The following is a 71,533-nucleotide window of genomic DNA, read 5'->3' as shown; positions in this document are numbered from 1 at the left end:
CAGACTGGGTGATTGCAGTCAGTGTCAGACACAGAAGCAGGGTGATGGTAGTCAGTGTCAGACACAAAATCAGGGTGATAGCAGTCAGTGTCAAACACAGACAGGGGGTGATGGCAGTCGGTGTCAGACACAGGAGCAGGGTGATGGCAGTCAGTGTCAGACACAGAAGCAGGGTGATGGCAGTCAGTGTCAGACACAGAAGCAGGGTGATGGCAGTGTGAGAGGGCAGTCAGTTTTAGACACAGAAGCAGGGTGATGGCAGTCAGTGTCAGACACAGAAGCAGGGTGATGGCAGTCAGTGTCAGACACAGAAGCAGGGTGATGGCAGTCAGTGTCAGACATAGAAGCAGGCTGAGGGCAGTCAGTGTCAGACACAGAAGCAGGGTGATGGTAGTCAGTGTCAGACATAGAAGCAGGCTGAGGGCAGTCAGTGTCATACACAGAAGCAGGGTGATAGCAGTCAGTGTCATAAACAGACCGGGGGTGATGGCAGTCAGTGTCAGACACGGAAGCAGGGTGATGGCAGTGAGAGAGGGCAGTTAGTGTCAGACACAGAAGCAGGGTGATGTCAGTCAGTGTCAGACACAGAAGCAGGGTGATGGAAGTCAGTGTCAGACACAGAAGCAGGGTGATGGCAGTCAGTGTGAGACACAGAAGCAGGGTGAGGGCAGTCAGTGTCAGACACAGAAGCAGGGTGATGGTAGTCAGTGTCAGACATAGAAGCAGGCTGAGAGCAGTCAGTGTCAGACACAAAATCAGGGTGATAGCAGTCAGTGTCAAACACAGACAGGGGGTGATGGCAGTCGGTGTCAGACACAGGAGCAGGGTGATGGCAGTCAGTGTCAGACACAGGAGCAGGGTGATGGCAGTCAGTGTCAGACACAGAAGCAGGGTGATGGCAGTCAGTGTCAGACACAGAAGCAGGGTGATGGCAGTGTGAGAGGGCAGTCAGTTTTAGACACAGAAGCAGGGTGATGGCAGTCAGTGTCAGACACAGAAGCAGGGTGATGGCAGTCAGTGTCAGACATAGAAGCAGGCTGAGGGCAGTCAGTGTCAGACACAGAAGCAGGGTGATGGTAGTCAGTGTCAGACATAGAAGCAGGCTGAGGGCAGTCAGTGTCATACACAGAAGCAGGGTGATGGTAGTCAGTGTCAGACATAGAAGCAGGCTGAGGGCAGTCAGTGTCAGACACAGAAGCAGGGTGATGGTAGTCAGTGTCAGACACAGAAGCAGGGTGATGGCAGTCAGTGTCAGACATAGAAGCAGGCTGAGGGCAGTCAGTGTCATACACAGAAGCAGGGTGATAGCAGTCAGTGTCATACACAGACCGGGGGTGATGGCAGTCAGTGTCAGACACGGAAGCAGGGTGATGGCAGTGAGAGAGGGCAGTTAGTGTCAGACACAGAAGCAGGGTGATGTCAGTCAGTGTCAGACATAGAAGCAGGGTGATTGCAGTCAGTGTCAGACACAGACTGGGTGATTGCAGTCAGTGTCAGACACAGAAGCAGGGTGATGGTAGTCAGTGTCAGACACAGAAGCAGGGTGATAGCAGTGAGATAGGGCAGTCTGTGTCAGTGTCAGTGTGTTCCATGCTGTATTGTAATCTCCTGTATTTCTCTCTCTTTTCACGCTTTCCTGGGATGCTCTCAGCGGAGCTTAGAAGGCTGGCTCCACGTAAGCATGGCGCTGTGACATGATGCATGCCTAGCTGTAGATGTGTGTGCGCTCTTCCTTCATATAACCACAGAGGACACCCCATAGCCACCAATCAGAGCTTTCATTATCGGGCCGTGTTCTATCATCTCCGGGCGGGGCGGGATATGTGTAAAAGAGCTGCCTGATTTTATTGCTGTCTGTTATTCCCCCTCACGTCTCTCACAGACCCACTCACTGCGACAGGAAGGGAAAGGAATGTGTACTTAGCTCAGTTCCAGCTAGAGGCTTACTTTCATTATTTATTGTGTGTAGATGTGTTACTGTACATACTGGAGGTAGCAGAGATCAGCACACGCTGCAGCTAGTTTACTATCAGTACAGACAGAGAGTAACAGCTTATACTGTACATACTGGAGGTAGCAGAGATCAGCACACGCTGCAGCTAGTTTACTATCAGTACAGACAGAGAGTAACAGCTTATACTGTACATACTGGAGGTAGCAGAGATCAGCACACGCTGCAGCTAGTTTACTATCAGTACAGACAGAGAGTAACAGCTTATACTGTACATACTGGAGGTAGCAGAGATCAGCACACGTTGCAGCTAGTTTACTATCAGTACAAGCACAGAGTAACAGCTTATACTGTACATACTGGAGGTAGCAGAGATCAGCACACACTACAGCTATTTTACCATCACTACAGGTACAGAGTAACAGCTTATACTGTACATACTGGAGGCAGCAAGGATCCGCACACACTGCAGCTAGTTTACCATCACTACAGGTACAGAGTAACAGCTTATACTTTACATACTGTAGGCAGCAGAGATCAGACACAGAGTAACAGCTTATACTGTACATACTGGAGGTAGCAGAGATCAGCACACACTGCAGCTAGTTTACTATCAGTACATGCACAGAGTAACAGCTTATGCTGTACATACTGGAGGTAGCAGAGATCAGCACACACTGCAGCTAGTTTACTATCAGTACATGCACAGAGTAACAGCTTATACTGTACATAATGGAGGTAGCACAGGTCAGCACACACTGCAGCTAGTGTACTATCAGTACAGGCACAGAGTAACCACTTATACTGTACATACTGGGAGTTGCAGAGATAAGCACATGCTGCAGGTATTTTACTATTAGTACAGGCACAACATAACAGCTTATACTGTACATACTGGAGGTAGCAGAGTTATGCATACACTGCAGTTAGTTTACTATCAGTATAGACACAGTTACAGCTTATACTGTACATACTGGAGGTAGCAAAGATATGCACACACTGCAGTTAGTTTACTGCCCGTATAGATAGTTACAGCTTATACTATGCATAAATCGGGTAATTGGGAAAATTACACTGCAGCTAGTTTACAATCAGTACATGCACAGAGTAACAGCTTCTACTGTACATACTGGTGGTAGCAGAGACCAGCACAAACTGCAGCTAGTTTACTACCAGTACAGGCACAGAGTCAGGCCCGTTTCTAGGGCCATGTGGCCCGTTCGGCCGCCCTGAGTGCTGAAGGAGGGGGGCGCCGTGATTGAGGGGGAGCCGCAGCTGTGGTGAGGGCAGCCTCTCCCCTCCTCTCCCGGGCCGCCCTCCGTGCTCTCCCCTTCGCTGCAGAGTGAGCGCACCAGGAAGTGCTGTATACAGCAACTCGCCTCCCTGCGTTCCAATCACCGATCACTTGCCGCTGGTCTCCTCCGCTGCATAGACGCTTATACACACTCTACTTCCTGCTAAACAGGAAGTAGAGTGTGTATAAGCGTCTCAGGAAGTACAGTGTGTATAAGTGTCTATGCAGAGGAGGAGACCAGCGGCAAGTGATCGGTGATTGGAACGCAGGGAGGTGAGTTGCTGTATACAGCATTTCCTGCTGCGCTCACACTACAGCTGAGGGGGGAGCACGGAGGGCGGCCCCAGGGAGAAGTCGGGCTGCCCTCTTTGCGGCTGTCTCCCCCCTCCATTATGGGGGGGGGGGGCACCTACCTACCTCTCTAACATATTGCGGGTACCTAACTATCTAACCTATACTGGGGGCAGCTACCTAACCAACTTGTACTGGGGGCTCCTACCTCCTACCTGTTCTGGAGGCTCCTACCTATCTAGTCTATACTAAGGGCACCTACCTATCCAGTCTATACTAAGGGCACCTACCTATCCAACTTATACTGGGGGCACCTATCTATCTAGCCTATACTGGGGGCACCTATCTATCTAGCCTATACTGGGGGCACCTACCTATCTAGCCTATACTGGGGGCACCTACCTTTTTAGCCTATACTGGGGGCACCTACCTATCTAACCTATACCGGTGGCACCTACTTATCTAAAGTGTACTGGGGGTTCCTACCTATCTAGCCTATACTGGGGGCATCTACCTATCCAACGTATACTTGGGGAACCTTCCTATCTAACCTGTACTGGGGCCACCTACCTATCTATCTTATACTGCGGGCACCTACCTAGCTAACCTATGCGGGGGGCACCTACCTAGCTAGCTGGTGGCAACTATACTGGCTACCTATATTGGAGGCACCTACCTAACTAACCTATTCTGGTGTTTTAGTTCTAAGTAGCATTAACATGACTAACCGGTAAACATTACAATTCAAATCTTCAAAATAATCTTTTAACGTAATAATAATAATTCACAAAACCTGGGTGAACAGGAAGAGGTGACGTGTTGGATTAACCCTTAGTCATTAGAATTTATATTTGTGGTGGCAGCAATCCCTGCATTGTAGATGTGTGTTACTTGCTCCCGGGTGACGCTCTGTTTCCTTTCTGCACGCACAGACGCCGGGAAGGCAGAGCTTCTGGATCACGCCATCTTGCTGCAGGTCATCAAGGAGCAGCAGGTGCAGCAGAAGAGACTGCTGGATCAGCAGGAAAAACTCCTGGCCGTCATCAAAGAGCAGCACCAGGAGCTTCATCAGGAGCAGCAAGGTGAGTGGGGGTGGAGCTGCGGCACCGTCACATGGCCAAGCAAGTGTTCTGTCCAGTCTGTAATTGAGCCGGAGCTGTCACATAACCGCACAGGTGTTCTGTCTAGTCTGTACTTGGGCCAGAGCTGTCACATGACCACACAGGTGTTCTGTCCAGTCTGTACTTGGGCCAGAGCTGTTACATGACCATGCAGGTGTTCTGTCTTTAGCCATTTGTACTTTTCTGAAGGGTGTGGGGGCAGTTTTATGGAAATAATTATTGGCTATATGAGTCCTGGCACTAAATGCACTTGGCAGGTCAGCTTAAAGTGAACCAGAGATGAAGCATCCTCATGTATTTTTACCATATATATCAGTGGGAACATTAAAGAAAACACCTATCCTGCTCTCTGTTTCATTCTTCACTGCTCAGCCTGCTTGTTATCAGCCCTGATAAAATCCCCGACTGAGCATTCAGTCTGGCTTTGCTCAGGAATCATTATAGCGGAGTCTGTCTTCTCTGATGTTTTTTCAAGCCCAAGCCTGCCCACTTCTGGCTCTGCTATAATGACTCGGCTATAATGATTCCTGAGCAGTGCCAGACTGAATGCTCAGTCAGGGATTTTATCAGGGCTGGTAACAGGCAGGCTGAGCAGTGAAGAATGAAACAGAGAGCAGGGTAGGTTTTTTTCTCTAATGTTCCCTTTGATATATCTAGTGAAATACATGAGGGTGCTTTGTCTCTGGTTTACTTTAAGCTGACCTGCCAAGTGCATTTAGTGCCATAGAGTTTCCATAGAGCTAAAGAGGGCACTTGCCCCAGAGCCTGTAGAACCCCTTCTCTCCAGCTATGGTGACCCTATTCATGCCTGCAGGGAATGAGGAACAGATGAAGTCCAGAGCATAGAGCACGGTGCTGCCTCCTGCCTGGATTAGATAAGACTCTGCTAAATGTACACTCTTTGTTTGTAGGGTAAAAGAGAAGGGGCATTATGGGGACCCCAACAATGCTTTTGGGGGACATATGATGGACACCTAATGATATTGTGTGACGGGTTGGTGGGATGGGGCCTGGCCCCAGAGTGGGGCTGTGCTAGGGAGGCCCCCAAGTTATTTTACCCAGAGCCCCATTGTAGCTAGAAGGTCAGACCATATAGCAGTAAGTAATAAGCCCAAGCAACCAGGTTCCAAATTGTAGAAAAACCTTTATTACAATTCCATAAGTAAAAGCTTATGGAGGCGTGGGGGAAGTGTACAGGTCTGGCCTGACAGCCGTTTCACGGAGGATTCCCGCTTCCTCAGAGATTCTTGACCCCTGTGAAACGGCTGTCGGGCCGGACCTTTACGCTTCCCCCACATGTCTGCATAAGCTTTTACTGATGGATTTCGAATAAAGGTTTTTCTACATTTTGGAACCTGATTGCCTGGACAGTTACTGCTGTATCTTTATTTGGCTTGGAGAGCATAATTGGACAAATCTCCAACGCTCTATAACTTGATATGTCAACCGAGATTCCAAGAGGATATTGCAGGGGTTCCCTGGCCTCCCTTCAGTGAGATTGACCTCCGTTGGCGGGCTGAAAAAGTAATTCCTTGGCTAAATTGGGGATCAGTATAGTAAGGAGTGCAGTAATAATAATAAAAAAAAAACAGTATGGTAGTGAGGCAGTATAATAAAGATCCCTATTATAGGGGTGCACTAAAATTGTAGGAACTATAATAGGAAACACTACCACATGTTAATGTAATAGGAAGCGCTATAGAGGAGGAACATGGAATGGAGGCTAAACATTGAGGCTGTTATTATAGGTTATAATGTTTTTAGCCACACCTTCTTTTAAAGACCGTCCCACCTGCAAAATAAATCCCCACTCCCTCCGCTAATGCAGGGGTTACACCGGTATTGTGATGTCCCCGTGTGCTCTTCTCCACCACCATATGGACTCTGTGCTGGATTTATCCCTACGGTGTCACATCACTGTTTTGTGTACCATTGAATGTCCTTGTGTAACATTGTTTTAAGTTGTAATGTCTCCCCATCTATAGTGCAGTGCTGCGTAATATATGTTGGCACTTTTTAAATATTATATATTCAATAAGTTTAACCATAACACTAGCCTGATTTCTTTATCTAACCTCAGTTCTGTTGCCCCTTTGCTATCGTCGTAGGTGACAAGGCTGATGGCGTTGCTGGAGAACATGTCAGGAGTAAAGAAGAGATGAAGGTGGGAAGAGAAGATGAGAAGGACTTGGTCAATAATGAGCCTGCAGCCAATGTACAGAAGGAAGATCAGAGAGAAGATTCAGAGCGGGTCGCCGTGCCAGTGCCCGAGAGGAAAGCGTCAAAGGAAAAAGCTAACTTACAAAGCAAAGAACTGAATGTGGTGGAGAAGTCTCAAGAGAACATCGTGAAAAAGACAGAAGAGCATCCTGAGGCTCGGAGAGTTGAGCCGCCACAGCAAAATGTAGCCTTGGCTTCTAATGAACAGGTCCTCGATGGCAAGGTGCCCCCTGTGCAGATGGTTCATTTACAGAAGCCACCACAAGAAGAGGGTAATGTGTTGAACCAGGATCAGGACAAGGACCTTCTCAAACATCAGCAACAAGACAAAGTCTATAAAGCAGAAGAGAATGAAGCTCTGCCTGGCTCTCCAAGCAAGAAGCTGGAGGAACCCCTAGGAGATACAAATGTGAAAATACAAGGGGTAGTTGTGGAGCAACCAAAAGCTGATGAAGTTCATAAAGAAAAGCATCATGAAGGAGCAGGACATAAAGAAGCGACCGGTCAAAGGGTGGAGCAAGGCCTGCAGAAACCGGGTCAAAACCTCAATGTGCCCAATAATCAACCTGATACAAAGGAAGTGGCGAGGGAAGACAATGTACCAGCAGAAGTTGGGAAGCCTGCTGATGAGAGCCTGAAGGAGGTCATGGAGGGAAAAGTAGAGAAGAACGATGGGGCAGCACCAGATAATGAACAAGGCAAACCAAACCGAGATCTGAAGCTGCAGAATGATTTGGATCTCCGGAGAAGGAAGAGAGATCTTGGAGATGCAGAAGCGATGGAGAGAGATGGAGCTCACATAATCGGCTTTAACCATGCCCCTGATCCAAGAGGCAACGATCTTTATTCTGCGCTAGAGGCTCATCTCAATGCCGAGGCTGGCATGCAGGTGATCCATAGCCGGCAAATCAAACAGGTAGAGGAAAAGAAAAGATGACACATAATCTGACCAAAGGACAGTATCTTCAGTGGTACTGTAGGGACCAACATGGATCATTGTCTTCAGTGGTACTGTGGAGACTAACGTGGATGATGGCGTTATAAATTCCTAACATTCCTGCATGGTTGCACAGCCAATAGAACCAAAATAATGATAATATTGCCGTCACTTCTGTCCTGGTGGGTTCTCAATTACATGACAAACAGCTCATAATGACTGCTTTCTCCTTGTATCAGGTTGTTCCAGGTACAGTCCTTACCAGATCCTCCATGTAAGAAGTATGGAGGTTTGTTCTGAAATTGTTTTTGAAGATAATATTCCCTGGTTTACAGATACGTCCAAAGACAGTGGTCATGGATTATTTATACGGGGAATTTTCCAAAGATGAAGTACACCTCATCATCAGGAATCATTAGGTGAATCCAATGGTCATCCCTTCTTAATCGGACCACCGTATGTCCTGTAATGCTCTATTATAAAGGGGGGCTATTTCTCCATCAGTATGCTGCAATTATCACATCATTTGTGTCAATATGATGATATTTCCCATCACTGAATGTACAACTGCTCAACGGTCACCTATTCACAAAAGGGAAAGTGTTTCTCATTCACTGCTCTGCAGTTATCTCATAATGCCTCAGTGTCTCAGGTATCCCATTACTTCAGCAACTATTATGGTCAAGAGACAAACCCTAAGAAAACATAGCGGCTGACAAGCAGATTAATGGACAGCTGGCGGCCATGATAGACAACGCATCACTTCCTGCATCTGTCTGCGCCTGCTGAAGTCACTTCCTGTGCCTGAGACAAACCCCCTGAAAACATGGCGGCTGAGAAGCAGATTAATGGACAGCTGGCAGCCATGATAGACAACGCATCACTTCCTGAATCTGTCTGCGTCAGCCGCAGTCACTTCCTGTGCCCAAGACTTAACCTCCTTGGTGAAAAGCTAAATGTTTGTCCCCAAGGATGAAATTTAAACTGTTCCTAAGACCAAACTTCATATCTTATTTTAGTATTTGCTTCTGAGTTTTGTAACAGGGTTATTCCTTGCAGACTGTGCCTTTTCCTAAATCTTTCCTGGTGTTTGTGTGAATGTCAGCCTTCCGGGTGTACCTGCTGTTTCCTTGCCAAATCCATCTCCCTTATTACTTTATAACTGTTACAGGGGCCATTCTGTCATTTCTTGTTAATAAACAGGAACACTCTCTCAGATGTCTGCCAAATATAATTTTCTTTAAAGCGAGATTATCAGCCACAAAATCAAACCCCTATTACCCACTGCTCTGTGTTTATTATGCAGTCTACATCCTGACCCTGCATTGCAAGCATCCCAATATAATCATAAATGTTTCTGCTATAATGAACGCCCAGTCAGTTTGCCTCCTTTCTGGTATATTGCCAAGGAAAGGGAAGCATGTTGTCTCCCCTCCCACATAGCTGCTCCACACTTAGTGGCTGAGGGCAGTGTGGCTGAGAAGGTAAATACACCTCAACCCTCTGCAGAAGCTGCTGAAATACATCTATGCTGTGCTCACAGGTTTACAAAATAAGCTAGAAATGACAGTTCAGTTTCTAGGAGAAAAAAAATGAGTAAGGGAGGAAATTACATCAGTCAGAGGCAGTAAAGATGGAAATGTCTGGAACAGTTTTCTCTTTATTCACTATATAAAAATAACTGAAATCAAACATGGACAGTACAGTACATCTTATATATGTGTTTGTTTGGGAAACAATGGCTGGCTCTGCCGCTTTAATGCTGGGCATACACTGCTCGTTTTTGCGCCGGTATCAAGCCAGCGCCTCGATTCCGGCGCTTCACCGCTCGTCCGCGCGTGTGGGAATCGATCCCCCACGTGATCAGACATGTTGGAAATTCTCAATCGAGCCATCAGCGGCTCGATTGATAAGAAGAAAACGAGCAGTGTATGCCCAGCATTACAGGCAGAAAGCTGTTTAGCAGTATCCCACCCCATCATTACTACCAATGTAGTGCCCAGCTGTGGGTGGTAGCATTGGATGGGGCGCAGAAGTATCATCACTGCAGCTTTTCAATTCATAGTCTGCTTATTTCCTACTTGCCTTTATGTCACAACCTCACTAAGTAGCCCTGGGAGATTTGATCTAGGGTTAGCCATAGAAGTGATCCGTATTTTTTGGAATATAAGACACACCCAGGTTTAGAGGGCAAAAGTCAGGGTAAAAAAAGAATACTAAACCTGCTGCGTCTATAGTGCAGGGGCATCTTATGATGTTTGGCCCCCTAAACTGTCTCTAAGTAATACTGACTAGGACCATTGTAGCCCCTCACACACTCCAATGAGTTCTGGGTCACCACGTGCTTGCTGGTTAGTCTGTATCTCTCGGTGTTACAAGCCCTACTCCATAAAGCCAAATTGATCCATGCCATGCACTGATGAGGATCAAACAATTCGAAACAGTCTGTATGCATGTTGGATTATTATGGCTCTGTACAAATTAACAAGCTGACACATCATTGCATTCCAGCGGTTCTGGAGGTGTGTTTAGCTTCTGTGGCCACTAACTGTCCTATTTCTAGAGAAAAATCGTTAGAGCGATCAGAAATTCTGATCGGATGAAAAATCGTTCACTACACCATCAACTAAACAATCTTTGCTTCCTATCTATCACGACCACCAAGAAAATCTGTTACATCTTTTTCACTCATTCATAATCGATTGTGTCCACCAATGGAGATTATTTACAACCAATCCGATCAGAATTTCTGATCGATCGAACGATTTTTCGCTAGAAATTGGACCGTTAGTGGCCAGCTTAAGGGCAACAATGGTTAATTTGCATATATTCAGCAGTGACACCCTGGGAGACCTCTCCAGCTCACTCCAACCTGAATTATCGCAAATTCTTTCTGTTTTAAAATAGCAAACTCTTGTTTTGACTAGCTAAACTACACTAATGCCTGCTGCCCACCAGGGTTGTGGAGTCGGAATCATTTTGGGTTCCGGAGTCGGTGTTTTCATTAACTAAGGAGTCGGATGATTTTTGTACCCACTCCACAGCCCTGCTGCCCACCCAGCTGTACTGTAACACTACACAAAACACTTCCATACTGCACCTGATCCTGCCACGTGCTCCAGTTCTGTGGATGACGACACGCTCCTCTTCTGGTCTCATCCTGGAGGTTGCGATGTATGGTGACACCGTGTCCTCCGCACTTGTGCCATACTTCTTCACTTTAACCCCAGTGGCGCATGTGCACAGCCCAAGAGCATCTTATATTCCAATAAATACAGTACTTTGCCAAAATGACTCGTTACCCAAAAAACATATCTATGAAGAGGGAAGCGTCTGGATTCTCCAGAGCATATGGCTGCAGCACTGGTGCTCGTACACAGAGAGGAGCATGGAAGCCAACGTCAAGAGGATCTGGCAGGGGGTAAACTACTGGATGAAGGACACTGTCAGCCCCTGCAGGATCCACTGGCTTCTCTCTTCCTAGGTAAGTATCTTGTGTTACAATCAGGTTTTATTTCATATAATTTTTTAGCAAAGCTTCAGCTCTTCTAATGCAGGCAAGAAAATACTTCACATACCTGGGTAGGTCACAGGGCTGTGGAGCCGGAGCAATTTTGGGTACCTGGAGTCTGAGGTTTCATAAACTGAGGAGTCCAAGTCAGATGATTTTTGTACCAACTTCACAGCCCTGGTAAGTATTAAAGTAAGGAGTCGGAGTCGAGGAGTCAGACACGTTTTGGGTACCTGGAGTCGGAGGTTTCATCAACTGAGGAGTCGGATGATTTTTGTACCGACTCCACAGCCCTGGTAGGTCACCAATTGCTCTCCAGAACTTCAGACCCTGCCATGCTTTCCATTGTAACACCATGGTCTATATATGAACTAGAGAAGCACATGACTGATCTGATCATGTGATACCGTTTTAAATCTGGACTAGTCGGCATCAAATCCTGTTCTACCTTGCTCAGGAAGTCGGAGTGTCATGTGACTGTAACCAGCCAGTCATGAGCGGAGATTGTCAAAGAGTTGTAAATAATTTTAACGTGCATTCAAACTCTGTAAACTGTATGCAGTGTTGAGTTACACCAAAATGACGTCCTCTCTATTCTGATTGGTCCGATTTCAAACTGCATACAATTTACATGGATTTTTAAAGTCAGAATGATTTTCATTGCACTGACCATCTCTGAAAATTAGCATATATTTCGTTATCTTTCTTTCCATCTATGGAAAAATGTACTATATGATGAACTTTCTTAACATTTTCATTGGTTGATGCTGCAGTTGATGAAGGATTATGCAACAAGTTAGAATGCAGAAACGTGAACAGGCCTATAGAGTTGTATGGGCAGTGAGTTGTTGTGCAGAATTATTCTGCAGCGCATGTGATGCAGGTGAAATCACCCTTCATGTTTCAGCCACCATGTTGAGAGCATGTGCTGAGTAAATGGAGACACCTCTGTTGTTGTGGGAGGAGCTCAGACTTGGAGAAAAGTGTTTATTTGCATACTGCTCACACCCCTCCCAGTAGAGGCGTCACTAAGGTTCCGTAAACACGCTCATCACCATCACTAGGAAAACAAAATTGTTGAAGCACGGTTGAATTAAATAATGCCTGCCAGTCGGATGGTTAGCAGAAGCGTGACTAATGAGGACCCAGAAATGCGTAATTAGTTGCACGTGAGTAGTTTAAAGGACGATTAAAGCAAGAGGGTTGTGGAGGCTGCCATACTTATTTCCTTTTAAGCAATACCAGTTGCCTGGCAGCCCTGCTGATCCTCTGCCTCTAATACTTTTAGCCATAGCCCCTGAACAAGCATGCAGCAGAGCAGCTGTTTGTGACATTGTCAGATCTGACAAGATTAGCTACATGCTTGTTTCTGGAGTGATTCAGACACTACTGCAGCCAAATAGGTCAACAGGGCTGCCAGGCAACTGGTATTGTTTAAAAGGAAATAAATATGGCAGCCTCGATATCCCTCTCTCTACAGTTATCCTTTTAATGGAGTGATTAGACCAGGCTTTCTCAACCAGGGTTCCTTGAGTACTCTTTAGGGGCTCCTTGGCATTTTCCCCCATTGTGGGGGAAGTATAGCGCATTATAATAGGGGGATACTGTAAAAAGAGGCACTAAATTGGAGTATAGAATATTAATGAGCACATTAATAAAAGGCACTAGAAGGAGACAATGTTATAGGGGGTAGTGAAATAAACAGCCACACCTACTTCTGAAGACCACGCCTCCTGCAAAATAAATGTAGGGGTACCTTGAGATCCAAAAATTATTTACAGGGTTTCTCCGGGGTAAAAAGGTTGAGCAAGGCTGGATTAGACTGATACCGATTATCATCATAACCGATCAGCCATGATGGAGCACTGTACAGCAGAGGTCCCCAATCCCCAGCCAAATGCCAGCTGCGGGATGTGTTGCCCCGGGCCGCAGCTACATCCCGTCTCAAGCCGGAAACCCGCCCACCCAATCTTCTCTCCTTCATTAGCTGTAAGACAGTGTTCTGTGCACGCGGCTACATCTCCGGCTATACTCACTGCAGTGCGCTGCCGCGACTAAACCTACAGTCCCGCCCCTTTCATTAGCCGCGAATGCACGGCGTCTGTTGCACGTGGCTAAATGTCCCGCTGCCTCATAGTGCTGTAGTGCTGTCTGTAGCCGCTGCTATAAGGTCATGTCCCCGCCTACCAGGAGTGTGACGAGGAAGCTGAGTGGAGAGCACTGGGGAGAATACGGAACAACTTCACTGATGATATTACAAATCTGTGCAATATTTTACTAGTTTCATATTGGATATTGGAAAACATATTGGAAGCTAAAGTTCCTCCTAGTGTAATAAATGTTAGCATTGTTTTGGATGCAGGGCATGCATTTTTCAGTCTGACAGAGGCGGTGTATGCCTATGCGATTAACCATTCAATTGCAACGTGTTTAGGGATGCGCAGCCTTCCCTCCACTTTTTTGGGCTAGATTACCTATTGAGGAGTGTCTGGCGCTGCTCTGGGTACTTTCTTCAGTGTGCGTACAGAGCAAGATTTATAGCAGAGGACGTTCTCTTCATTTTATCCTTTGCTGTTTCCAGTCGAATGCCAATAAAAGCAGCGCTGCAGATTTCGGCATAGCCAGCTGTAATAGTGATTACGGCTATAGCGGCACTCAGACAGTAATTTGGGTGCTGTCAAAAGACAGAGCCCAAACTGCTGTACTATAAAAACAGTGTAATTTGGCTGCCAGCAATACATGGAAGCCGAAGTATGTATTTCCTGAGTCCATGGCGGCCTGGAGGGGGAATAGTATATTAACGGCTTTTGCAGGAGCAGGGTGAGTCGTTTCGGCTTCACCCTGTGCCCAAATTTCCTGGTGGCTTAGTTATATGTACACCATCCAGTCACTGTTTTGTGGTAGTGTAGTATATAGTCTACAGACAAGCTCAGGTTATGCTCAAATCCATTTAATTACCATTATTTACACAGAAGATTGACACATAGCACATCTGCTTAACAGTGAAATGGGGAAAGAAACCATGACCATAAGGACAGTCATGTGAAAAGCAGCAGTGAAGGTGACAGGGAAGTGATTTTCCAGACATAGTTTTTTGTCACTTTGCCCTCTTCTTTGCCTGTGAACAGAAGAGAAACGGAAATCTGTCAGCTTAAAGTGAACCAGAGACGAAGCACACTCATGTATTTTACCATATATATCAGTGGGGACATTAGAGAAAACACCTACCCTGCTCTCTGTTTCATTCTTAACTGCTCAGCTTGCCTGTTATCAGCCCTGATAAAATCCCTGACTGAGCATTCAGTCTGGCTTTGCTCAGGAATCATTATAGCTGAATCATTATAGCTGAGTCATTATAGCAGAGCCAGAAGGGGGCAGGCTTGGGCTTGAAAAGACATCAAAGAAGACAGACTCAGCTATGATTCCTGAGCAAAGCCAGTCTGAATGTTCAGTCGGGGATTTTATCATGGCTGATAACAAGCAAGCTGAGCAGTTAAGAATGAAACCGAGAGCAGGGTAGGTGTTTTATCTAATGTTGGTGTCTGCCCTGGCACAACATGTTTTCCTGTATGTTTGTTCGTATGCCCGGAGGAGAGCGCATCTGATGGCGGATGTACGTGTGGCCGGCGGGGTGTGCAGCATTGATGTCAGTGCCCTCTTTCATCTACCCGCGTGTCATCTCTAAAGTGCCGCTAAAGGGCGTTCTAGGGATGACACACAGATAAACAGGGCACTGACATCACTGTTGCATGCTACGTACTGCACCCCCGCCGGCCATCTGAACTTCCGCTGTCAAAAGAGCTTTCTTCCGGCCATCTGAACCAACATGCAGGGAAGCATGTTGCGACAGGGAAGGCGCCAGCATCCATTTTACAGCTGCCCCTGTAAGATAAACTCCCGTCCAGCAATCCGATCCACTTCAGGGCAAGAACCAGGAACTGATTTGATCCTCTCTCCCACGCAAACCCGCTCAGCACCAGTGTCAGCCGGCATATCATTACTGCACTTTGTACACATCCAGGGGCACAGAACAGGTCAGTAGATACACTGACACATACAGCAGCCCCTGCAAGATCTGCCCATACCAGTTACAGCTGGGGTCCTGGTGGCTCTTCTCAGCGCATATTTCTGGTAAGGGTCATCCCTCTTGGCACTATGTAGTTTGGGGGTTGTTGGTTTCTTGATCTATATTGGTTTAAACCCCCATGTCATTCTACTTTAATATCACCTTGTGCAAAGTATTTTACATTACATGCAATATTTTTGCTCCTATTGCACAGCATTTGCACTTTATGTATATACCTTACCAATATACTTTGCTTATTATTGCTGCCAGAGACAATAATATAGGAGAATTGCCTGTTTTTTTACTTATGTGTGTGTAATTGGCCTTTTTTTTGTATTATGTATACCCTCCTGATATAGTTAATACACACTAGTCTGGTTTGTAAATGACACTTCATCTTCAATCGGACTGTATTCATACAGTGAACGGGAATGTACTGGAGAGGGGGCCTACATGCGAGTCAAACACTTTTTCCTAGTTTTTAAGGGAGAAGTAGGTACCTCGGCTTATATTTGAGTATATACGGTATCTAGTAAACCAATCACATGGCAGTTGCTTCAATGCATTTAGGGGTGTGGTCCTAGTCAAGACAATCTCCTGAACTCCAAATTGAATGTCAGAATGGGAAAGAAAGGTGATTTAAGAAAATTTGAGCATGGCATGGTTGTTGGTGCCAGATGGGCCGGTCTGAGTATTTCACAATCAGTTACTGGGATTTTCATGCACAACCATTTCTAGGGTTTACAAAGAATGGTGTAAAAAGTGAAAACTATCCAGTATGTGGCAGTCCGGTAGGCGAAAATGCCTTGTTGATGCTAGATGTCAGAGGAGAATGGGCTGACTGATTAAAGCTGATAGAAGAGCAATGTTGACTGAAATAACAACTAGTTACAACCGAGGTATGCAGCAAAGCATTTGTGAAGCCACAACACGCACAACCTTGAGGCGGATGGGCTACAACAGCAAAAGACCCTACTGGGTCCCACTCATCTCCACTACAAATAGGACTGGAAAAATGTTGCCTGGTCTGATGAGTCTTCATAGAGTCAGAATTTGGCGTAAACAGAATGAGAACATGGATCCATCATGCCTTGTTACCACTGTGCAGACTGCTGGTGGTGGTGTAAGGGATGTTTTCTTGGCACACTTTAGGCTCCTTAGTGCCAAGACCCCTTAGTGTATTTGGGCATCGTTTAAATGCCACGGGCTACCACAAAAATTGCTCTGCAAAAGCGCTAGAAAAGTGCTTATAAAGCGTAGGGAAAGACTATTTAAGAAAAAAAATTTCAAAAAATTGCTCAGTGCTTTAAAAAGCACTGGCAATTTATAATGTGAACAGGGCCTCACACTATGGAACTGGTGCAGCTTCTGCTAATTCCAGATTTCCAACATTCCATGCAAATTGCTACTGCCGTGAAACTGCAACGATCAAGCCCTGGAGCTGCTTGCTGATAGATTAGTCGGCTGCTGGTTAACAGACTGGCAGTCAGGAGGTTTACTCATCTCAGGAGTATGGAATGTTGGAATTTGAAGGCATCCCTGCCACCAGCCGCATCATAGAGAACATGGAGATAGGCATCTTGGCCAGGATGTGAACCTGGGATCAGGGCAGTGGAGTAGGAGGTTTCATAAACTGAGGGGTCGGAGTTGGATGATTTTTGTACCGACAGGCCTGCATGGGATACCAGGGCTGCTAGGGGGGAGGGGCATGAGGCATTCACCCAACGTGCTCACGTTTGATCCTCGGTCACTAGCTGATACTAGCAGCCACAATGTAGTATGCATCCCACTAGCTGAAACTCACAGCTTTGCTGACGCACTGTTTCAATTCTTCAAACTCCTTTGCACACGCTCCTTTCCGTAGCTCTGTCTTCCCTGTAGCATCCGCCGACACGCACTTCCCATATGCTGCTGCCTGGAGGAAAAAAAAACAGAGATTTCAGTCCTTTGAAACCTGAGGGCTATGGTGGTCTGGCTGCGGTGCTGGTGTTTGGTTTGTGTGGTCCGAGTCCCACAGAACACATGCAGCCAGTATACAATCACTAGATAAGGTCGCAAACATTCAATGGTTGTTTTGGGCAGGGCTGTGGAGTCTGAGTTGGAGCAATTTTGGGTACCTGGAGTCGGAGGTTTCAATAAACTGAAGAGTCAGATGATTTTTGAACCAAATCCACAGCCTTTGTAAAATTTTGAGGAGTCAGAGCAATTTTTGGGTACTCTGAGTTGGTGTTTTCATAAACTGAGGAGGTTGAGTTGGATGATTTTTGTACTGACTCCACAGTCCTGGTTTTGGGTGATAGTTTGTTGGTTGGAATGATGGTTGTACAGACATGCTGCTCGGATGTCCGCTGCAGCAGAAGCTTTTTCTGTTCTATGGTGGGGGTTGTAGGGTGGACGAGGGGTAGACTGCAGAAATGACAACAGTATTCACTGGAGATTAACTCATTATGCCAGACCCAGGTTAAGTGGAGGCCAACGACTTAACGACAACTATCTCTCAGGTAAAGTGTGCCACCCCAAAAAACCCTTTTGCATATCATAATTTACAGTATAGAAAGACAAACAAGAGAGAAACTAAGCGTAAGCCACTTCCTCAGGTCGAGTAAGTGCCTGAGCAGAGCTTGTGTTTCTCATTTAGGCTTTGCTGTAGTGAACCAGGATCCCTCCTAACGAAAATCTTCTACTTGCTGTTATTCTGGTGTTTCAGGTGTACTTAAGTCAGGGTCACCAGCATGTAACCATTGTAAAGGCAGGTGGGGAGATTGTCCTGACCCACTCAGGATTAAGAAGTCGCTCTCTGTAGACAGGAAAAAAGGGTAGCAACCCTCCACCAAGGGAGGACTCAAAATTGTATATAATGAACAGAGGCACCAAAAGAATAAACTTAGATTAAATGATCTTAAAAACCAACTTAATTGGCAAAAATGAAGGAGGAAGTGGTGGTCTTACCTCCCTCAAGCAGACACGACAACGACTGCGATTCAGACAGTCAAACACATTTATTAGAAACTCCCCAAAAAATTGCAATGCGTTTCGCAGGCTCAATCCTGCTTCATCAGGCAATACAGGGAGGAATATCAAGCGATCTGCAGGATTCAAGTTAAGCGCCCGAGGCGCCACATCCCTGATCATGCCCCCGTCACACATACCATAAAGATTTCGTAGGAAAAATATGTTGTTTTATAACTGAAACCACACTGGTCCTTTCTATCCTGGTTCATTTTCCTTCATATTAACATTTTAAAATTAGTAATATATCAATTTAAAGGATGGGAAAAAAGTTTAGAGTCCATCAAACACATTTTTAGTAGAGCAATACATATATTTACATAGAAAGAGGGACAAATGAAGGGTACAGAGCTCCCAAAGAGGAACTGCCCATCCAAAAGAGACAGTTGGGAGATATGCACATTGGTCTTTCTATCATCTTTAGTTTTTCTTCATTTCAATTTTTGAAAATAAGAAATATCAATTTAATTGATGTGAATAAAGTTTAGAGTCAAAAACATTTTTCAGTAGAAAAGTACATATATTTGCACAGATCCATGCATAAATCCTGACGGGGATAAGGGAGAAAGAGGGACACAGGGATTAAGTTCCCAAAAAGGGACAGATGGGAGCTATAGGACTTGTAGTAACACCCCTGTATGTCGGGCACAGTCTGGCCTCACCTGAGCTCTGCACTCCAGCAGCAGTCCGGGCAGCGCTCCGAGCCTCCCTCCCCCCGGGGTCACCGCTTTCCCGGACATCTCGCTGCTAAGAATCCTTCTCCATGGGCGCCGCCATCTTGCCAACCAGCCGCAGCAGCTCCGCCGCCAGCCTCCTATTGGTCTGTCCCGGGAGCGGCGGCCATTGGTTGAGCTTCAGCGAGAAAGACGCGTGCGCAGTGATTGCCTGGAGGAAGGGCCTCAGTAGGGAGACTAGTGATTGGCTGAGGGGGAGGAGACTGGGGCTGAGAGGTGGGCAGGGTGGTGACCATCTGGTAAGGGAGTGGCCTGTGCTGTGATTGGTGGAGGCGGGTTAGAACTGTCACAGAGGCCCCGGTGGCTGAAGTATGGCTGTGCTGGACAGGCTGGCTTTTTTGCACCAGGTAAGGGGGAGTCATGTGTGACCATGACCAGCCAAGGTCAAGGTTCATGTGACCAGCCAGGGACAGGAGCCCACCTGCTGCCAGCACTCCCTGTATACAGTGATATATGTCTGCCTGGCACTATCACAGCTCAGTCATGGCTACTGTGGGCTTCCCTTCCTCCCCAGCCTGGTGCCCAGTGCTGACCACACATGTCCCAATCATGCTGAGCAATCTATGTACAATCTACAATTCCCACAGACACAAGGCAGCATTCTTCTCTATCTATAGCATGCTATTGTTATTTATCCTGACATTTTCACCCTCAAATTGCTGTATCACTGTCCTTTTCCCCACCAATTAACCCCAATGTTTGTCTTCACTCCTGTATAATAAATCAGGGTCAGAATATTACCCTGCTGAGTGTTTGCCATTGTTTAAAGAGGAACTGTCGCAAAAATCTTACAATTTAAAACATACAAATAAGATGTACATTTCTTCCACAATGAGCCATAAATTACTTTTCTCCTATGTTGCTGTCACTTACAGTAGGTAGTAGAAACCCGACAGGTTTTGGGTTAGTCCATCTCTTCATGAGGCATTCTCAGCATGGCCTTTATTCTTTATAAAAGACGCTCCTTGAAAAAAATTCTACAAGGATGCTGGCCAGTCTCCCTGTTCGCTGCACACTTATTTGGCAGTTGGATGGAGCACCTGCCATTCACTAAGTGCTTTTAAAAATAAAGAAAACCCTGAGAACCCCCCATGAGAAGCTGGGCTAGTCAAAAATCTGTCAGTAATGTCATTTATACTGTAAGTGACAGTAACATAGAAGAAAAGTAATTTATGGCCCATTTTATTCTGTAAGAAATGTACTTCTTATTTGTATATGTTTACATGTATTTTACATTTTAAGATTTTTGTGACAGAGGTCCTTTAAGTAAAGACACCAATTTTTGATGGCTGAAATATGAACACAACCCAGTGTCTGTACAGGCATCCCCAGTCTTTAGCACCCATTATAGTAAGAAAAGGGGTGAGCAAACGGAGCAGTGCTTTTCAGCGCTGCTAGATGTGGGCGCAGCCGGGGCCGCCATAGACTATAAAGGGATTCAGTCTATAGCGGCACTCAGTGAGTAACGTCGATGCCGTCAGAAGACGGAGCCAAAGTTGCATAAAAATCACAATAATTCTGCCTCCAGCAATAGCTGGAAGCCAAATTATTTCATTCCCCCACTATCCATGGCGGCCTGGAGGGGGAATAGTAATTAACACGGCCTTGACTTGTGCAGAAGCAGGAACAGCCATATACCGGCTGTATCCTGCGCCCAAGTCTACCGGCGCCGATTTCAAATGTACTCATGAGCAAACATTTGACCATGACCCCATTCTTAGTATGGGCCTTGCAATATGCTGTTTGGATCATTTGCTATTAGGTAAGCCTGTATTGTTGTTCCCACTGATATTAACAGGAAATGCACTATATGATGCATTTTTGGTATGACTGCAACCATACATTTATTAATAGCGACCCAATAGGGGTGACAATTAAAGAGGCACTACAGCGAAAAACTGTAAAATGTAAAATATGTGCAAACATACAAATAACAAGTGCATTTTTTCCAGAGTAAAATGAGCCACAAATTACTTTTCTCCTATGTTGCTGTCACTTACAGTAGGAAGTTGAAATCTGACAGAAGTGACAGGTTTTGGACTAGTCCATCTCTTTATAGGGGATTCTCAGGGATATATTTATTTTCTTAGTGAATGGCAGTTGCTCTGTCCAACTGCCAAAAAACTGTGTAGGGAGCAGGGAGGCTGGCCAGCATCATTTGTTTAAATCCTTTTTTCGAGAATATCTTTATAAAGAATAAAAGCTTCGTTGAGAATCCCCTTTGAAGAGATGGACTAGTCCAAAACCTGTCTGTTCTGTCAGATTTCTACTGCCTACTGTAAGTGACAGCAACATAGGAGAAAAGTAATTTATGGCTCATTTTACTCTGGAAAAACGTACGTCTTATTTGTCTATGCACATATTTCAAACTTTACAATTTTTTTGCTGTAGTGCCCCTTAAAGTAATATTCATTCTTGTGTGTTGGGAGTGAGGCTGGCAGGCCCAGCATCTCTGCCCCAGAGCTTGGTGAAGCAGGAGGGGTTAGGCAGTGACAGATTCTGTCCTTCCCTAGTGACTGGGTCTCTTTAAAATGTAAACAGTTATGTGTAATGTTTCTTAATTATTGTGTTTTGTTTTCACAAGTGACTAGTAACTGCTTAATGAATGTTTAGCATATATTCTAGGCTAGGAATGCGACCAGGCAGGAAGTGGGAGGGATTTGCTGCACTCCGCCTCGTCACATATTATTATTAGTAATATATATTATATTCAGTGCTGACTTTTTTTTTTGCTGCTGCTCTTCACATAGTACATTGTTTCTAATTCATGTTGTTAACAGAGAAGCTCACAATCTAATCCCTATCATGCATAGTCACAGTCAGATGTCCCTTTTACAGTTTAGAGACAATTACAAAGGGAAGCCAGTTAACCCTATACAGTAGTATGTTTTTTTTGGGATGTAAGAGGAATCCGGAGTGCCTGAAAAAAATCCAAACACAAGGAGAACATGTAAACTACTACAACACTACACATGATAAACACTGCATCTACATAAAGCTCAGCAGCTTTTCTAAACATATTATATGGTGTAACTAGGCCTGACCACTTAAAGGATACCAGAACCGAAAGGTTCTGGTAAAAATGATAGATGCAGTGTGTGGGGGGGTAAAAAGTACATATCGGCCGCTCCTCCTGGCCCCCTCCGTCTGCTGCCATTATTGTGATATCCAAGCGGTGTCCTTGTTTATCCCGCTTTTGCACAAGTTCCCGGCGACGTTTATTTATTTATTTATTGTACTTATAAAGCGCCAACATATTACGCAGCGCTGGACATTAGTTTAGGTTACAGACAATATTTAGGGGTGACATACAGCAATACGACAATACAGGAATACATGCAAACCAGATCACGCAGCACACTATGAGTACAAGGTAATGCTTAGTCAGTCACTGGATGGAGCATGGAGATTAGGCAAGTTAGGTTCACTCAGATGCATAGCATGGGTTCACAGTAATGGAGGTGCATGAAAAGGAGGAGGACCCTGCCCAAAGGCTTACAATCTAGAGTGAGAGGTAGGGACACTAGAGGTAGGGGGACCAGAGTTCAGCTGTGGGATTAGAGCACTTGTGAGGGGTGGTAGGCCAGAGTGAAAAGGTGAGTTTTGAGGGCCTTCTTGAAGATGTTGAAGGAGGGGGCTACCCTAATGGGTGAAGGTAGGGAGTTCCATAGTGTTGGAGCAGCTCTTGAGAAGTCCTGGAGGCGTGCATGGTACTGGGTGATGCGGGGGGCGGTTAGGCTAAGTTCATTGGAAGAGCGGAGTGAGCGGCTAGGTGTGTACCTCTGAGTAAGATTGGAAATGTAGGTTGGACAGGTTTTGTGGACAGATTTGTAGGTCAGACACAGTATCTTGAATCTGATTCTGGACTGGATAAGAAGCCAGTGGAGGGATTCAAGGAGGGGATCCGCCGTGGTGGAGCGATGGGAGGAGTGGATAATTCTGGCTGCCGCATTCATGATGGACTGCAGTGAGGCTGTTCGGGTCATAGGGAGACCAGACAGCAGGGCATTGCAGAAGTCAAGGTGGGAAATTATGAGGGCATGGATGAGGAGTTTGGTGGTGGCAGAGGTCAGGAAAGGGCGAATCTTACAGATGTTACGAAGTTGGAAGTTGAAGGACTTTGTGAGGTTTTGGATGTGGGGAGTGAAGGAGAGTGCGGAGTCCAGGGTGACACCCAGACAGCAGGCTTGAGAGGTAGGGCGAATGGTAGTGGGGTGACATGCACATCTGGGAGGTTCATGGCTGGCCGGGGTGGGAAGATCATGAATTTCCGTTTTGTCTAGATTTAGTTTCAGGGACCTAGCGGACATCCAGGAGGAGATGGCTGATAGGCAGGAGGAGACCTTGTCCATGGTAGTGGTGGATATGTCAGGGGTGTGGAGGTAGATCTGGGTGTCATCTGCATACAGATGATAGTTAAAACCCATGGAGGAGATAACCTTGCCAATGGAGGATGTGTATAGGGTGAACAGTAGGGGGCCAAGGACCGAACCTTGGGGGACTCCCACCGAGAGGTGGTTGGGGGTGGACGAGGACTCATTGAAGGCGGTCGTGAAGGAGCCATTGGAGAGGTAGGATGAAAGCCAGGACAGGGTGAGATCGTGAATGCCCAGGGACTGGAGGAGTAGGGGATGATATACTGTGTCAAAAGCTGCTGAAAGGTCAAGGAGGAGGAGAATGGAGTATTTACCTTCAGCTTTAGCTAAGGCAAGGTCATTGACCACTTTGGGGAGAGCAGTTTCGGTTGAGTGGGCAGGCCGAAATCCAGATTGCAGTGGGTCTAGCAGTGAGTTGGCATTGAGGTACTGGGTCAGGCGTTTGTGAACCAGACGCTCAAGCAGTTTTGAGGCAAAGGGGAGGAGGGAGATAGGACGGTAGTTGGAGGGTAGCGAGGGGTCAAGGGAGGGTTTCTTGTTGAGCAGGGGTAGTACAGTGGCCTGCTTGAAGTCTGAAGGGAAGGTGCCTGTGGATAGGAAGAGGTTGAACAGGGTAGTGAGGACTGGGGCCAATTCCGTGAAGTGAGGCTGGAGTAAATTAGAAGGGATAGGGTCAAGGGGGGGGGGGGGGGAGTAGTGGTATGGGAAGTCTGCAGTAGGTGGTTGACTTCCTCGTGGTAGTAGGAGTGAAGGGGAGGATAGGGTGGAGGAGGAGCTGGACGTTAAATACTATTCCCCCTCCAGGCCGCATGGATGGTGGGGAATGAAATAATATTGGCTTCCAGCAATTGCTGGAGGCCGAATTATAGTGTTTTATAAGTAACTTTAGCTCCGTCTTCTGGCGGCGCTGGAGTTACTCCCTGTGCGCCGCTATAACCGTAATTCCTATTACGGCCTATGGTGGCGCCGGCTGCGCCCAAATCTGCACTGGAAAGAAGTGTTCGCCTTACACACTCCTAGGAGTTCTGGTTCACCATGAGCTTGCTGGGTAGTCTGTAATAATAATTGTGCAATATCCTGGCTAGTGTAAAAGAAAATCTTGACTGTAGCCCCACTTTGGCATGCAATCCTGTGTTGTGATTTGGCCGTAGGCAGCCATATTGTCAGTAGTCCTGCATGTCAGATTGTGCTTCTGTTCTGACAGTAACAACTTCTGTTTCCCCAGCTTCCTGTACTACTGAAGGGGACCTCCGACGATGACACCCCCTGCCCTGGATACCTCTATGAGGAGATAACCAGTATCCTTTCCTGTCTGTGCCTGTTGGGTTTGTAAATTACCCTAATGCCCGGTATACAAGATGCAATTGTCCGTCCGGTTAATGGTCGATTTAATTATTTCCGACAGGTCTGATCTGATATTCGATTGTTTTCCTGATAATTTTGTATATGAGTGATCGGAAAACCGATCAGAAAAATGTTCGGAAATCAGATCGTACCTGTCGGAAACAATCAATTCGACTGTCAAGTTAAAGGCCCATAGAATTAGTTTTCTCCTAAGTGATAATTGCACAACTTGTCTTAAAATGCCCTTTAAACCACCAGCAAGCAAGAAAATACACAAAACAATTTTGATGGTACTTTTTTTCACCTACTTTTTGGTCATTTTAATTGAAAAGTGCTGAAGTTACTTTAAAGAGAACCTGAGGTGGGTTCTTAGAATCCTATTTGCACACAGAGGCTGGGTCTGCATATAATGCCCAGCCTCTGTTGCTTTACTGCTCCCCCCAGGCCCCCCTGCACTCTGCTATGCCCCCCAAACTAAACCACCGTGCTAGCGACACACAGCGTGTAGCCAGCAGGCTGTTTACATGTGCAGCGTCACTCTCGCCGCTCCCCAGCCTCCTCCATAGCGCCGCTCCCCGCCTGCGTCCCTTGCCACCCCGCTGATTGTAGGGAAGGGACGCAGGCGGGGAGCGGCGCAATACGGGAGGCTGGGGAGCGGCGACAGTGACGCTGCACATGTAAACAGCCTGCTGGCAAGACGCTGTGTATCGCTAGCACGGCGGTTTAGTTTGGGGGGCATAGCAGAGTGCAGGGGGGAGACTGGGGGAGACAGTATAGCAACATAGGCTGGGCATTATATGCAGACCCAGCCTCTGTGTGCTAATAGGATTCTAAGAACCCACCTCGGGTTCTCTTTAAGGTGTGTACACACGCACTACATCCGGCAACTATGGGTCCGTCATACCCTCCCGCTGGGCGGACGTTCAGCCGACAGTAGTGTGTGTGTACGCGCTGTCAGCGGACTGATAAGGCTGCTCAGCTGATCGTTCAGAAACAGCCTTATTAGTCTGCCGACAGCGCGTACACATGCACTACTGTCGCCTGAACGTCCGCCCAGCGGGAGGGTCTGACGGACCCGTCGTTGCCGGATGTAGTGCTTGTGTACGCACCTTAAAAGAGAAGATGAAAAATGATCTCCCAGGAGAAAAAGGTGAATTGCATATGGCCCAAAATGTCTTGAATATGACCTGTATGTTACAGTGTAAGTCATCTAATAAAAACCTATCTGACTACAAACCGAGGTACGTATTTTGTAATTAAAATACCTGGGGCTTCTGGCAACCCCCCGCAAGTCGCCTTGTGCCCACGCCGTTACCAAATGATCCTTCAGTTTCACTTTTTGCTTTCTTAAGTCGCTGTCCACTGCGCCTGGGTGGCCCTGGCCGCTCGCGTCTGCAATTGCGCTCCCGCTGCCGGGAGATACCTGCACAGGCCTGGTTTGAGAAAATCTCTACTGCACCTGCGCAAGACGCTGACCGGGAACGTGAATGAGGACGGGCGCAGCCAGGCCCATGCAGGCGCAGCCAGGCCCATGCAGGCGCAGCCAGGCCCATGCAGGCGCAGCCAGGCCCATGCAGGCGCAGCCAGGCCCATGCAGGCGCAGCCAGGCCCATGCTGGCGCAGCCAGGCCCTTGCAGGCGCAGCCAGGCCCTTGCAGGCGCAGCCAGGCCCATGCAGGCGCAGCCAGGCCCATGCAGGCGCAGCCAGGCCCTTGCAGGCGCAGCCAGGCCCATGCAGGCGCAGCCAGGCCCATGCAGGCGCAGCCAGGCCCATGCAGGCGCAGCCAGGCCCTTGCAGGTGCAGCCAGGCCTATGCAGGCGCAGTGGTCAGCGACTGAAGAAAGCCACACTGAGCTGCGGCAGGGGACTGGAGGATTGTATGGTATCTTTGCGGGCACAGGTCGGCTGCAGGGGGCGGCCAGAAGCCCCAGGTACAGTGGCAAGAAAAAGTATGTGAACCTTTTGGAATTATATGGATGTCTGCACAAATTAGTTATAAAATGTGATGTGCTCTTCATCTAAGTCACAACAATAGACAATCAGTCTGCTTAAACCAGTGGTGCCCAAGTTTTTTTTGCCCGAGGGCCACACTTCATATCAAGATAAATCTCACGGGTTGGAAGACATGCATACAAAATGTAAATACGGTACCTGGGTGTATTTGCAGAGGCACTGATTAATGCAGCAATGGCAGTCCAGTGGTACCCGAGTGTATGTGCAAAGGCTTTGTGGGTGATTCCCCCCTACTTAACCAGCACAGGTGATGTATGAGCTGCAGGTAGTTGCGGCCTACCATTCAACAGAAGCCGGGGTCTCAATTAATCTGCGGGTGAAGGTCAGACTCGGAGCAGTGTGATGTCACTGTCCCCTGAGATCAGGAGTGATGTCACTGTCCCCTGAGGTTCTGTGGCCAGAGCCGTGGCAAACTGTGAGGGAGAGGAAATGTGAGGAGCTGGAATCCTGCTGAGGAGGATCAGGGATTATGAGGGCTGCGGTGTCATGAGGAGATGGATCGGGGATTGCGTCATAGCTACAGCTGATATACACTGGTAGAAAGGTCCGCGCTCAAAACATAGACTGACAGTACAGAAAAGTTCTCACGTCCCTTATTCGGGTCTTTCGTAGACAATCCAAAGAAAGGGTTAAACTGTATCAGTTGCTCCAATCCATGCAAGTCAAGTTTCACGTTACATGCAAAAGAAAAACACATACAGGATCTTCTCAAAAAATTAGCATATTGGGATAAAGTTCATTATTTTCTGTAATGGACTCATAAACATTAGACTTTCATATATTTTAGATTCAAATACACACAACTGAAGTAGTTCAAGCCTTTTATTATTTTAATATTGATGATTTTGGCATACAGCTCATGAAAACCCAAATTTCCTATCTCATAAAATTAGCATATTTCATCCGACCAATAATAGAAAAGTGTTTTTAAAACAAAAAAAAGTCAACCTTCAAATAATTATGTTCAGTTATGCACTCAATACTTGGTCGGGAATGCTTTTGCAGAAATGACTACTTCAATGCGGAGTGGCATGGAGGCAATCAGCCTGTGGCACTGCTCAGGTGTTATGGAGGCCCAGGATGCTTCGATAGCGGCCTTAAGCTCATCCAGAGTGTTGGGTCTTTCGTCTCTCAACTTTCTCTTCACGATATCCCACAGATTCTCTATGGGGTTCAGGTCAGGAGAGTTGGCAGGCCAATTGAGCACAGTAATACCATGGTCAGTAAACCATTTACCAGTGGTTTTGGCACTGTGAGCAGGTGCCAGGTCGTGCTGAAAAATAAAATCTTCATCTCCATAAAGCTTTTCAGCAGATGGAAGCATGAACCCACTTTTGAACCAGAAACAGCGGCAGAAGCGCCTGACCTGGGCTACAGAGAAGCAGCACTGGACTGTTGCTCAGTGGTCCAATGTACTTTTTTCGGATAAAAGCAACTTTTACATGTCATTCAGAAATCAAGGTACCAAAGTCTGGAGGAAGACTGGGGAGAGGGAAATGCCAAAATGCCTGAAGCCCAGTGTCAAGTACCCACAGTAAGTGATGGTCTGGGGTGCCATGTCAGCTGCTGGTGTTGGTCCACTGTGTTTTATCAAGGGCAGGGCCAATGCAGCTAGCTATCAGGAGATTTTGGAACACTTCATGCTTCCATCTGCTGAAAAGCTTTATGGAGATGAAGATTTCATTTTTCAGCACGACCTGGCACCTGCTCACAGTGCCAAAACCACTGGTAAACGGTTTACTGACCATGGTATTACTGTGCTCAATTGGCCTGCCAACTCTCCTGACCTGAACCCCATAGAGAATCTGTGGGATATTGTGAAGAGAAAGTTGAGAGACGCAAGACCCAACACTCTGGATGAGCTTATGGCCACTATCGAAGCATCCTGGGCCTCCATAACACCGGAGCAGTGCCACAGGCTGATTGCCTCCATGCCACGCCGCATTGAAGCAGTCATTTCTGCAAAAGGATTCCCGACCAAGTAATGAGGGCATAACTGAACATAATTATTTGAAGGTTGACTTTTTTTTGTTTTAAAAACACTTTTCTCTTATTGGTCGGATGAAATATGCTAATTTTTTGAGATAGGAAATTTGGGTTTTCATGAGCTGTATGCCAAAATCATCAATATTAAAACAATAAAAGGCTTGAACTACTTCAGTTGTGTGTAATTGAATCTAAAATATATGAAAGTTTAATGTTTATCAGTACATTACAGAAAATAATGAACTTTATCACAATATGCTAATTTTTTGAGAAGATCCTGTATATAGTGTATATCTGTGAGACCCAGAACATCCCAACACCTCTCCACAGTGTTTGGTCCGTCACCTCACGTTACACCACCAGTGCTGGGACAGCCCCCCTAAGTGCCCACACTCACCTAAATGCCCTCCACAATATCCGGAGGTTAGAATGAAAGCCTTTGGGGGTTAGCACATTCAAAATCCGTATGATCCACTCCAGGGCACCTTTCTTCCTGAGTAAACACTAGGACTAAAATGGGCCAACATAGTGTAAAAACGTATGATTTAGTAAGTAAAAACAAAGTATTGCACTCACAAGCGAAGACTTTTAAGCCAGCATATCAGTAACAGATGCAGTCCCAGGGTGACTGTCCCAACTGATGCCACCTCTGAGTCTCGCTGCACACCGCCGTGTGCTCTCAGGATTCCCTTGCGTGAGTGCGGGCACTTGGGGGGGGGGGGGGGGTCCCAGCACTGGTGGTGTAACCTGAGGTGACGGACCAAACACTGGGAGTGGTGTTGAGATGCTCTGAGTCTCACAGATATACACTATGGGCCTGATTCACAAAGCGGTGCAAACTTTTCCGCGGACTTTTGCGCGGACTCTCGGGGCACCTCGTTTCCCTTGCCTGTTTCTCTCCATCCTTGGTAAGCTACAGCCTCATTCTTTAACAATTATTTTTGTGCACAGCACTTCTCAGTTTGTTGTTTCCATTTGCACGCTTGTCACATTTTTTCCTCTTGGATGGCTGACATTATCTGTCATCCTCATTCCTGCACCGTGCACTTTATTTGCTTCCTTTTGCACACATCAGGCTGATGTCTTGTCAGAGGGATGTATTGACTGTTTCCTCTTACCTATTACCTGATTGGCATGTTTTTCAACATGTTTAACTATATTTATATATAGTTGAGGAAGTACTTTACAGGCCTTGTGGTTATATATATGAATCATTTTGTGTATTTATTATCATTATCATGTGCCCCAATATCTATTGTTTTTAGTGTTTTTATCCCTTTTGCGTACTGAATAAAGATTGATTATTGTTCATTATTGGATTGAGTGGTGCGGTTTTTAGGGAACTACTTTTTTTTGGTGTAAATCACTGTCTTGAGGTCATGCCACAGCATCTCAATCGGGTTGAGGTCAGGACTCTGACTGGGTCACTCCAGAAGGCGTATTTTCTTCTGTTTAAGCCATTCTGTTGTTGATTTACTTCTATGCTTTGGGTCATTGTCCTGTTGCAACACCCGTATTCTGCTGAGCTCCAGCTGGTGGACAAATGGCCTTAGGTTTTCCTGCAAAATGTCTTGATAAACTTTGGAATTAATTTTTATTATTATTATTTATTGTATTTATAAAGCGCCAACATATTACGCAGCGCTGGACAATAAATATATACAATGATACAAGGATGACATACATAGGGTTATACACATAGAACAAAGTTATACATACAAATTGTACAAAATACATGATCATGGAATATGGGCTGGTTAGGTAGGCCCAGTAATACAAGTACAGGCTGTCATAGGACAGGAGCACATGATCCTGTAGATTACACTAGGGAGTGGAGGACCCTGCCAGAGGCTTACAATCTAAAGGGAGGGGTGGAAACACTAGGGGGGGCTGTTAAATATTCCTTCGAGAGTTACTGTGTGGTAGGAGGTGGGTAGGCCATCCTAAAGAGGTGGGTTTTGAGGGCTTGCTTGAATGAGTTGAAATAGGGAGCAAGTCTGATGGGTGGTGGAAGGGCATTCCAGAGGGTGGGGGCAGCTCTTGAGAAATCCTGCAGGCAGGCATGGGAGTGTGAAATGCGTGGGGTGGTGAGGCGAAGGTCGTTGGAGGAATGAAGGGGGAAACTTTGGTTTCACCTGTCCTCAGAATATTTTGCCAGTACTGCTGCGGAACATCTAGGTGCTCTTTTGCAAACTTTAAACGTGCAGCAATGTTTTTTTCTTTTTTTGGACGGCAGTGGCTTCCCCTTTAGTATCCTCCCATGAACTCCATTCTTCTGTAGTGTTTTGCGTATCGTAGATTCGTTAACAGGGATGTTAGCATATACCGGAGACTTTTGTAAGTCTTTAGCTGACACTCTAGGACTCTTCTGCACCTCATTGAGCATTCTGTGCTGTGCTCTTGCAGTCATCTTTACAGGACGGCCACTCCAAGGGAGAGTAGCAGCAGTGCTAATCTTTCTCCATTTATAGACAAGTTGTCTTACCGTGGACTGATGGACTGCAAGGCTTTTGGAAATATTTTTATAACCTTTTCCAGCAAGGGTCAACCTATGATTAAATCAACAAGTCTTAATCATAGGTCTTCTGAGAGCTCTTTTGTGCGAGGCATCATTCACATCAGGCAATGCTTCTTGGGAAAAGCAAATCCAAAACTGGTGTGTGTTTTATAGGGCAGGATAGCTGTAACCAACACCTCCAATCTCATCTCATTGATTGGACTTCAGCTGGCTGACACCTCATTCCAATTAGCTCTTGGAGATGTCACTAGTCTAGGGGTTCACATACTTTTTCCACCTGCACTGTGAACATTTACATGATGTGTTCAATACAAACATGGAAACATGTAATTATTTGTGTGGTATTAGTTTAAGCAGACTGTGATTGTCTATTGTTGTGACTTAGATGAAGATCAGATCACATAATTACAAAGGGTTCACATACTTTTTCTTGCTACCGTAAGTTAAACTTTTTCTTTTCTTTTTTTTTTTTTAGGTTCCTTAGGTTTCCTTTAAGTTTTGTAATATATTCAATACCTGAAACTTTAAAAACAACTTTCTTAACTCGATGGCCAGAAATCTCCCATGAGTCAGCGGGCAGCAGTCAGTGTTTGCTGGAATACCTCCTGAACCGCTTACAGAACAGCTCCTGCTACGTCAAGCTGAAGGTAAACTCCGCGGACTAATAGACGACTAGCCTGGGTCATATAAGGATCAGCTCGGTGGCTGGAGGTGTGACTTGTTCAGTGTTGCCTGAAAAGGGCCGCTGAGATTTCAGTTCATTTCAGTTTTCCAGCCTTATGTCATGTGTGATGTGTGTCATGTCACAAAATTTTCGATAAATCATCTGTTTCCTGATTTACCGCATGCCGTAATGCTCAGTGAATTGAAGCCGTTATCTCAAGTACCCTTTCCTGTTGAGTTTAACTGGATCCAGACCGGCGCAGTTGAAATCTACATCCTGCTTGTGGCTGTGTGGATCTGACCGGACCTAGATTTGAACAATAGTTGCCGCGCAGTCTTGACGCTCACGCCGATCTGGCCGTTGTCTCTCTGCCACAGATCACTGCTGTGTGAGCCGGTCAGGAGCCAATTTCATTGGCTTCTGACCCTGTCCCATTGGCTTGCGTTGATTGACAGCGTCAGGAACTAATGACAGCGGCTCCTGACCTGCTTGCACAGCTCTGCTGTCATAGGGACGGCAGAGAGAGTGACCTGCGTTAGGGACAGAGTGGCCCGACCGGCTGGATTATAGCGGCAATTCGTCGCTAAGCTCCGTTTTACTGTACCAGCAGTATCTGGTCCTTAAGAGAACCTGAACTGAAAATAAAAAGTCATAATAACCATACACAGGTTATACTTACCTCCTGTGTAGTCCACTACTCAATTTCTTTCTCCTCTCCTGTTTTCTCTTTGTCCACTGTGATGAATGGAATTCTCTGTCCTCCATTTTAAAAATGACCAGTACCCCATAACAGCTTCCTGATGAGCACATTGTTAAACTGTAATATCACCCACGTGAGCCATAGGGAAACATGGACATTACCTTGCACATTCAGTTGTAACTGACAGCTGCTGATATATAACTGACAGCAACTGGTATATTTCAGTTCTGACAAAATATTGTCAGAACTGAAAGGGATCACTGTAAGAAGATAATGGTGAGCTTCTGAGAGGAACTGACGGTGAGGTTAGTATATAATATTCATTTGCAGCTACTTTATGTGTTTATTTTAAATATTTTTTCTTGCTTCAGGTTCCCTTTAAAAAAAACAACAAAAAAAAAAACAGATACTCACCTAAGGAGAGGGGAGGCTATGGATCCTATAGAGCCTAGGTTCTCAACGTGTGGTACGCGTACCCCAGGGGGTACTTCTGATGATTCCAGGGGGTACTCAGGCTTGAAAAGCTTAACCAAGAATAACAAATTTAGAGTTTTAGAAAACGATAAATCCTATTTAAACAACACCAAATTAGTGTTTTAGCTAATTAAAAGCAATTGTAAATGCTTGGAAATTGTTTACAACCAATTATCATGTACTATGATTAAACATATATTTGTCAAGGGGTACTTGGAATAATGTTTACTATGCTAGGGGGTACTTTGCAAGTACAGGGTTTGAAAAGAAGTACATACCAATAAAATGTTGAGAAACACTGCTATAGAGCCTTCAAGCTCCTCTCCTGGTCTACTTGTTACAGCACTGGCTCCCCCGTTTACAATCTCTGACCAATGGGTTGGAGATTCAATGCAAACAATCTCTTGCACTAGTGTAGCTACCAAAAGCCTCCCACTGTCGTCAGGATGTCCCCTTTGTATCTTGTATACATGGATGCCAGTTCCAGTGTCCACAGACCATGTATGGAGACAAAAAGATAAGCAGGTACTCCATTAGTGGCAAGGTAACAGTATATATGCTTTCATCCAAAATATCCAGATAAAACCGCAACAAACACTCACTTCTATGGGCCCTAAACCACTTGGGGCCCACTGGCAGTGACCGCTTCCCACACTTGTGGTACCAAATCACTAATCATCAATTGGTCATCTCGCGGTAATGCTCCGCTCCCGTCCCCGGGGACTGCTCTCTCCCGCTGCGGGAGGCTTCGGAAGTAGCAAGTGCTCCCGTAGACAGTGGCTCCGTAGTGCGCATACGCATGGACCCTCTCTCATGCATGTGCAGTATGGAGTCGCCTGTCATCGGGAGCACTCGGGCTCGCTAAGCCTTCTGCAGCAGGAGATTTGAATGGGGAATCCAGCGCTGCAACGAGGGCACCGGGAGAGGAACAGGAAGACTCTATAAGCAGTGTTCCCCAACCCTGTCCTCAAGGCACGCCAACGGTGCATGTTTTGTGTAGATCCACAGAGGTAGGTAATCAGCTCTGCTGAGAGGCTAATTACCTCACCTGTGTATGTTTGTGGTTTCCTGCAAAACAAGTACTATTGGTGGGCCTTGAGGACAGGGTTGGGGAACTCTGCTCTATAGGATCCAGAGTCTTCCTTCTTCTTATGCTGGGTACACACGATGCGTTTTTTCGGTCGATTTTCCGTCCAATCGATTTCCAATTCAATTCTGCTCTCTTTACTTATCTATTTCCTTTCACTTCTATAAAAATCGATCAGAAAAAACTATCGAAAATAAGATCGAACCATCTATCTGATGAAAAAAAAAGTATGGTGTATTCCCAGCATTAGGTACGTTTTTTTTTGTTTTGTTTTGTTTTTTTAATTTTAGAAACACTTCAGATTTTCTTTAACTACTTCCGTACCAGCAGTCTCTGTCCTGTTAAGGACCAGAGACTGCTGGCACCGTAAAACGGCACTTACCAACGAATCGCCCTCACCGATCACGCCCTTCTGTCCTCACCGTGGGCCGCTCTCTCTGCCGTCCCTATGAAGGCAAAGCTGTGCAAGCAGGTCAGGAGCCGCTTTCATTGGTTCCTGACGCTGTCAATCAATGTAAGCCAATAGGATTGGCTTAAAGTGATGACAGGGTCAGGAACCAATGAAATCGCTTACACAGCTCTGTCATATAGACTGCAGGGCCGAGTGATCTGCGGCAGGGAGACAGTGGCGGGAGCGGCAGAACCACACGGCGACGAGTGTAGAAATCTATGTCCTGTCAGATCCGCACAGCCACATGACGTAGATTTCAACTGCGTCAGTCCGGAACTGTTAAGCACTGACCAGACTACAGTGTATTATTCCTGAATTAATCAGTTATCCATTCGTCTCTGCCCGGCATTAGCATTGATAATGAGATGCTAATACTTATGGCTTGGGTACATAAATGCTTTTGATTGGCCCGGTTCCATGCTGCATATCATTTGCATGAAATTAGCACGCAAGCTGGAATTACCGGCATCTATTCAAAGTTTTGCTATTTATTAGACTCGGACTTGTCTCTGTCACTCAGGTCCTGAAGATCCTCCTGTATCTGTGCAGCCATGGACCCCCGCTTTTTATCCAGGACCTCCGGCGGAATGTGGTCTACCTCCAGGAGGCGGCAGGTATGGGAAATGCTATTCTTTATGTTGACATAACGGTATGCAGAGACGCCATTGGACAGTAGCAGCTGACAATGTATGAACTGTTTCCAAGCTTTTCTACAGCACAGTAGAATAATGCCTGACTGTATTTTCAGAGCCCAGAATACTGCTTACATAGCCTGTGTGCCTGTTTCCAAAACTCCTTCAATCAACCTACTGGGACTCTGGGAGTGTCCTTCATTAACCTCCTGGGCGATAATCCCGAGCTGAGCTCGGGGTATGTCGCGCAGGAGGAGTTCTCAGGCCCTGGTGGGCCGATTTGCATAATTTTTTTTTTTGTTACACGCAGCTAGCACTTTGCTAGCTGCGTGTAACTTCCGATCCGCCGCTACCCGCCGTGCCGTGCAGCCCCCCCCCCTTCCCCGACCCCTTGCGCAGCCTGGCCAATCAGTGCCAGGCAGCGCTGAGGGGTGGATCAGGACTCCCTCTGACGTCACGACGTCCATGACGTCGGTGACGTCATCCCGCCCTGTCGCCATGGCGACCGGGGAAACCCAGCAGGAAATCCCGTTCTGAACGGGATTTCCTGCTTACTCTGATCGCGATCGGAGTGGGGGGATGCCGCTGCTCAGCGGCTATCATGTAGCGAGCACCCCTCCTGGGCGATGCAATTGTATCGCTCAGAGGGTTAACTCCCCCTCAGCCTTGTGTCAATTACCAATTTTGGCCTGTGTATCACACAATACACATGTAATGTCCGGTTTACTGTGAGCAGTGGAATAAAGTATATAGCACCAGCTGCTGACATCACTCTGCCTCCTCATCCAGAGCCGAGCGCTGTGATAACAGCGCAGGAGATTTGGGCCGGCACCACCATAGGCTGTAATAGGAATTACGGCTATAGGAGAGCACAGTGAGTAGCTTCGGCGCTGTCAGAAGACGGAGCTGAAGTTACTTTTGAAACACTGTAATTCGGTCTCCAGCAATAGCTGCAAGCCAAATTACTTCATTCCCCACTATCCACCTGGACCTGGAGGGGGAATAGTATTAATGCCACTGGGACTTGTGCAGCAGCAGGATCAGCCATATACCGGCTGTATCCCCGCCCAAGTCTCCTGGTGGGGAGTTTTCTCGTACGCTCCAGAGGAGCACACCATTGCAGGGGCCACATTCTGGTATTACACCTGACATTTATAGGGTACAGTGTTCTCCCCAGAATTTTTTTCCAGCCGGGTGGCATGAAAAAGTAGCCGGGTGGTGTAAAATGGGCGTGGCCACGACTTGCTGGAAAATGGGTGTGGCAATGACATTTGCGTAGCCAACTGTATTGTAACAGTAACTCAAAAGGGCGCTTTTCCCCCAAAATACAGTTAGGCAAATTGTCCATAAAGGTTTTAAAAATTAAACATTGTTTCCCCCCCACAAAAACAACATATAAGGCAGCATTTCCATTACACCAGATGTCCAATGCGGAAACCATTACTCAGAAATTCAAAAAGGTCAGGCTGGTTGGGTGGGCAGGTAGGTCAGGCTTGTAGCTAGTGAGGTGGATTAGTGTGTTAGATAGGTCAGGCGGCTGGCTAGTGGTATGGGTAGGCAGGTAGGTCAGGCCGGTGGCTAGTGGGGTATGTGGGTGGGTAAGTACGTCTGGCTAGTGGGGTAGGTGGGTGGGTAAGTACGTCTGTCTGGTGGCTAGTGAGGTGGATGGGAGGCAAAGTAGGTCAGGCTGGTGGCTAGTGGGGTGGGTGGGTAAGTAGGTCAGGTTGTTGGCTAGTGGGGTGGGTGGGTAAGTAGGTCAGGTTGGTGGCTAGTGGGGTGGGTGGGTAAGTAGGTCAGGTTGTTGGCTAGTGGGGTGGGTGGGTAAGTAGGTCAGGTTGGTGGCTAGTGGGGTGGGTGGGTAAGTAGGTCAGGCTAGTGGGGTGGGTGGGTAAGTAGGTCAGACTGGTGGCTAGTGGGGTGGGTGGCAAAGTAGGTAAGGCTGGTGGATGGTAGGTCCGTAGGGTGGGTGGGTAATTAGGTCCGTAGGGTGGGTGGGTGGCATGGCAGCAGGTTGCTCCTTACATCGTGTGGTGTGAGAATCCTATCCTCGGCTGCTTCCTGAGCGTGTCCCCCAGCTGCAGCACTCGCTCCTTGCTGTCAGACAGGGCGCAGGCTGCGGCACTCATCCCTGCTGATTCTCCCGGGTGATATCCCACCATCCGTCTCTGCCAGCCAGCGGCGTGCGTCCCACCATCCGTCTCTGCCAGCGGCGTGCGTGCCAACCACATAGGGGCGGGTCCCCAGCAAGGCAGTCTCCTATTGGCCGCTGGGCAGGGCGGATGCGCGTTGATTGGTGGAGGACGCCGATTCATCCCGCCCAGTTCATCGCTGGGAGAGAAGCTTACTCCACTGTGAGGAAACTTCGTCAAAAGTGTCCCTGGCTCGAGGCTGCGCGGCCGCCATTTTCTCGAGGATCGGTGCTCAGCAGAGGGTAAATACTTGGCGCCGGAGGGGTTTTAAAACAGGCGGGCGGGGTTTCAAATCAGCCGGGCGGCCCGCCCACTTAATTAGCCCTGGGGAGAACACTGGGGTACCCAATAGAGACTACCCATTAAATTTTAAATAAACATGGCCTGCAACTAAGACCATGTTTCAGACTGTGGCCCCTCATGTGATTGAGTTAGACGTCCCTGCTCTAAACGTATTGGATTGGAGCCAGACAAATCAGCTTCTTCCGCCTGTGGGTGGGCGGATCCCGATTAGGCCTGAACACATTTGGAATGATCATTCGTAAACCGCTCATCTGACGAAAGAAGTGCAGATCATTCGCCCGCTGCAGGTAGTCTGGGTGTCACCATGGTCCACAATTTAACTTTGACCGGGGATTGAACACCATCCCAATCAGTAGCTGATACCCCCTTTCCCATGAGAAATCTTTACTTTTTCTTGAATAGATCATCAGGGGGGTTCTGTACGGCTGATATTGTGGTGATCACAGTGTGATGTCAGGACCATGGTGCTGACAGTTTGCTGTCTGTGAACCTCGTTCATAGCTGCCAAACAAGCCGTATCTCCCTCTTTGCATAGAACTCTCAGTAACGAATAGAGATGGCCCAGCCTTGGAGAACTCATGGAGAAGCACATGATCAGTTTGATCAGCTGATAGATTTGTATGCCTCTGATTTGCTGAGATGACTTCCTGGTTTAACACATGATCATGACCAGCAAATCAGAGGCTTACAAATCTATCAGCTGATCAAACTGATCATGTGCTTCTCCATGAGTTCTCCAAGGCTGGGCCATCTCTAGTAACGAACATTCTGTACAGATCACCTGCCAGAACTGTCACCGCCAGTGGTAAATTTCAAAATGTAAATCAGGGAGAGGAATTATTTTACAATGGGCAATCATGGACTTAGTAATCTATAAATGAATACAGGAACTACAGTTCCTCTTTAATTGCAGCTATAGGTGTGCCCAGTGTATCATTTTGGTCATGACAATAGCCAAAGCCTGAATTCCATTAAGAAGGCATGGGCAGTGTGAAGTGCGGGGTTTACAATTTGTGTAGGTGCACGTAAAAGCCTTAAAGGAATACTATCGATTCACATATTTTTTTCAATTGACACAGGAATTGTTTGGGAAGTGCTGCTAAGTACTGGTGTATACATTTTAGTAGCAACTTCTTTGTTTACTGTTATCAAAATAATTTCAAACTTTACTGACGCCAAAACTGCTGACTGAGCCATGAGGAGAGGGGGAATTCCCCTCACACTTGATCAGTGAACTCTATGTGTAGCTCTGTGTTTGACAGAGAAGAGAGCTCCCAACAGCTGCAGTTTATGTGTCCTGTGTTTCTGACTGACCTGTCTGAAGAGAGCAGAGGAAATGTAACCAATTGCCACAGCTTTTTCATACTGTTTTTGCTTTCAGAGTTTGATATGTTTGATATTTGCTTTCTGTATGCAACTCTGGCTGTGCATTGAAGCAGACACCCCTTCTGCAATTGATTTGTCCCAATATAGCTAAATCCTACCCTCAATAAGTTACAGCTTTTGCCTCTGATATTTAACATGAAAAGTAGGAAAATGTTTACACCGCTACTCAGACATTATTTGTACATTGTCACTTTAGAACACTTGGGTATCGATAGTATTCCTTTAACCACTTGAGGACCCACGCTTTACCCCCCCCCCCCCCCCCCTTAAGGACCAGCGCTGTATTCTGTGATCTGTGCTGGGTGGGCTGTGCAGCCCCCAGCATAGATCAGGTAGCAGGCAGAGCGACCAGATCGCCCCCCTTTTTTCCCCCCTATGGGGATGATGTGCTGGGGGGGTCTGATCGCTCCTGCCTGCCTGAGGTTTGCGGGGGGGCACCTCAAAGCCCCCCTCCGTGGCGACATTCCCCCCTCCCTCTCCTACCTCCCTTCCCCGGAGATCCGAGGCTGCACAGGAACGGATCTGTCCTGTGCAGCCTCTAACAGGCTCCTGCCTGTCATGTGACAGCGATCCCCAGCCGCTGATTGGCCGGGGATCGCTGATCTGGTACAATGCTGCTACTGTTAGCAGCGTTGTACGAATGTAAACAAAGCGGATTATTTCCGCTTGTGTTTACATTTAGCCTGCGAGCCACGATCGGCGGCCCGCAGGCTATTCACGGAGCCCCCCCGCCGTGAATTGACAGGAAGCAGCCGCTCGCGCGAGCGGCTGCTTCCTGATTAATTAGCCTGCAGCCGGCGACGCAGAACTGCGTCGCTGGTCCTGCAGCTGCCACTTTGCCGACGCGCGTTATGAGTGTGCGGTCGGCAAGTGGTTAAGAAAACCCGAACTTAAAATTAAAGGTCAAAATAACCATACACAAGTCATACTTGCCTCCCGTGTAGTCTACTCCTCAATCTCTTTCTCCTCTCCCGTGTCCTGTTTGTCCACTGTGATCAAGGGAATTCTCTGTCCTCCATTTTGAAAATGGCCATTACCCCATAACAGCTTTCTGGTCAGCACACTGTTAAACTGTAACATCGCCCACTTGAGCCATAGGGAAACATGGACATTACCTGGCACATCAGTTGTCCTCTCAGCTATAACTGACAGCAACTGATCTATAACTGACAGCAACTGATATATTTCAGTTGTCAGAACTGGAAGGGATCATTGTCAGAAGAAAATGGTGAGCTTCTGAGAGGAACTGACGGCGAGGTAACTATGTAATGTTCATTTGAAGTTACATCATGTGTTTATTTTAAATAATTGTGCTCAGTTCAGGTTCTCTTTAGTACTGCTGATTTAGAGATGGTCAATGAGATGCAAATAATTCCGACTTAAAGCAACTTTTCCTGACATACACCTGCAGATATCATGAGGCTAGAGTTCTATTATTAGCTTTTACCTAACTGCCAGTTCCTCTCTTCTTGTCTTTGTAGCGGTCAGCGGACCCCCGGACCCCCTGCATGGTGTCAGCCTGTATCAGAAAGTGCGATCCTTGGCTCAGGTAAATCTCCATCAACCAGGGGTGGGGCAAAAAAGGGTGGGGAAGTCATGCGCAGCGTGCTGCGCCTTAAAATATGGGGGAGGGGGGGAGAGTTGTACGTGCCGAAAAATAAGTGTGACCATGGACCAGGATGTGGGTGTGGTCATGGGTGGAGTCAAATTTACATGAATTTAGCAATGGTGGGACATTAGACTAGGACTATGGCAGGGATTAGATAGTGAGTGCCTCAGACACAGGTGCCCCCCAGTTTAGGTAGTGACAGGTGCCCCCCAGTGTAGGTAGAGACAGGTGCCCCCCAGTGTAGGTAGAGACAGGTGCCCCCCAGTGTAGGTAGAGGCAGGTGCCCCCCATGTTTAGTGACGGGGACTCCCTCTAGCTTAGGTGATGACAGGTGCCCCTAGTTTTAGGTAGTGACAGGTGCCCCCCAGTGTAGGTAGTGACAGGTGCCCCCCAGTGTAGGTAGGGACAGGTGCCCCCCAGTGTAGGTAGTGACAGGTGCGCCCCCCCCCCCCCCTTCTTTTTAGTGACTAGGACACCACTTACCGTCAATCGTCCCAGCAGCCAGCATCAGACCTCAGAATCAGCCGGCGACCAGTGACAGCGGGCGCACGGTACCCCCGTGGACACCGCGCTGCATATCCGGAAGTGATGTCACTTCCGCATATCTGTGCAGTGTCCGCGAGGTCCTAGCTCCCGCACTCACTGGTCAATGGCTGATTCTGAGGTCTGACGCTGGCTGCGGGGACAGCCAGAAGAGGGCGGCTGACAACCGGGGGGTGCAGCCGCCCCATTTTGCCCTTATGTGTGGTCGCCCATGATCTGGCCTGTAGGCACTTGGTGAAATGATGCGAGCCAGTCTATGCACAGCAGACTCCAGCAAAATTCAGGTGAAATCAGAGCAGAAAACGCTGAACTTATGCAATTCCCTTAGAATTGGTCCATGTCTCTGGAGGTCCCTTCACAATGGGAATGGAGATCTTTCGGCCTGTAGAAAGGGGGAGAGGGCGAGAGCTCAATAGTGCAGTATCGCCGGTTAATTAATTGGTGGGGGATTGTGGGTAATTTATACTCACAAAGATGGGTTGCAGTCCTACAACCACCATATAGGCGTGCAGAAAGAAACAGTTCCCGCTCGGTATCCCGGAACCTTCTGGAACAGGGTGGTCGTTCTCCTCCTGTCGGCCTTTCCTCTGGTAGGACAGGTGTAAGAGTGGGAGGTGCAAAGCACCCCTTTAATTTAGGGGGTGTGGGTAACAACTGTTTAGGAGGTTTGGGGAGGTGCCCAATTTTTCTGCTGATAGGTCTAAAGGGGCCCATACACCTAACGATTTTCCCGCCGATATACGGCCGATTCGATCACAGTGATCGAATCGGCTGTGAAATCACCGCGAACACAGCTGACAGAACAATCGATTTCTGTCCGAAATTGATCATTCCCGTCGATCCGTCCGTGCGGAAGAATTTTCTCGATTGCCAGCGGGTCGGGAGTGCGTCGATAGCAGCGCTCGAATGCCTGACGACCGACGCAATACAGCGGGTATACATTACCTGTTCCGGCCGGCGCGAGTCCCCTGGTCCTCGCTGTCTTCTTTCCGCGCTGGGTTCCGGACCGGCTGCAGCTACACAGAGCTTCCTGTCACGACAGGAAGTTTAAACAGTAGAGCGCCCTCTACTGTTTAAACTTCCCCTGGACAGGAAGTTCAGTAGCTGCAGGAATGGTCTGGAGCCCGGAGCGGAGAAGAAGACAGCGAGGACCAGGGGACTCGCGCTGGCCGGAACAGGTAATGTATGCGGGGGGGGGGGGGGGGGGGGGCTTAGCTCCACAGATTGTGATCGGTTTCAGGCTGAAATCGATTCACAATCTGTTTGCAGTAAAGGTGGCCATACGATCCCTCTGTGATCAGATTCGATCAGCGAGGGATCTATCTGTTAGTCGAATCTGATGGCAAATCGACCAGTGTATGGCCACCTTTTAGTATGACAACTATACTCTACCTCTTTGGAGGGAAGATACCTCTTTCTATATTTCTGTACAGTTATCATACTTAGACCTTTCAGAAGTAAAATTGGGCGCCTCCCCAAACCTCCTAAACAGTTGTTATGCAATTGCTGCTGGATTTGGTACTGCAGACACAGGTGCATACCATTGCACTTGATTGGCTGACAGGCTGTTTGTGGACCATATAAAATGTCAGGTTGTTGGCTGGGAGTGGGCATTTGCTTCTTGTGTGTATCACATTTATATAGAGGCAGTGTGTGTGGATCTCCTGGTGGTGACAGCACCAGGGCCCACCTGCACTCTCCCTCTTCGTGTTGCATGCAGGTGTGGGGGTCCCAGGCAGTGGTAGAACTTGGGGCCCCCACCTGCCATGTGCACCAGTGTTTATGTTCTTGAATGCAGTAAGGTGACCAGACAGTTTTTATTTCAGATGCAATGATGGCAGCGTAGCGGTGTACAGTATGTTCTGACGCAGTGCTCTGACAGTTGTGTATTCTCTCCAGGAACTAGTGGGCAGTCTGTACACAGAGGCTCCGCCCCACTCCACCAATGGTCCGCCCGCTAAGGAGAAGACCCAGACAGGTAACAGAGAGAAGTGCATGGAGCACTGAAGAGGGCCTGTCTCCTCCAGGCCGTGTCGCTTTCAATTGATGTCATCACTGAACATATTCTCATTTTAGGGATGGGCTCCCAGGTCTTTCGCCCCCAAACATTGCAGGGATTTGGATACTCTCAGGACAAGCCCAGTTCAGGTACGGCCGCCTCCACTTTATGAATTGTTTTTATGTGAAGACAGTGTGTAGATCTGCATCTGCAGACAGAGGAGCCATCTTTCCTGTTCTCTATCTGGTGATCTCATTCTGGAGTTGGGCTTCCATGATCGTTACAAAAACTATTTGTCACTTTCAGATTTGGAAAGGATGGAAAAGGTATTATCTTGGTCAGGTTTTTAACAGGGACTTTACAGGGGAGCAGCCACTGCAACTACAGGGGGGCCCGGAGTTGTATGGGGGGCCACAACTACTACTTTACTCACTACCATAAATGGGTCCATCCTTCAGATCGGGTGTTTTTGTGGTTACACTTATTGTGTGAAGATCACAATGGCCACGCCTGTTTTATGAGCCTTGTAAGATGGGCCTCCAGGCTGTGAGGGTCACCAGGGGAGGGCAAGGGTGTGGACATTGGGGGCCCCCAGTTTTACTTGGGGGAGGGGGGGCATCATTTTTATTGCTTTGTGCCTTCTCCTCTGTGTAGATCTGTAGACAGATACTGTGTTTTGTTTGGGTGGGATAAGAATAAGGGTGGCCATACAGGATACAATCAAAAGGATTTTCAATAAAGATGTTTAATTGTATTTTTGCCAATTTGAGAAAAATTATCAATTTTTTTTTTCCATTTTAAAATGTTATTGCATGTTTTGGAAAAATCAGATAGAAACATAAAAAATAATTTGAAAGTTTTTTATTTGATTGCTTAAAATTTTCGGAAAAATTGATCATAATGTATGTATGGTAGATTGGTTCCATCTTTCTGCTTATTCGATCAAGTGGAAAAATCAATCAGATTTCTCTGGTTGGAAAAAGAGAACAAAAACCTATAATTGAATTGTTTATGGCCACCTTGAGAATTTTGACCAGATCTTTACTTGGGGAGAGATTCCTTGATTTCCTTTCCCGACATTATTTCTTGTAATTGACATTGGAATCCCCATTCTGCAAGGGATTGTATTTCACATGTGTGTTACATTATTCCTCTCTGCTATGTGGGTGGGTAGAGCTGTGCTTAGTATAGGACCTGTTCCCATTAGAACGGATTGTGTGCCAGATAATGGAAGGATCTCTTGCTTCTCCTACAACTTATCCAACAGTTCCTCCAGCTCCTTTTATCTTCCTCCTCCTCCTCACTTCTCAACTCTCTTTATATTCTTCCTCACATTTTTGCTCTTCTGCCTGTTTTTGTTTCCCTTCCTCTTCTTTCTCCACATCCTCCACTTTCTATCCTCTTCTTCCCTTGTGTCCACCTCTTCTTGCATTGCACCCTTGCCTTCCTCTTCTTTCTCCTCCTCCTCTTCATGCTTGCCTTCTTCCTCCCTCACTCATTCTTCACATCTTTTCCTTGCTCTATTTCTTTTCCTTGTCTTTTTTCTCTTGATGTTTTCCTCTTTTTTGTTTTCTTCCTACTTTTACTCATCCTGATTTTCTCCACCTCTTCCTTATTTTCCTTCCTCATCTTCCTACTTGTCTTTGTCCTTTCCCTTCTTCCTCCTCCTCCCTCCGCCTTCCCCCCTTATTCCTCCCTCCTCTTCCTTTCTCCTCCTCTTCCTTTCTCCTCCTCTTCCTTTCTCCTCCCTCCTTCCCTCCTCCTCTTCTTCCTCCTTTATTTCTTCCTCCTTCTTTTCCCTCCTCCTCCTCTTCCTTTCTCCTCCTCTTCTTTCTGTTCTTCATCTTCTTCCTCCTCCTCCTGCTTCATCCTTCTTCTTCCTCCTCCTGCTTCGTCCTCCTTCTTCCTTCCTCCTATTATGAAAGCATAATAGAAGCATTCCCTAGTTTTTTTCTGACCTCTCCTTTTCTGTATTTTTAAAGAGGCCCTGTAGTAACAAACGAGCAGGATGCAGTAAATTATTCAGGATACACACTTTTATGTTCATTATCCTGGTTTCAGCGTCAGAAACACTTGCTATAGCTTATATTGCTGTATGTTAGTATGTAGCCCCGCCCTCCCAGTGATGCTTAGCCTAGGCTGTTCAGCTATGCGGAATTCCCCCCCACCCCCATAGCATTCTAGGAGACCAAACCTTCCGCAAAAATCATCTGCCAGGAGTAGAGATGTCACCACCTGTGATACATTTCAGAATGTAAATCATGGAGAGGAAAGCTCTCACAATAGGCAAACACTGACTAAAGCGTTTATAAATGAATGATCTAAAAAAAACTAAAAAACAAACAAACATTTTATTCATTACATAATTTTCACTACAGGTCCTCTTTAACATTCTTCTGAGCCTGACGCCCATCTAGGTATACTTTAGCACTTTTCTAAGACACAGCACATATAGAAACTGATGCCCCCTTCTCTGTGTGACCATGTAAGTGTGATAGTGGATACTGGACAGACATAACACCGCTCCTCTCTCTGCAGCAAGCACAGGCGAGGCTCTGCTCAGCGGTATACAGCGGGCGGCAGTGGCCGTAACGCAGGCAGTGCTGGTCAGTGCTGGTTCTCAGTCTCCTTGCCCCGGTGACCAGGCGGACAATGCTTATAAGCCAGTGGCAGTACCGCTAGGGAGCGGCCATTCCTGTACAGAGAGTGCTGTTCCTCCAGGCGTGCGCAGCAATAGAGGTGAGTCGCCATGTGTTTTATCTGATTGTCTGATACTTTATTTATTATTATTTAGTATTTATATAGCGCTGACATCTTCCGCAGCGCTGTACAGAGTATATTTTCTTGTCACTTAACTGTTCCTCAGAGGAGCTCACAATCTAATCCCTGCCATACTCACGTCTATGTATGTATCATTAGGGTTAGGCACGCATACTTATGACTAACCATAACCAATTTCCCCTAGGTAATATTTAACCCTAACAAATATCATGCACCATACACTTTTTTTATGTTAACAGCCGTAATTAGCAGCTATAAGTCATAATTTGGGGTGCTTACTATTTGTAGCCGCAGTTTGCCTATTTGAAGGTCCCGGTGGCTGCCATTTTATCAGACATCTCTGATATCAGACAGCCTGTTAACATAGGAGCCTATGGCGGTGCTCCCGTGTAGGATTTAATTCTCTGATCTTTCAAGAATAAGTGAGTCTAGTATGTTTGATCAGCTTGTTAATTTGTCATGCTTCTTCCTTATTCACCTGTTTCTGCATATTATATCTATTATGTATGCATTTCTGGCTGTCACCGCTCTGGAGTTCCTGGTGGTGGCTGGGGTGACAGTGGTCATACAGTTTCTGTATATTATGTATGTATTTCAGGCTGCCGTCGCTCGTCTTTCAGGCTGTCACCTCTCTGGAGTTCCTGGTGGTGGCTGGGGTGACAGTGGTCATAGGGTTCCTGTATATTTTGTCTTTCAGACTGTCACCTCTCTGCAGATCCTGGTGGTGGCTGGGGTGACAGTGGTCATACAGTTTCTGTATGTTATGTCTGTTATGTATGTATTTCAGGGTGTCACTATCCTGCAGTTCCTGGTGGTGGCTGGGGTGACAGTGGTCATAAAGTTTCTGTATATTATGTCTTTCAGGCTGTCATCGCTCTGCAGTTCCTGGTGGTGGCTGGGGTGACAGTGACAGTGGTCATACAATTTCTTTATATTATGTATTTAGGCTGTCACCGCTCTGGAGTTCTGGTGGTGGCTGGGGTGACAGTGACAGTGGTCATACAATTTCTGTATATTATGTATTTCAGGCTGTCACCGCTCTGGAGTTCTGGTGGTGGCTGGGGTGATGGTGACAGTGGTCATACAATTTCTATATATTATGTATATTATGTATTTCAGGCTGTCACTACTCTGGAGTCCCTGGTGGTGGCTGGGGTGACAGTAGTCATACAGTTCCTATATATTGTGTTTGCCTTTAGGCTGTCACTGCTCTGGAGATCCTTGTGGTGCCTGGGGTGACAGTGTTCATACAGTTCCTGTATATTATGTATGTCTTTCAGGCTGCCACCGCACTGAGGTTCCTGGTGGTGGCTGGGGTGACAGTGGTCATACAGTTTCTGTGTATTATGTCTTTCAGGCTGTCACACTTCTGGAGATCCTGGTGGTGGCTGGGGTGACAGTGGTCATACAGTTCCTGTATATTGTGTTTGCCTTTAGGCTGTCACTGCTCTGGAGATCCTTGTGGTGCCTGGGGTGACAGTGTTCATACAGTTCCTGTATATTATGTATGTCTTTCAGGCTGCCACCGCACTGAGGTTCCTGGTGGTGGCTGGGGTGACAGTGGTCATACAGTTTCTGTGTATTCTGTCTTTCAGGCTGTCACTGCTCTGGAGTTCCTGGTGGTGGCTGGGATGACAGTGACAGTGGTCATACAGTTTCTGTATATTGTGTATTTCAGCCTGTCACTGCTCTGGAGTTCCTGGTGGTGGCTGGGGTGATGGTGACAGGGGTCATACAGTTTCTGTATAATATGTATATTATGTATTTCACGCTGTCACCGCTCAGGAGTCCCTGGTGGTGGCTGGGGTGACAGTGGTCATACAATTTCTGTATATGATGTATGTCTTTCAGGCTGTCACAGTTCTGGAGTCCTTGGTGGAGGCTGGGGTGACAGTGGTCATACAGTTTCTATATATTATGTATTTCAGGCTGTCACCGCTCTGGAGTTCCTGGTGGTGGTTGGGGTGACAGTGGTCATACAGTCTCTGTATATTCTGTATTTCAGGCTGTCACAGTTCTGGAGTTCCTGGTGGTGGCTGGGGTGACAGTGGTCATACAGTTTCTGTATATTATGTATTTCAGGCTGTCACCGCTCTGGAGTTCCTGGTGGTGGCTGGGATGACAGTGACAGTGGGCACAGCTCCCAGGACTCTGTACAGGATAAGTCTTCTCGTAGTCTGTCCTCTGACGCTGGAAGCAAGACTGGCAGTGACGGCCAATCGCGGAGCAGCAATAGGGAGAGCACAGAGGGGACAGAAAGGTAATGTGACCTGCGTATTACAAGGATGTGTAAACACAAGGTGTTTGAGATAATTCAGCTTTAAGTGAGCAACTTTGGTTTCCCATAATGCATCAATGTAATATTCAAAGCATCCCTTATGCCCCTGAAAGCCAGGCACACATCCAGGACCCTGATATAGATTGTATCTATCTTCCCTCTCCTAAAAATGACTTTTTAAGATATTCCACAGGTTTATTTTATGTTTAAATCTACTTTATAGGTTTTAACAGTTGTATAGTTTTTGCTCAATGACACATTAATTGAAGTATCCCAGAGCTAAAATGTATGAACTATTGATCCTTTTTATCTCTTCCCTGCTCTCAGAAGCCATTTTCTGCTAGGAAAGTTTTTATAGTTGGAATTTCTTATTGGTAAGGCTCACACTGTAGTGACTTCCTGTCTGAGTCAGGACTGAGTCAGCCACTTACATACCTGATATTTAACTCTTTCAGGCAGAGAAAGAAAAAAAGGAACACAGCATAGTTATTTGTGTGCCTGGCACTGTACATACATGTCTATCTCATCATGTCACATGTCACCTCAGGTATCCTTTAAAAGGAAGTAAACATGACAACCTCCATACTACACTACAGCTGAATTGTGCAAAATACCCTCTGTTTTGTGAAGACAAATTACACTCAGCGTTGCTTTTTAGTAGGAGGGCTTTTCGGTCTCTTTTAGCCCCTGAGCCATCTGGGTAATCTGTATTAATCACAAACAGATTCTGAGATCACCGGTGATGGCTGTCAGGTTGGGAGGCTACAGTGCGAGAGTGGAGTTGGCCAGGTGAAGCACCTGTTTTAGGTGTAAACCAGCACTGCTGGGAATGAGGCAGATGTTTCTGAGGAACCAATAGTCATTGTAGCGTACACTGAGGAAATCAGATGCATAGGACAGACTTCCTGTGTCCATGTACAACATTCAGAGATTTCAAAACAGGAATTATTATTAAACCTAAACGAAAAACGATAGCAGGCAGGTCCTCTTCATCACTCGTTATATCTGCACATGGATTTAACTTATTTACACTTTACTAAGCTTAATACTTACCTGCAGGCTTCTTCCAGCCCCTAGAAGTCTATCTGGTCCAGCTCTGCAGTACGCTACCCCCAGGGTGCTGCTGTCTTCTCCATAAGATCGCTGACAACAGCTGGGTCAACTGCAGCAGAGCAGCATATCTCTACAATGCTCATTCCCCAAACTGGCACCCTAATGATCCAACAGTGATCGCTATGGGCGATAGTTCTCCAACTTGTGTATAAGGCTCTGGATGCAGCATTAAATGGCGTCTCTTACCTAAGCTATTCGCCATAGTTCTCCACATCGGAGCCAGAATGCCACTTACTATGTCTGTTCTCCTTAGGCTGGCTCAGTGATACAGGTAGGAGCAGAGTACTTATCTGTGATAGGCTGGCTCAGTGGTACTGGCTCAGTGGTCCAGGTAGAGGCAGAGTACCGCTCTGTGATTAGCTGGCACAGTGGTACAGGTAGAAGCAGAGTACCTCTTTGTGATAGGCTGGCTCAGTGGCACAGGTAAAAGCAGAGTACCTCTCTGTGATAGGCTGGCTCAGTGGCACAGGTAGAAGCAGAGTACCTCTCTGTGATAGGCTGGCTCAGTGGCACAGGTAGAAGCAGAGCATCTCTCTGTGATAGGCTGGCTCAGTGGCACAGGTAGAAGCAGAGCATCTCTCTGTGATAGGCTGGCTCGGTGGCACAGGTAGAAGCAGAGTACCTCTCTGTGATAAGCTGGCTCAGTGGCACAGGTAGAAGCAGGGTACCTATCTGTGATAGGCTGGCTCAGTGGCACAGGTAGAAGCAGAGCACCTTCATGTGATAGGCTGGCTCAGTGGCACAGGTAGAAGCAGAGCACCTCTCTGTAATAGGCTGGGTCAGTGGCACAGGTAGAAGCAGAGCATCTCTCTGTGATAGGCTGGCTTAGTGACACAGGTAGAAGCAGAGTACCTCTCTGTGATAGGCTGGCTCAGTGGCACAGGTAGAAGCAGAGCACCTCTCTGTGATAGGCTGGCTCAGTGGCACAGGTAGAAGCAGAGCATCTCTCTGTGATAGGCTGGCTCAGTGGCATAGCTAGAAGCAGGGTACCTATCTGTGATAGGCTGGCTCGGTGGCACAGGTAGAAGCAGAGTACCTCTCTGTGATAAGCTGGCTCAGTGGCACAGGTAGAAGCAGAGTACCTCTCTGTAATAGGCTGGGTCAGTGGCACAGGTAGAAGCAGAGCATCTCTCTGTGATAGGCTGGCTTAGTGACATAGGTAGAAGCAGAGTACCTCTCTGTGATAAGCTGGCTCAGTGGCACAGGTAGAAGCAGAGTACCTCGCTGATATAGGATGGCTCAGTGGCACAGGTAGAAGCAGAGTACCTCTCTGTGATAGGCTGGTTCGTTGGCACAGGTAGAAACTGAGTACTTCTTAGGCCACACTGTGAGGTTCCTCCCTCCCACAGGTGATACATTCTCTTAGCAGTCTTTGCAAATGCAGAAAACTGCCATGGCAGTTTTTCAGAGAGGGGGTGTGGCTAACAAGCAAACCTGGATTTTATGGCACAGGTTTTTTTATCCCGCTATTCTGTTAAAACGTCTGCTGCCTGTGCTGGTAGTGTGGGTTTTATTTTTACACCGGAGGTCCACTTTAAATAGTCTGTGTTTGCGTGTGGAGTAAGGGAGGTCAGCAGGAACATCGCAGGTAGTAAACAATAAGACAACCGTCCATATACTTATGTTGGTGGTGATACAGCCGTTTCCTGCAAGAGATGCACTGACAAGCGCTGCTTTTGTCTCTCTCTCTCTCCCCGCAGAGCGGAGCCCTCTCACCCTGGCGACTGTCTGCAGGAGGCTCAGCTGGTTGTGACAGTGACCCGGGGGCAGCGAGTGTTCCTGACGCAGGAGGAAGTGCAGCATTTTATCAGAGGGTGAGTGGTGACACCACAAGGTCGCAGTGTCCGCGCTGATGGATCCGTGATGACAGCAGAAGCCGCGGACACAGACTGCTGTCAGGGCAAAGTCATCCAGCGGACTCAGGCAGCACTCCCTGCCAGATCATAGGGAGTCTCTGGGCTTTTTAACACGTGTAAACATGTCCAACTTTAAAGGACAACTGTCATACAAAATTGTTCAAGTTCAAAATGCAATACATGTAAAATGTAGATTTCTCTCAGAGTAAGGCCCAGTGCACACCAAAACCGCTAGCAGATCCGCAATACGCTAGCGGTTTTGTGAGCTGATTTCAGAGCGATTCTAGGTATGTTTAGAGAGGTTTTCTAAACATACCTAGCGGTTTTGCGTGCGTTTTTGTGTAGCAGATTACACATATTGTTACAGTAAAAGCTGTTACTGAACAGCTACTGTAACAAAAATGCCTGGCAAACCGCTCTGAACTAGTGTTCAGAGCGGTTTGCGTTTTTCCTATACTTTACATTGAGGATGAAACGCTTCCGAAAACCGCAAACGCGCAGCAGGAGGCGCGTTTGCGGCTTGGCAAAAACCGCAAACTGCCGGTGTGCACCATCCCATTGCAATACATTAGACAAGCGCTTTTATAGGCGGATGTGGCCGGCGGATCGCTCCAAAAACCGCTCGGTGTGCACTGGGCCTCTGATGCCTTTTCATCTTACTATGGGTCTTTATACAGTGCTGCCCATAATTATTCATACTCCTGGCAAATTTTGACTTGGTAACTTTTATTCAACCAGCAAGTAATTTTTTTTGATGGGAAATGACTATATATGTTGCCCAAAAGATAACAAGACAAAGTATAAAAGGCATTATTGTGGGGGAAAAAAAAAATCTCAGCTCTTATTTACATTTGAGCAAAATGTGTCCTGTTCAAATTTATTCATACCCTTCACAAACTCAGTCTGTGCCATTCCAAATAGTCCAAGTTGTTCTAAAGCATCCTAATTATCCTGATTAATTGGGAACAGCTGTTTTCATCAACTCAACAGGTGAAAAATAGGCTAAGACAAAGGAGCTCAGTGAGGACCTGCGGCTGCACATTGTGGCTGCTCACAAGTCAGGAAAGGGCTACGAGGCCATTTCTAAATGTTTTCAAGTTCCAGTGGCTACAGTGCAAAGTATTATTAAAAAATACAAGACGTTCCACACTGTGGAAAATCTCAGAAGATGTGGTCAGTACATTATTTCTGCCACTTCGGGAGGGGAGGTTAGTGTAAAAGGAAACCCAAGGTGAGAGGGATATGGAGGCTGCCATATTTATTCCTTGCAAACAATGCCAGTTGCCCGGTGGTCCTGTCGATCTTCTGGCATTATTATTTATTGTATTTATAAAGTGGCAACATATTACGCAGCGCCGGACAATAAATAGGAATACATACACAAGGGGTAACAGGCAGAGCAGTAGCAAACGGTTATACAACATAGCACACGGTTATACATGCAAACAGGGGATAAGATGCACGATCATGTGAGACCCAGCAACTCAAGACCGAGCTTACAATCTGAAGCGGGTGGGGGAGGGACACATAAGGTAGGGCTGTGGAAAAGGTGCTTGACTGAGAGAGTTAACCTCCTTGGCGTTAATGACGAGCTCAGCTCGTCCATTACCGCTGGAGGGCACCGCTCAGGCCGATTTTTCTTCTTTTCTCTTTTTTTTTTAAACATGCAGCTAGCACTTTGCTAGCTGCGTGTTTAGGACGATCGCCGCCGATGTGCCGCTACCCGCCGCATTACAGGCCCCCCCCCCCAAGACCCCGTGCGCAGCCTAGCCAAGCAGTGCCAGACAGCGCCGAGGGGTGGATCGGGACTCCCGATGACGTCTCAACGTCATCACAATCGTCGCCACGGCGACGGGGGAAGCCCTAAAGGAAATCCCGTTCAGAACGGGATTTCCTTATGGGCATACGCGAAGGCGGCGATCGGAGGGGTGGGAGGGACACCACAGGGAGGGGGGAATCATGTAGCTAGCGCGAGGCTAGCTACATGATTTAAAAAAAAATAAAAAAATACTGCTGCGCCGCCACCCTGGCGCATTTAATAGAATAGAATGCCAGGGTGGTTAAAGTGTGGTAGATGGGGGTAGGTCATCTACCATAAATAGTGTCTGAGTCTAAACCCTGGATTTAGCATATGGCTAATCCAGTAAAACCAGAGTCAGATGAGTCAGAGTACCTGTTCTGCTGCATGCTTGTTCAGGGTCTATGGCTAAATGTATTAGGGTCTATGGCTAAATGTATTAGATCAGCAGGGCTGCCAGGCAACTGGTATTGTTTAAAAGGTAATAAATATGGCAGCCTCCGGCATATCCCTCTATCCCTCCCACCTCAGGTTCCCTTTAATTTAGCATTGGCTCAAGCACCCGGCATGCACATGTATCTGGCATCAAGCAATCCCTGCCTGTGCCGGATACCGCAGACTTTGCTGTATATGATCCACTATAAGATTTTTAATTTCTCATGAGCAACTGCTCATTTGTTTCTTTATACAATTTCATCTGATTTATTTGATCACAACATAAAATCGTTCATAAAAATTGCATTGTTAATGGGCAGCTTAAATTGTGCCCAAGGGGACATGCTGAGATACAAGTGTGTGTACAGTGCCAAGCAAACAGATAACTTGGGTTTGTTGGTTCCTAGCTTCTATGAGTAGACAGGATGTGACATCACTCTGGTTTACAGCTGCTAGTGTTGATGGGAGGAGCTCTGGGCTGCAGTGGCCAGATCTCTGTATCCGCACAACGTAGGTAGGGGTTTCAGTTCAGTTCTTTGGTGCTCACTGGGGTGGGATGCAAACAAATCATTATATTTTTGTGTGTAAGTGCAGTTATACTGTAAACTATCTGATAACTTTTCTGTGCCCTCCAGGTCATCGCTCCTGAACTGTGAAGTTGTGTTCGAGATGTTAAATCGCTCGCTGGAAGAGGACAACGAATGTGTGAAACTAGTGAGGACGACTTAGTGAGCGGTGTTCCGCTAGCGGTTAATGCATAAAGTGTCCCGATTTGAGAATTGTGCCTTAATTGTGAGAATAGGTGATTCGTGACAGGGACACCGGTTGGTGTTAAGGGGTACCTGAATTCACGCGTAACATGACATAAACATGTATATATTAATCCCTGCCAGAGCATAGATTTCAATTACCGCGCTTGCACATTACTTGCTCTGCTGTCACTATGACAGCAGAGCTCCCAGTCAGGAACCAATTTCATTGGCTCCTGACCCAGTGAACACTGTGATTGGCTCACAGGGTCAGGAACCAATGAAATCGTCTCCTGACCCGCTCACAGAGCTCTGCTGTCATAGCAACGGCAAAGCAAATGGGCTTCAGCGACGGGAGAGCAGCGTGAACGGTGAGAGCTGCTGGTCCGTGTGGCAGCCCTGTTTTTGTACTAGAAAGTCTCTAGTCTTGATTTTCTATAAATTTCTGTTGCACACCGCTGTGCAGTTAAACCATTGGGGGAGGTTAGTGTTATTTTTAATGCCGGTTGCTTGTCTTCTCAAGCCCCCTGCAAGCACACATATATGGTATCTGTGCCAGATAAGTGAGACTCTAGAGCCTTCCTGGTCCTCAGTCCTTCCTGTTTGTTCAAGCTTGTCCTCTGGTTGAGTTATTTGGCCTGCTAGGTGGAATGCTTGTTTTGCACTCCTCACAGCCTCTGCGCAGTACAGATGTGACCATCTTCCGAAGCACTGGGGACGAGAGTCCTTCCAATTGCTGTGGAGGAGGACCAAAGACTTGTTCGATAGCAGACGTGTTTACTGCTATGTATCCTCGTAGCAGGAAATCAGAGCCACGAGGGGGCAGGCTTAGGCTTGAAAAGACATCACAGAAGACTGACTCGGCTATAATGAATCCTGAGCAAAGTCAGAGTGAATGCTCAGTCTCAGACTGAGTCTCAGACTGAGCAGTGAAAGATGAAACAAAGAGCAGAGTAGGTATTTACTGTCATGTTCCCATTGATATAAATGGTAAAATACATGAGGTTGTTTCATCTCTGGTTCTCTTTAAGCTCCAGTATTGAAGATAATTATGTAAACAAACTCTTAATTAAAACCTTCCTGGCGGTAAGCCCGAGCTGAGCTCGGGCTATGCCGCGCAGGAAGATATCTCAGCCCCTGGTGGGGCGATTTCCTCCATTTAAAATGCTGTACGCGCAGCTAGCACTTTGCTAGCCGCGCGTACAGCTTGATCGCCGCCGCTCTGTGTCGATCACCCGTACGCAGCGACGCAAGAGCCCCCCCCCGCCAGAGCCCTGCGCTGCCCGGACCAATGAGTTCCGGGCAACGCTATGGGCTGGATCGGAGGTGTCTGACGTCACTGGGGCATTATATACGCGTTCCCCTGTTTGCTATTGATGCCGGCGACGATCGCACTAGAGGGACACATGCACCCTCCAGTGGTGTTTCATGTAGCTACCACTCTGGTAGCTTTACATGAAACACAAAAAAAATAAATAAAAAAAAAAAAGGATTTTTGCCAATTTGGCAAAAAAAATTAACCGCCAGGAGGGTTAAGAAATTATGAAAGAAGGTGAGTAGACACTAGAGGTGTATCTAGGGGACTTTTCTCTGACCTTCTCATATGAGAGGGTGTTAAGACAGGAATCTGGGTCAGCTAGTAAAGGATAAGCAATGAACACAGCAGGTTATGAGTTTATGGGCTCGATTCACAAAGCGGTGCTAACTCAGTTAGAGACTTTAGGCGTGATAATCATTGCACCACGCTGGTGAAAAGCCTGTTTAGGCGTGATAAGTTTAGATCGCGCAGAAAGTCCCGCGCGCAAAGCAGCGCCATTAAACTCTATGTGAAGTGCAACAGACTTTGCTAGAGCAAAACTTTTGATCAGCTGTGCACTGCGGTGCTAACCCAGTTGGTGCTTAAACTTATCACGCCTAAACTTATCATGCCTAAACTGAGTTTAGGCGTGATAAGGGGCTTTTCACCAGGGTGCTAACTGTTAGCACCGCTTTGTGAATCAAGCCTTAAGTCTCAAGATGCACTGAAAATAATATAGACCTCAGCCTGGCCACGTGTAAAGCAATACTTACCTGATCCTGATAACCACGTGTTTTTTTTTTTTCCCGCCTTTGACAAATGGGGTCGATTCATAAAAGGCTGTGCGAAAATAAAAATCTGGTCTGGAAAATACCACATTCGGTATTTTAGACTTTTGTGTGGTAATTTTTTAAAAAATTTCACGGGTGCTTTAAAAGTTCGGTGAATTGCTGAGGCCCCTTGACAAAAACCTGTTAGTAACAGCAGGAGAGAGGAGACAGAGGCGCTCTACCTGGTTCATGACCTGATTTTGCACCCTCCAAAAATCGTTTGCCTGAAGAAGCGGGACTGTTACCCGTGAAACGCGTTGCACTTTTGGAGTTACTATTAAATGTTACTAAAGACTGTAAGTAACCTGTCCACTGTCCGGCCTTTTTTTCAGAAGGGAGGTGAGTCCACCCACTTCCCCCTTTTTAACAATTTTAACTAATTTTATTCTGCTTGCCGCCTCTGTTATCGTATTTCAATATTATCTAGTCCACCCTTGGTGGAGGGGTGTATCCCCATTTTCTCCTATCTACAGAGAGCGACTTTTTAAACCTGAGCGGGGTCAGGTTACAATTCTCTCTGCCGGCCTGTCCAGTGGTTGCCTTTGTGGCGACCCACCCTTGTGAGTATAATCATTTCATTTATTCACAACAGATCTCTCCATATTAACATACTACACCATATTGGGCTCTCGGTTTCTCCCCCATTTTTCAAGGAGAGAGTTATAAGCTGTTCCGTGCAGTGAGGGAATTAGAATAGAAGAGACATACCAGGCATCCCTTTAGATGTACATGTTTGTTATACTGCCTCTGCTTGCTCTGAATCTGCTTTGAATCTCATCTGTCTATTAGTCTTTCTTAACATTCTATTTAATTACCACAGCTTAGAAAAATTTCAAGAATTTTACACATGCCATGCTTAGGTCATTTTCCTCACTAGCTCCTACACATCTTCAAACAGGAACCCAAGAGGTTAAACAGCTGAAGGCATTCAGGGGATGCCTGTTTTATTCCGTTCTCGCTCTGCTGCTGCCTAGGGGGTATAAAAGCTTGTCACACCAGTGAAGGCCGCGGGTTCTATCAGATTCCATCAGTCAGACTTGCAGGGGTACAGGTGCTGCTTCTACTGACATGTGTTGAGGTAATTACCGCACAAGTTGGTAATTTACCTCACTGCTCGGTAATTTCAGCTTTTCATGCTGTAACAGCTTTTATGAATTGACATTTTCCTAAGTGCTCGGTAAAGTCAGCTGTTTTCTGCATTACCGAATTCAGAAATGCTTTATCGATTGACCCCATTATGTTTAGGAACTGAACATGAGAAGGTGATACATGTATGCAAGCTTTACACTTACAATTTATAAGAATGAAAGTACCGGCTCTGTGGAGGGAGAAGGCCCCATGAGATGACCCGCTGTAATCTGCCCTCTGTTTCCTTACAGCGCACCATGTGTGCCATCGCTGCTCTCATGACCTCTGACCTCCTGTCACATGATCACATGTTGGCCGTAGTGAGGAGCAACCTGATGAATCTGAATGGGGGACCCCCCGGGCCAGTGACAGACAAGGCCAGGAAGGTGGGAAATCATTTTTTTCTTTTTCTGTAACTAACAGTGAAACCTGAACATGTACTCAGCTGACACTGCTGATATCACCCAAGTCTGCTCTTATGCTGGGAATACACAATGTGTTTTTTCGGTCGATTTTCCATCCGATCGATTTTCGATTTGTTTTTCTGCTCGATTTCCCGCTCAGTACTCTTGTATTTTTTTTTTATCTATTTCCATTCACTTCTATGAGAAATCAATCAGAAAAACAATAAAAAATAGGATCGGACATGTCAGAAATTATCTATCGAACCATCTATCTGCCGAAAAAACTTGTGGTGTATTCCCAGTATTAGAGTGGAAAAAGCTCCAGTGTGTGCAGTATAAGCGATGGTAAACTAGCTGCAGTATGTGCTGATCTCTGCTACCTCCAGTATGTACAGTATAAGCTGTTACTCTGTGCCTGTACTGATAGTAAACTAGCTGCACAGTGTGCTGATCTCTGCTGCCTCCAGTATGTACAGTATAAGCTGTTACTCTCTGCCTGTACTGATAGTTAACTAGCTGCAATGTGTGCTCATCTCTGCTGCCTCCAGTATGTACAGTATGTGCTGTTACTCTGTGCCTGTACTGATAGTAAACTAGCTGCAGTGTGTGCTGGTCTCTGCTACCTCCAGTATGTACAGTATAAGCTGTCACTCTGTGCCTGTACTGATAGTAAACTAGCTGCAGTGTGTGCTGGTCTCTGCTACCTCCAGTATGTACAGTATAGGCTGTCACTCTGTGCCTGTACTGATAGTAAACTAGCTGCAGTGTGTGCTGATCTCTGCTGCCTCCAGTATGTACAGTATAAGCTGTCACTCTGTGCCTGTACTGATAGTAAACTAGCTGCAGTATGTGCTGATCTCTGCTACCTCCAGTATGTACAGTATAAACTGATCCTCTGTGCCTGTACTGATAGTAAACTAGTTGCAGTGTGTGCTGATCTCTGCTGCCTCCACTATGTACAGTATAAGCTGTCACTCTGTGCCTGTACTGATAGTAAACTAGCTGCAGTGTGTGCTGATCTCTGCTACCTCCAGTATGTACAGTATAAGCTGTTACTCTGTGCCTGTACTGATAGTAAACTAGCTGCAGTGTGTGCTGATCTCTGCTACCTCCAGTATGTACAGTATAAGCTGTTACTCTGTGTCTGTACTGATAGTAAACTAGCTGCAGTGTGTGCTGGTCTCTGCTACCACCAGTATGTACAGTATAAGCTGTTACTCTGTGCCTGTACTGATAGTAAACTAGTTGCAGTGCGTGCTGATCTCTGCTACCACCAGTATGTACAGTATAAGCTGTCACTCTGTGCCTGTACTGATAGTAAACTAGCTGCAGTGTGTGCTGATCTCTGCTACCTCCAGTATGTACAGTATAAGCTGTTACTCTGTGCCTGTACTGATAGTAAACTAGCTGCAGTGCGTGCTGATCTCTGCTACCACCAGTATGTACAGTGTAAGCTGTCACTCTGTGCCTGTACTGATAGTAAACTAGCTGCAGTGTGTGCTGATCTCTGCTACCTCCAGTATGTACAGTATAAGCTGTCACTCTGTGCCTGTACTGATAGTAAACTAGCTGCAGTGTGTGCTGATCTCTGCTACCACCAGTATGTACAGTATAAGCTGTCACTCTGTGCCTGTACTGATAGTAAACTAGCTGCAGTGTGTGCTGATCTCTGCTACCTCCAGTATGTACAGTATAAGCTGTTACTCTGTGCCTGTACTGATAGTAAACTAGCTGCAGTGTGTGCTGATCTCTGCTACCTCCAGTATGTACAGTATAAGCTGTCACTCGGTGCCTGTACTGATAGTAAACTAGCTGCAGTGTGTGCTGATCTCTGCTACCCCCAGTATGTACAGTATAAACTGATCCTCTGTGCCTGTACTGATAGTAAACTAGCTGCAGTGTGTGCTGGTCTCTGCTACCTCCAGTATGTACAGTATAAGCTGTCACTCTGTGCCTGTACTGATAGTAAACTAGCTGCAGTGTGTGCTGATCTCTGCTACCTCCAGTATGTACAGTATAAGCTGTTACTCTGTGCCTGTACTGATAGTAAACTAGCTGCAGTGTGTGCTGATCTCTGCTACCTCCAGTATGTACAGTATAAGCTGTCACTCGGTGCCTGTACTGATAGTAAACTAGCTGCAGTGTGTGCTGATCTCTGCTACCCCCAGTATGTACAGTATAAACTGATCCTCTGTGCCTGTACTGATAGTAAACTAGCTGCAGTGTGTGCTTATCTCTGCTACCTCCAGTATGTACAGTATAAGCTGTTACTCTGTGCCTGTACTGATAGTAAACTAGCTGCAGTGTGTGCTGATCTCTGCTACCACCAGTATGTACAGTATAAGCTGTCACTCTGTGCCTGTACTGATAGTAAACTAGCTGCAGTGTGTGCTGATCTCTGCTACCTCCAGTATGTACAGTATAAGCTGTTACTCTGTGCCTGTACTGATAGTAAACTAGCTGCAGTGTGTGCTGATCTCTGCTACCTCCAGTATGTACAGTATAAGCTGTCACTCGGTGCCTGTACTGATAGTAAACTAGCTGCAGTGTGTGCTGATCTCTGCTACCCCCAGTATGTTTTAATCTCTACTTTGTGAAGAAGCTATACACCCTTCCCCTCTTCTCAGCATGTGTATGTGTGTCAGTTGAGTATGTCACTATATTTATCAGTAGTAGAGACAATGGAAAAGGCCTATGACGCTGCTTCCTCTTGTAGGCATACAGATGAAGTGGAAAAATCAGGAGCAAGCCTAATAATCTTTAGCAAAAAAGAGAGAATATTGTATTTGAAATACTAGTCAGTCTCTTCCCTCATACTGACATACAGGCCCATATTCAATTCATAACTTTTCAGTGGTTGAAAAGCAACAAAAAAAGTTGGTGAGAAAGTACTGTCAGGACGATTCTGAGTTCTTTCTTGCTTGCTCTTGGCGTAATTATAAGGTGTGAAAATGTCACCTATGTGAAAACTTAGGAATTAAAGTGGACCTGAACTCTTGCACAGGACATAAGGAAAACATAGAGAAAAACACCCTGTATGTATTAAGCCTGTCTAATTCCTCCTCACCACTGTAATTTGATCTCCCAGGTGTGTCAGCTGGCTGCCTCTGCAAACACAGGATGTTAAGCCTATGTCTGCTTCCGTGAAAGCAGGAAGTACACATTGCAGTTTTATATCAGGATTTGTATCAGCTGTAACAAAAAATGTTTTTCTTTAAATGTTATGCTGTTGCGTATCTTTTTAGAGCACAGAGGAAGTTCTGAGTTCACGTCCGCTTTAAAGTGAATTGAATGAGGGCCACAGTGCTGATATGTGTGAGGTGTGTTTTTAGCCACAGGTACAATCTGATTAATTCTGCAATTTCGTATTTTTCAGATCCTTCTTCAGTTTGAAGCTCTGACACGAAATTCTCCCAAGCGTGAGACTGTGCCGCGTCCGCCGCCTCCACCCCTCCCTCAGCCAAGTCCCCTGGACCTCCTGACTGACAGCATACCCCACCCAGAGGGCGACCGTGTACTGACCCCCTCCACCGTCTCCAACTCCCGCGCCCCACAGATGGACGCCATAAGTCCCGCCCATCGGGAACACGCTATGGACAGACCATCCTCAGAGGAAATCCAGACTGCCTCCTTCCAGACCTCAGCCAATAAGAATGAGAACCACTCCTGCTCTTCTTCAGATCCAGCTTCCCGGGCCGTTACACACGGCCAATTGTCACTCTTCGAAGGCATGGACCTAGTGACTCCAGTAAGGAGCACAACAAAAATGACGCCAGCAGTGGATCCGCCCATGACTGATTCTAGCATTGTTCCTTCAGATTCCATATCCCAGCCAAGAACTGCTGAGCCTGGCCGCCCCTCTGCATTCTCCTTTCTGAACACATGATGGGGCAATAACCTTTATAGCAAATGGTAGAACTGATTGCTCTTTCTATATCATGACAGGTATACCATCAATTGAATGAAATAAAAATCAAGGATGCGGTTTGCCGGAGTTTACTGCAGGAATATAATCTGCACTAATACCCAGAATGCACTGCGTGTCAGTGTCACATGTCTATGGCGAGAGGGCCACATTTATTTATATACTTGCTGCTGTTTATGGTCAGGTGTGTTTTTAAATACTTAAAGAAACTCTTAAAGCGTGACTGTCAGCCATAAAATCAAATTCCCTTTACCCATTGCACTGTGTTCATTATGCAGCCTGGAACCTGATCCTGCATTGCAAGCACTCCAATCTAATCAGAAATGTTTCTGCTGTAATAAATCGTATCTCAGTCAGACTGGCTCAATTTGGTACATTGCCGACGAGAAGGAAGGTTGCCATCACCCCTCCCACATTCCTGCTCCTCACTGATTGGTGGAGGGCAGTTCAGTGTGAAGCCGCTGAAATCTGCTCTTGCTGTGCTCACGTGTTTACCAAGCAAGCTGGCTAAGCCAGTGCAGTTTCTAGGAGAAAAGTAAGGGAGGAAATGACATCAGTATTGGCTTCAGTCAGAGGGAATCAAGATGGCAAATGCCAGGAACAGAATTCTCTTTACTATGTAAAATTCACTGAAATCTAAATGTGGACAGAACAATACATTTGTTATGTAAAACAAGTATTTATCTACTTATGTGTTTTGTTCCTGCCATAGTATGGCTGACTCTAGTGCTTTAAAGAGGAACTTTAAAAAAAACAGACAGCACCAACTTGCAATTATTTATAACCACGCCCTCTTAACAATGCAATAGGCTAAAAGTTTTTTTTAAACATATACATATGCACAGACTGGTTGCTTGGCAGTTGGAAACGGCCATTATTTCCCACAATGCATTGAGGTTCACAGACTGCAAACTATTAGGACCTTGCTCGTGACATCACCCTGTGGGAGGGGTTTCACCACAATATCAGCCATACAGACCCCCCTGATGATCTATTTGAGAAAAGGTGAAGATTTCTCGTGGGAAAGGGGGTATCAGCTACTGGTTGGGATGAAGTTCAGTTCTGGGTTATAGTTCCTCTTGAAGCAATTCTAACATTTGTATAGCGCTTTTCTCCTGATGACTCAAAGCGCTTGAGAGTTGCAGCCACCCTGCAGTGTTAAGGAGTCTTGCCCAATGACTCCTTACTGACTAGGAAGAGATGGGACTTTCTGTGCAGGGATAAGTGGTGGTAGAGCCTGCTTTTACCTGTATAGGAGCCTATGTCCAATATATCACTTGTAGAACACCTGGTCAGGAGCCCAGACACTGGTCACGTCCTACAGTACAGTCTGAAACTGCTATAAGCTGCAGTCTCAGAGAGATTCAGTCTCTGCCCCGCCCCGACACTGTTGAACTGCAGGATGATGCAAGCCAAGCGGTAACCCAGCGGCATAAATATAGCCATTGTGATTACCGCCTTCATGGGGGGGGGTGCTCCTGTGTAAATACAGAGCTTCCGATGACGGGACATCTCCTCTGCCCTCCACTTCTTTGTCCAAGCGCAGTACAGAACCTCGCGGCTCCCATTCCTGTAAGTCCTGTCACACGAGGGTGAGCGTCATATGGTACTGTACAGCTCCAGCTTACTGTGCAGGCGGGGATGTAGTCTCGCAATACGCCAACGCGTGTGCATGAGGCGCGGTCACAACATACCTGACAAGCTCTTGTAAGATCTGTTCCTGGGGTCCACGTGCAACAATGGTGAGGTCTGGGAGGACGCGGGAAACTTCTGCAGGATCTAGAGGCTAAGACAGGTCATTTGGGTGCCGCCACAGGCTGTCATATAAAATGACGGTTAACGAGTAATTTACATTACGATATAAACAATGTAATTCGGCTGCCAGCAATAGCTGGAGTCCAAATTGTGACTACCCCCTATTAATTTAGGTAATGAGTAGGAATAGTATTCAAAATCGGTGGGAAATTTGCCTCTATTGCATACACGCCCAGAGACTACCCTCTTCCTTGCTAATGATATGTCCTTTCCTTCCCCAATCCCCTTCAGGTACACTTTAAGGGCTCGTTGTGGGGCGTATTCTGCCTTTTTTCAAGCGCAGCCGATTTTTAAAATCGCCCAACAAAATGCTTGTGTAATGAATCTCTATGAGGTTTATTTCAGCGCGGTTCGTGTGCGGTGCGTTCAGCGCTGTACCATTTTGAGGGCGATTTTGCCTCAATGGAAGGTATAGGCAAATGCTCACAAAAACGCTTTGTGCAGCGATTGCGTGAGCGATTTTAAAGGGAAGGTTCAGGGACCGTTGAAAAAAAATAAAAATCCGCATCCACTTACCTGGGGCTTCCTCCAGCCCGTGGCAGGCAGGAGGTGCCCTCGGCGCCGCTCCGCAGGCTCCCGGTGGTCTCCGGTACCCGACCTGGCCAGGCCGGCGGCCAGGTCGGGCTTCTTCTGCGTTCCAAAATGCACCTCACGGCGGCGCGCTGACGTCATCGGACGTCCTCCGGGCTGTACTGCGCAGGCTGTACAGCGCGCCCCCGTGAGCCGCATTTTGGAACGCAGAAGAAGCCCGACCTGGCCGCCGGCCTGGCCAGGTCGGGTCGGCCACCGGAGACCACCAGGAGCCTGCGGAGCGGCGCCGAGGGCACCTCCTGCCTGCCATGGGCTGGAGGAAGCCCCAGGTAAGTGGATGCGGATTTTTATTTTTTTTCAACGGTCCCTGAACCTTCCCTTTAAGAATAAATACATTGTATTTATTCTTTTCCGGGTCAAAGAGTTCACTAGCTGACTTGCGTCAGGGAGTTTAATACAAAATTGCTCTGGAAAAGCCCTTAGAAATGCGCTTCTACCAGAAACACAGCGCACACTGAAGCGCAGAGGGGGGGGGGGGGGACGCACAAAAATGCCTGTGTTTTTAATTTTAGGTGTGAATGAGGCCTAATGCTGTGTGTGTGGGGGGGGGGGGGAGAGGGGTGTGTAGGTCGGAGATTCAGTTTGGTCAGGTGATGGGTATGCAAGTCACTGATCATGTACTAAAGCAGGATGTGATCACAGCCAATCAGAGCTCTACAAGTCTATCAGCTGATGCAACAAATCACGTATCTCCATGAGTTCTCATAGACATGACCATCACTATAGAGAGCACACTTCTGAATCGCGTGCATTTTGCCGCATTGCGGAAACCGCATGAGAAAACTTGTACAATGTTAGTCTATGGGCCGCACAAAAATTGCATTGGTATGTGTCTTGCAATGCAATTTTCTGTGTGTTTTAAAATCGCACAGCAAGTTTCTTCTTCCTGCATACTGTATGCGATTCGCATGCAATGTTGTCCTATGGGAAATCAAAATCGTGTTTTTGAAAAAAAATTATTTTCTGGTAAACATCCTCTGCTTCTCCAGACCCTCTAGACACTGGGGGGGGTCGATCGGGGGGGGGTCGATCAAGGGCCCTAACTAAACTGCCGCATCCCTGCCGCTGTACGCTATCTAAATACCCCCTAATTCCCTGGGGGGCAATCCGGGCAGCGCTTTCGTGTGAGGCAGAGCTATGAGCAGCAGCCCTGCCTCACACGCGTCTGTCAGCGGCGGATCGCAGCCTCTCCCCGCCCCTCTGTCTTCCTACAGAGGGCGGGGGAGAGGCGGAGATCCGCTGCTGACAGACACGGGTGAGGCAGGGCTGCAGCTCATAACTCTGCCTCACACGGAAGACTAGAGGGCAGCAAAATCCACGACCAAGAAAGTTGTGGATTTTGCAGGGGAGAGGGAGGGTGCGTTAGGGGGGGGATATAAATAGTTTATAGCGGCGGGAATGCGGCGGTTTAGTTAGGGCTAAAGTATTAAACATATTTGTCAAATAAGCCGTTTTTTTTTGAGACTTCAGTGTCTCTTTAAAGGAAACATCAGCCTAAAAAATTAAAAATCAGCTTTACTCACCTTTCTCCAGCCCCTTGCAGCCGACTGTCCCACGCTGATCGATCCGCTCTCCTGGGCTCCCCGCACGCTGTTCAGGCTGACCTCAAGGTCGTCCTCCTGCGCCGTGCGGCGAGAGCGAGACAACGGTGGGGAGCGGAGGTGGCCTTGAGGTCGGCCTGAACAGCGTGCGGGGAGCCCGGGAGAGCGGATCGATCAGTGTTGGACAGTCGGCTGCAAGGGGCTGGAGAAAGCCCCAGGTGAGTAAAGCTGAATTTTCATTTTTTAGCCTGATGTTTCCTTTAACATGACCAAAACGGAGATTGTGATATTTTCACCTTCTTTCTCTGTTCCACCCACCATAGTCACCATCAATGTAGAAGACACCCCAATAACCTCCAGCTCCTAAAGCTCCGTCTGGGGGTAAATCTGGACTCTGATCTCTCATTTAGACTGCATATTAACACATTAACTACAGTATCTCCTGCTACTTCCATCTTAAAAACATTTCCAGAATGTGTTCCTTCCTGACTGGTACCTCTCCAGTCCCTACTAAACTCTGCTGCCCATCTCATCCACCTCTCCTCCTGCTCCTCTTATGCAGCCCCTCATCCACCTTTCCTCCCGCTCCTCTTATGCAGCCCCTTTCTGCCAATCTCTCCATTGGTTACTAATTACCCAAAGGATCTGGTTTAACCTCCTCACGCTGTCATACAAAGCTCTACACAATTTGTCACCTCCATACATTTTCTCATTAATCTCCTCATTAATCTCCAGATACTTTCCCACCCGGAACCTCCTTTCCTCACAGGAGACCCTTTTGTCCTCTAGCTTGGTCTCCTCCTCTCACTCTCGCATCCAGGACTTCTCAGGAACCTCTCCTCTCCTCTGGATCTCTTTCTCACACATCCTGTCTGTCATGCTCTGAGCCTGGAAACCTTCAAACGTACTCTCAAGTCACACCTTTTTCAAACAAGCCTGTAATTTGTAGTATGTCGCAATGGAGGCTCAAGCCTTCATCTACTAACTCCTGTATCTCATACCCTATTATTTCTACCCCACTTCCCTCTAGATTGTAAGCTCATAGGGCAGGGAACTCCTCCTATTGTTTCTTATTTTGTTATATATCATATGGGTACCAATTTTAGTGATACACATTACATATGTATTTGTACTTGTATACCTAGAGTGTCATGATTGTACGGTGTCTTGAACTTCTTGTGTATATGTTCCCTAATATTTGTGTTGCACTATGTACAGCGATACAGAAGATGTTGCATATATATATATATATATATATATATATATATATATATATATATATATATATATATCTTGTTGAATATCAGTTTTTAATAAAAATACACATAAAACGCACACTAAAAATAAAAATGCAGAATTGCATATGCCAGAAAACACATGGTTTTGTGCACCCTGCCTTAAAGCGGAACTGAAGATCTTCTAACAATAAAGAGTTTCACTTACCTGCAGCTTCTGCCAGCCCCCTGCAGCCACCCTGGCCCATGGTGCTCCCCAACGATCTACCGTCCCCTGCCGCCAGCTAGTTTCGTTACTCTACTTGTAAGTGGAGGGTCCACTGTGCCTGTGCAGCCCTGCTAAGCATTCCCGTCTGCAATAGCGCTATTATGGACTGGAATGCGAAGAAGGATATGCGTGGCCAGAGCCGCGCAGGCGCAATAGTAGCTGGCAGCAGGAGAATAGGGGACCAGCACAGGGCAGGATGGCTGCAAGGGGCTGGCTGAAGCCCCAGGTAAGTGAAACTCTTTATTTTTAGAAGATCTTCAGTTCTGCTTTAAATCAAATCTGTCACTTTAAAAGGAGAGAAAGTCAGATACTCAGAAGCCTCTGGGTCCTCCTCGAGACCACCGCTGGACACTGGGACTTTCTGGAAGTTGACAGTTGCGCTCCCGCTCGTTCAGGTGGGAGGCGTGGCCACGCACTCACTGCAACAAGCTTTGTCAAAGAAGTTTGGGGAGTCCCAGCGCTGGATTGGTGGTGTTGAGGGGGCCATGGAAGCCTCTATTCTCCAGAGGCTTCCCTCTACTGAAGTAAGTGTCTAAATGGGGTACTTTTTTCCCTTACAGGTACACTTTAAGGAATGGCACTGAAACAACCAGGTCATATGGAGAGTTAAGCTGAGCTTTTGAATTGTGTTTTCTGAGTACTTGAACACTGAAACACTTGTTGCTGATCCACGGCCACCTCATTTATCCCAGGTATAGCACTGAATGAGATGGTTGGGTGAATGGTTGTCCAATCGTTTGTTAGTCACATGAGTCTGGAATACTGCACTTCTATAGTAGACTTGCATAGGAGCGCTGGGCAATCACCATACAACACCATGGCTGCAGTAAGGTCATGCTAGGTTCATCTCTCTCTGTTGTAACTAAGGAGCTTGTGGCCCCAGTGCAAGTTTTACATGGGGCTCCAAGCACTCTATTGATCTGGAGTCCTAAAACCTACCAAAGACAGCTGCATTGTCCTTGAATAGATCATCAGGGAGGTCTGTATGGCTGATAATGGGCTCTATTCTCAAAGACTACTCGCATGCGGTAAAGTACATGCGGGAAGTTTGCAACCAAAATACCGTCAAGTTGACATTCTCAAAATGTTCCGCATGTTTTTTCCGCATGCGGAAAAAGTGTGGTAAAAGTGCGGGATTAGTCTGTATTTTCCGCAATAAAAAGTAAATTCTCAATAATGTTCAGGCGCATCATTTCGTCATTATTTACCGATTTATTTTTTTTTATCACCTACAAATAGTAGATGATATATTCCGCATCCCATTGACTTTAACCTCCTTGGCGGTAACCCCGTGTGTGACACGGGGTAAGCCGCCGGAGGGTGCCGCTCAGGCCTTGCTGGGCCGATTTACATAATTTTTTTTTTCAAACACGCAGCTAGCACTTTGCTAGCTGCGTGTTTGCTCTGATCGCCGCCGCCGATGCGCCGCTACCCGCTGCGGAAACAGGCCCCCCCCCCCCCCCGCATACCCCTTGCGCAGCCTGGCCAATCGCCCGCCAGGCTGCACTATGGGGTGGATCGGGACTCCCTGTGACGTCACGACGTCACTCCATTCGTCGCCATGGTGACGGGTGAAGCCCTCAAGGAAATCCCGTTCAGAATGGGATTTTCTTATGGGCAAGCGGCACCGGCGGCGATCGGAGGGGACGGGTGGACGCTGCGGGGAGGGGGGGGGGGGGGAAGCATGTAGCTAGTGCTAGGCTAGCTACATGCAAAAAAAAAAAAATGGTGAAAAAAACCCTCCCGCGGCTGCCAGGGGGGTTAATGAAGTGTGGAGGCTTAAGGGCTGTGCTTGGTGGACTTTAATTTTTTTTTTTAAAACACTTTTTCATGCGACCTTTTTACCGCATCATTCCGTGAATAATGCCTGTTTCCGCATCTTTTTTCCCGCATGCGGAAAACATGCGGAAAATATTAGTGAATGTGGAAAAAATGCGGAGTTTACCGCTGGCGGAAATATAGCGGTAAAATTTTGCTGTGTTTTTGCCTCTTAGTGAATAGAGCCCATTGTGGTGAAGTGTCTCCCGCAGTGTGATGTCATGGCCATAGTCCTGACCGTTTGCTGTCTGTGAACCTTGTTGCAATGTGGGAAATAATAGCTGTTTCCAACTGCCAAGCAAGCAATATCTCCCTCTGTGCATAGAACTCTCAGTAATGAACATTCCGTACAGATCACCTGGCTGGCAGAACTGAAGATGTCACCACCAGTGATACATTTCAGAATGTAAATCAGGGAGAGGAAAGATTTTACATGGGAATACACTGACTAAATAATCTATAAATGAATACTGTAAAAAATAAGCAATTGTATTATGTTATTTTCACTACAGTTCCTCTTTAAAGGGCAAAAAAGGTTTTAACGTACCTGGAGCTGTTTTCATACCCCTGGACTCCTACTGTACCCACTATGTCCTCCTGATCCCTTCCGGGCAGTGGCGGTGACCCCCACAAAGCTGAGCTGGTTACTACACATGCGCGGCCCCAAGCTGCGTGCTCCCTGGTCGTGCACCTGGAGCGTTCTGCAGCAGGGCTGGTCAATGGCATGCAAAGAATTCCAGATCTGATATAGGATTATGCATATTGTGCATGTAAACTTATTCAGCTTATAAATGGACCAATCAAATTCCACCTCAACAGGAGTCGTTTCAACCGGTGTTGCCTAAAGATGCATTGTTTACACACAAAATTTGCATAACATTGCAGAAACTCAGAATTATTTGTATCTGTTTGACCACACTGCAGTTAAAGTTGGAATATCTTCAAAAGGAAATGAGCAGAATGTCATTGTTATACCAACACTGCAAATAAAAATAATAAAGGAAGTGTTGCGGTTTTTTTTTTTTTTTTTTTTGCAACTTCTGTTCCATTACAGAAAGAATTTGTGATAATTCAGGTTGGAGTGAGCTTGAGATGTTTCCCAGGGCATCACTGCTGAATATATGGAATATATGCAAATTAACCATTGTACCCTTAGAAGCTAAACACACCTCCAGAACCGCTGGAATGCAATGATGTGTCAGCTTGTTAATTTGTACAGAGACATAAGAATCCAACATGCATACAGACTGTTTCGGATTGTTTGACCCTCATCAGTGCATGGCATGGAATAATTTGGCTGTATGGAGTAGGGCTTGTAACACCGAGAGGTACCGACTAACCAGCAAGCTCATGGTGACCCAGAACTCATTGGGCTCTATTCATAAAACTTTACCGCAAGTTTTCTGCTCAAAACAGCTGACTTTCCCGACCATTTAGCAAAGTGGGCATTCATAAAGGCTGTTTCCGCATGAAAATCTGACATTCCTGTGCAGTGCTGGAAATTTCCGCCTTATGCGGAGATTATCACAACACATGTCACTGAAGGTTAATTCATAAAGATTAGAGCAGGTGGAATGTGAGTGGAGAAACCTGTTTAGATAAGGCGATAAGCCAGTGATAACAGGCAAGCTAATGGAGAGACAGACTTCCCAGGCAGCTGCAGTGAGAGGAGAGCAGACAAGGCATTCCGGAATACCTAGGCTGTGTTTTTTTTAACCCCTTGGGTACCTGTTTTCAAATAAATTTCACATTAGAAAGCCTGCATGTGTAGCATTTCTTGAAGTTCTTCTAAGCTGCGACAATTAAACAGACTGTTTAGAAAGACTTAGGGCCTGTTTCCACTACACGCAGATTCTGCGTGCAGAAAACTGACTCCAATGAATGCCTATGAGCCTGTTTCCACTGAACGCGATTTTTCTGATGCAGATTTCCCATAGGCATTCATTGGAGTCAGTTTTCTGCATGCAGAATCTGCGTGTAGTGGAAACAGGCCCTAATAGACAGATTCAGAGAAGATTCATGGCAAACAGAGGCCGTTTTAAAAAGATTGCACATGTGAAAGGATGCTGGGGCTGCCTCCTTTATTATAATGCTGTTTCTGCAGGAGAAATGTATCAACTCAGCCAGCAAATGTAACAACTCAGCAGCACCTCCAGTTTAGTGCGAGAATTCCCAGACCTTTTATCGCAAGTGTAAACATTTCTATGAATTAGCACACAAAAGTCTAAAAGGTACTTATCCGTTAGCCGGGCGCATCCTCTAGG

General features: G+C 46.7%; 2 protein-coding genes across 4 annotated transcripts in view; both read left to right on the top strand.

The window, feature by feature from the left end:
* Nucleotides 1–9,032, top strand: part of SLC38A10 (solute carrier family 38 member 10) — a 124,881-nt gene extending 115,849 nt beyond the window's left edge. Inside the window, exons 15-17 of one of the 2 annotated variants that reach the window (XM_068263015.1) lie at nt 1,652–1,675; nt 4,469–4,618; nt 6,766–9,032. In XM_068263015.1, the coding sequence (XP_068119116.1) occupies nt 1,652–1,675; nt 4,469–4,618; nt 6,766–7,814 (1,223 nt within the window). In that variant the 3' untranslated portion in view covers nt 7,815–9,032. The remainder of the gene's footprint in view (nt 1–1,651; nt 1,676–4,468; nt 4,619–6,765) is intronic. The other variant, XM_068263016.1, reaches the window with a different exon arrangement.
* Nucleotides 9,033–19,380: 10,348 nt separating this feature from the next.
* On the top strand, nt 19,381–62,061 carry TEPSIN (TEPSIN adaptor related protein complex 4 accessory protein). Of its 2 annotated transcripts, XM_068262059.1 has the most exons (13): nt 19,382–19,481; nt 24,736–24,808; nt 31,926–32,017; nt 35,267–35,360; nt 40,738–40,805; nt 43,308–43,386; nt 43,485–43,556; nt 45,946–46,146; nt 48,271–48,448; nt 51,280–51,393; nt 54,304–54,382; nt 57,924–58,058; nt 61,453–62,061. In XM_068262059.1, exons 1-13 carry the CDS (start codon nt 19,446–19,448, stop codon nt 61,960–61,962), a joined length of 1,731 nt encoding a protein of 576 aa, XP_068118160.1. In that variant the 5' UTR covers nt 19,382–19,445; the 3' UTR covers nt 61,963–62,061. The 2 variants fall into 2 exon arrangements, with proteins under 2 accessions (XP_068118161.1, XP_068118160.1); XM_068262060.1 differs by lacking the exon at nt 61,453–62,061 and having other exon boundaries at nt 19,381–19,481; nt 54,304–54,396; nt 57,924–58,043.
* The last annotated feature ends 9,472 nt before the right edge of the window (nt 62,062–71,533 follow it).

This window comes from Hyperolius riggenbachi, chromosome 12, assembly GCF_040937935.1.
Source record: "Hyperolius riggenbachi isolate aHypRig1 chromosome 12, aHypRig1.pri, whole genome shotgun sequence".
In the NCBI taxonomy this organism is placed as follows: domain Eukaryota; kingdom Metazoa; phylum Chordata; class Amphibia; order Anura; family Hyperoliidae; genus Hyperolius; species Hyperolius riggenbachi.
Note: the sequence above shows the minus strand (reverse complement) of the source record. Positions and strands in the feature narration are given on the sequence as shown.

What these genes read in the sequence shown, in the direction of transcription:
- TEPSIN (XM_068262059.1), top strand. Translation starts at nt 19,446, where the DNA reads ATGGCTGTGCTGGACAGGCTGGCTTTTTTGCACCAG. An exon ending in CCTCTATGAGGAGATAACCA is followed by an intron (nt 24,809 to 31,925) that starts GTATCCTTTCCT and finishes CTCGATGGCCAG; the next exon opens with AAATCTCCCATGAGTCAGCG. An exon ending in AAGTGCGATCCTTGGCTCAG is followed by an intron (nt 40,806 to 43,307) that starts GTAAATCTCCAT and finishes TATTCTCTCCAG; the next exon opens with GAACTAGTGGGCAGTCTGTA.